This window comes from Numenius arquata, chromosome 5 (assembly GCF_964106895.1).
Source record: "Numenius arquata chromosome 5, bNumArq3.hap1.1, whole genome shotgun sequence".
Lineage (NCBI taxonomy): Eukaryota > Metazoa > Chordata > Aves > Charadriiformes > Scolopacidae > Numenius > Numenius arquata.
Genome location: NC_133580.1, coordinates 69,091,274 through 69,163,073, shown reverse-complemented (window position 1 = coordinate 69,163,073; position 71,800 = coordinate 69,091,274). Strand labels below are relative to the sequence as shown.

At 45.4% G+C, this 71,800-nt stretch overlaps 1 protein-coding gene across 1 annotated transcript; it reads right to left on the bottom strand.

The window, feature by feature from the left end:
* Positions 1-13,304: 13,304 nt before the first annotated feature.
* Positions 13,305-65,938, bottom strand: NWD2 (NACHT and WD repeat domain containing 2). The gene is made up of 7 exons (XM_074147320.1): positions 65,788-65,938; positions 42,992-43,080; positions 36,143-36,259; positions 23,609-23,812; positions 21,146-21,290; positions 20,240-20,829; positions 13,305-17,240 (listed from the first exon to the last, which is right to left on the bottom strand). Exons 1-7 carry the CDS (start codon positions 65,936-65,938, stop codon positions 13,305-13,307), a joined length of 5,232 nt encoding a protein of 1,743 aa, XP_074003421.1.
* Positions 65,939-71,800: the final 5,862 nt, after the last annotated feature.

The window sequence follows — 71,800 nt, the reverse complement described above, 5'->3', positions numbered from 1 at the left end:
GCAGCAGAGCCCAGCTGCAGTGATTTCAGGGGTGCCGCTCTCAAGCTTTCTCATGGAAGGATGGCGGAGAAGTGGAACAAAGCTTGGGTTTTGGTGACTACTTGGTGCTGGTGTCCGTGGTCAAAGCAGCAAATTGGCCATCCCTGGCATCCAGCTCTTTCTCCTTGGCTTTGCTCTGTTGTCTTAAACTGTCTTTGGGGGTTTTTGATCATCTGTGCGTTAGCAAATCCTTATGTTTGTACTCTATATAAACACAAAGTGAATGGAAATGTTTTTATGGACGGCAATTAATTGGGTAATTGCACTGAGCCTTAGTTTTTAATGAATATTGGTAAATATGGACTAGCCTTTTAGCAATCTGTGTGCATCCATCCAAAGCAAGGGAAGATATCCCCAGGTGATTTTAATTTAAAAAGAGACGTTAAGGACAGAAATTGGACATTACACATGGCTGTAGCTTCCCAGGCCCCTGGAGGCCTTCAGTTTAGGGCTGATGACCGTAGCTTTTCTTTCATTTACATTGCAGATGAAAGCTTATGGTATTTTTGGTCTCTATCCCCGTTTGCTTCTGAAGCAGTGCCTGGCGGTGAAGCGTGTACCTTTGCTGCACAGACCTTGCCTGTTCATTCCCAGCGCTGGGTGCAGACGTACACGGACTCCGACGCGAGGAACGCAGGGCTGGTATCAAGCCCTGCAACATCTGCTGAATTCACACGGGGGAAAGGGAACATGAAAACAAATACACAAAGGGCACAGCTACCGAGATGGTAAATATTGTTTTTTCCATGCCACACCCCAACCAAAAATAGAGACAGAGGGGCCCTTAACAAAGCTTTATTCAGGTTCCTGACAGCTGACAGTAACTGCTTGTTTTCCACTGAGCTCCAAGTGAACCAGACCTGCAGCTCGCTTCTAAAGCCTGAATTTTTCTGAGACTTAGCCTTCTTTCACTATGAGTAGATCAGAAGTAGATGAGAGGAATGAAAAGCAGCGTGGCCAGCAGGGCAGGGGGGGGGATTCTGCTCCTCTGCTCCCCTCTGGGGAGATCCCACCAGGAGCACTGTGTCCAGCTCTGCAGTCCTCAGCACAGGAAGGACATGGACCTGTTGGAGAGTGGCCAGAGGAGGCCACGGAGATGCTGGGAGGGCTGGAGCCCCTCTGCTGTGAGGACAGGCTGAGAGAGTTGGGGGGGTTCAGCCTGGAGAAGAGAAGGCTCCGGGGAGACCTTCAAGCCCCTTCTAGTCCCTCAAGGGGCTCCAGGAAAGCTGGGGAGGGACTCTGGATGAGGGAGGGGAGCCACAGGAGGAGGGGGAAGGGTTTGACACTGACGGAGGGGAGATGGAGCTGAGATGTGGGGAAGAACTTCTTTGGTGTGAGGGTGGTGAGAGCCTGGCCCAGGTTGCCCAGAGAAGCTGTGGCTGCCCCATCCCTGGAGGGGTTCAAGGCCAGGCTGGAGGGGGCTTGGAGCAACCTGGTGTGGTGGGAGGTGTCCCTGCCCAGGGCAGGGGGTGGCACTGGGTGGGCTTTAAGGTCCCTTCCAACCCAAACCATTCTATGATTCTAAGAATAGCTCCATGGAAATTAGTGGAGAAGACTTGTATAGAAGGAAGCTGCCTGTAACCTGGAGTGGGGTGGATTTGCTCGGTGGGCAAGAGGAGCAGCAGGCAAGGTAGCCCAGGGGCCGGCTGCAGTCCCGGAGCTGGGGATTGCCGTGGCCTGGAGTGCCTTGGGAGGGTCCCCGCTCTGCCCCGTGGGGCTGTAGGAGGGAACCTTCAGCCCAGAAGGAAAGGAGGAAATTGTTGGGCGGCTGTGTCAGGGCAGAGGTGGTGCTTTCTGCATCCGAGGTGTTTAATAAGGTGTTTAAAGCTGGGCCCTCCCAAAGCTACTGCTGATAAAACAGTGTCGCAAAGTGGGATGAAGGGGGAAGCGAGTGTAATACAGCCCAGTGGATAAATACAGTCGTCGCCATAAATACAGTGGGGAGGAGGAGCAGATCCACAGCCTGACAGGTCCTCAGGACTGTGGGAATGTGGCTCCGTATGGCTCATTTGGGACACTCCCTGCCTCTCCTGCTGGAGACTCTGCAATCAGAGTGTATTTTAAGAGGACATTAATGCCAACCTGCCCAGGCAAAGCACCTTAACACCCAGATGTGCCCGTCCTGAGCATGGGAGATGGGGCAAGAGTGAAATAACCCGGTTTTACATGCTCTAGAGAGCTTCTGCCCAGCATGGGCAAACGTGGGCAGCTGCCATGCTGTGGTCCCTGTTGGCAGCAGTGTCCTGGGTGGCACCGCCACACACCATAGAATCATAGAATTGCCAAGGTTGAAAAGGACCATTAAGATCATTGAGTCCAACCGTTAACCCAACATTGACAAAACCATCATGTCTACCTGCCTTTTAAATCCCTCCAGGGATGGGGACTCCACCACTGCCCTGGGCAGCCTGGTCCAAGGCTTGACAACCCTTTCAGTGGAGAAATTTTTCCTAATAACCATCCTAAACCTCCCCTGGTGCAACTTGAGGCCGTTTCCTCTTGTCCCATCGCCTGTTCCTTAAGAGAAGAGACCAAATACTACTTTTTTTTTTTCCTGGCCTCTGTTGATGGTGTGAGGATTTGATACTTTTCCCACTGGAACCAGTATAAGAAGTTTCCAGGGTGGACTTCAGGTTGGAAGGTTTTTCAGACATTGTGGGGGTGTTCTTTACATGGGACCCTCTTGTCCTCAACCCTCAGCTCCTTCCGAAAAGCTCATTGCTTGATATAACAAGGCATTGGACCACGTTTACATAAAATCAGACAATTAATTGCTTTTTAATAGAAATACACAACTATTAAATAGTTGGGGAATGACCCAAAGCTGAGCAAGGCCCAGTTGGTAACACCCAAAAAGAGATAAACCCCAAGGAGACGGCGTACTCCTCACTATCCCAAATGGAAAAGTAACTCATGTGAATTAATAGTGCAATATTCAACCAGAAATGTTTTTCTAACCAGAAAGCATCTGCGGCTTTGCAGCAAACATCTGTGGTTAAAGTGAAAAAAAAAAGGAAGTTAAACTTGTATAAAAACTGCAGACAGAAAAATGTCAGACAAAAAAGAAAACTTGGGCTTTTTTTTTCCCCCCTGCTTCCTGCTGTAAGTGATTAAATGTTTAGTTTCCAAACAATGTACTTGGCTCTTAATAAAATTTCAAAGTTCCTCCATATGTCTAAGTGAAAGTGACTCAGAGGAGAGCTCACAGGAAAATTGCTGCCTTTTTTTTCCTCCCCTTTCCAATAATCCCTTTTGACCTTTCTGCCGAAACTCATGTATTTTGTCCGTTTGGATAGCAAACTTGCAATAAGTAAAATTACATCGTGTTTTATACCTATTGTCCTTAGCGGTACCTCCTGCCTCCATGTGTTTTATACCTATTGTCCTTAGCGATGCCTCCTGCCTCCACGTGTTTTATACCTATTGTCCTTAGCAAATAGCTCCCACTTGCCAGCACTCGGCAAATATCCCCAATTTCGACGTATCATTGCTTGGACCTGACGTTTTGATGTTAATTTTCTAGTTTCGATGTTATTTCTCTAGCACATGAGGTGGTCCTCCTTAAGGAGCGGTGGGGATTTGGCCTGGGGCCTCTCCACCATGACTTTGTTGGGTGGAAATCACGGTCCTGCTCTCCTGAGAGGTGACCGTAGATAATTCTCAGATGAGCGGGGTCTGAAGGAAGGAATTACAAGTTCCAAACAAGTATTTATTGCCTGACTCTGTTTCATCATGTTTCGTGTGTTGAGTCCCCTCCCCACCCCAAGCCTTTTGTGAAACGGTATCAGTGGAAGATGTAGACAATGCTAAGCCCGTGTTTAACTAGATACTGTGCAAACATAGCACGAGACTGTCCCTTCCTGAAAGACGTGGACGAAGGCTTTCCTTGGCTTTCATTCAGTAAAGCCCGAGAGCAAACACTCGCTTTAAGTAAGTTTATTTCCTTGAGAAATAAATTTCCTTGAGGTACGAGCAGCGGCATGGTTGGAGAAGGGCCTCAGCCCTCACAAATGTTTACCTTCGCGACCACTTTCAACTGGGCTTTTCAAGGAAGCCAAAATTCCCTTCACTTGCAGGTTTTGCTCTGTCTTCCTACCTACTTCGAGCAAAAATCATCAGGTTGATGATTTTTGGTGTTAGCCCTAAAGCCGGTACAAATTGGTCCCGAGATTTGCAAGCCTTTTGGAAGATCTGGATTGGCTTTCGCCCAGTGCTTGTCTTTTAGCTCTGCTTTTGGGGTAAAGGGAAGGCTATCCCAAACTTGTGGTAGTGTTTTGATTTTTATCTTGGCTTGACATCCCTCAAAATTCAAGTGAAAAAAATCTCTCTTAGGTTTCCAGCAATCTCAGTTTCCAAGAACCTCTCTCGTTCCTTGTTTGTGAGCAGGAAGTATTTGATTTTTGTGTCTGCCCCGTGAAACAACTCTATGTTGATGTGGCAAAGCAAGAGAATAGGTTGGTTGGTTTAATCAGAAAAAAAAAGTCACAATTAGAGCAGTACAAATTCCTGTCAGAAGTGTAAAATTGTGGGTATAACCCAAATTGAACTACTGAGCTGCTAAGTGCTGATTTACCACGACACACCCGATTTGTGCAAATATTTCTTAGAAGAGCCAGGCCACGGGAGGCTGTTCCTGCCGTGTCCCGTGCAACGTTCCTCCTCAGTGACAACCCGTGTAATGGGTTGGCTGTTTATCTGGGAGCTGGTGCGTTCCTCTCGCTCCCCTAAGATTTAATTTTAGCTGAGCAAATAAGCCCCTTATCTACAAGAGTTTCTAAATAGATTTCTGTAAATAATTTACCTTCAGAGGTGAGTTATAGTAAATTTGGAACCATTCTTTTAAGGGGCTTCTTGCTGCGTTCCCCCCAGCGCGGTTGCGGGCTGCTCTGCTGGGAGGTTCGGAGTACAATTAATTTGATGAAAAGATTTTTTGATGTGTCAGACTGAACATACTGGGCCATACCAGGATCCTGGTCCTCCTCAGCATTAGACCTACTATATTTTGAGATGGGCGTCCTGAAGGTGAATGACAGTATTAGTTTTTTAAAGTGCTACTGTTTGGGCTCATAAGCTTGTTTGGGCTCAAATTTATTTTAAATACTGGTAATGACAACCCCTTTTTTTTTTTTTTGCAAAGGAAGTTGAGAGCTTATCTGAAGCCAGTTGCTGTAGGTATTGTTATTCTCCCCTTCTTTTTAGTATCCCCCAGCGTGTTGGAAGAAGAAAAAACCATGGGCTTCATCAAATAAACTAAGGAAAAAATTAATTGCTTGCCATCTCCCCCCAACCATTGTAGGAGTAAACCAATAAACACCACTTGCTGCCTTTCTGCAGTGGGAATCCCCAGGGGGTGGAAGTCTTAAGATGCACTAGAGATCCTTTCATAAATATAGATTGTGTAGCTCTGTAGAATGTACTCTCTCAACTGAATTCCTCTAAAGGGATTAAGATGATGAGTATTTAGAACACTGTCTGAAAACAATTAGAGTTTAAAGAAAAATTGTGATGAGAAAAAGATCTTAGTGATAGGAATGCTGATGCTGTACCCTGGAAAAATCCTTCAGCAGGAATTAAAAAAAAAAAAAAGAACTCCTGCAGTATTGCCAACAATTGTCAGTGAAACTTTATCACTTCATGTAAAAATGGATATGCTTTAATGTAATTTAAATTTTCGATTAACTGGGTTTTAACTGACTTTCCTCTGACTCCCTATTTTGTAATTTTTTCTCCTTTTATGGAGCACTGAAATACTCCCCATCTGCCTTTCATTTGCTTTTGTAAGATATATATATATTTTTTTTTTTTTTCTTAAATGCACCAAATTCTAGGAGGGGAAATCAGCAATTGTGTAAGTCCGGTGAGGAACCCACAGCCCTTAAAATACACTTGGACTGAAGTGAGGGAAACAATGTGCAATTCATGGTGTAAGTAAAGTCAGAAGAGTTCTAAATCCCTTCCTTTCAGACATCAAAGACATATTAACCCCCCCTTTGCCCCACATAGTGTAACACAACCATTTCAGTAACTGTGAAATCTTTAAAAATATCACTTTTGAAATAGATTTAGCTTGAAAAAAATGGGGTTTTTTTGGGTTTCCGCTGAGTATAAAAACAATATCTGAGTTCTGGGTTTCTGAGTGTAAAAACAATAGTGACTCCACAACAGGTGGAACAAGTCAGATCAGATATTTTCAGGGTAAAACCATTCATCTATTTCGAAAGCTAAAAAAGACAGAGAGTGCAAACTACGCCCTGGAAAGCACGATGTTATGAAGTTTAAAGGCAGAAGAACTTTTCCTACCTGTAGCTTTTGTGCGGCTCAGGAAGTGGAGCTTTTTTCTGATCGCAATCTCCCATGGCTTAGCTGGGCTCCCGCATTTGAATGGTAAATATGTGAGAACGCCGTGTTTAGCTGGGGAGTTTGCATGACCTCTTAATGAGACGCTGTAGTTAGTGTCATTGGGTATTAAGGCGTCATGTGACCGTAGATGAAAATAAAATCCTTTAAAGTTTGCCTTTAATACTTCCTAGAATCTGTAACCCTTTACCTGCAAGCTGGGTACAAACCTGAGGGAGCTGAGTGTTTTCTGGCCGGGGTTAGAAAAAGGAGAAGAGGAAGAACACGGACCAGATAATTCCTTTTCCTCCGGGACAGTCGCTTACAATAACCACAACAGAATCCGAGCCCGGCAGTGTATTAACGCCGTCATTTTGCATATTCTTAAAATTTAAATCTCCCCGGCGCTGGGGGGGACTTGGCAGGAAGTCCCTCGGTTCCGTTTTGCCTGGTAATGACATTTAATCCTCGCTGGTTGGGGTGATTCTGTGTGTGTGTGTGTGTGAAACTCTGCTCTAAGGTACATTTGCAGACACCGTGTCCCGTTTTACCTGTGAAAGTTGCTGAATTTTCCGGGAATTGTTTTGCTTTGGGGTGCGGTGTTTCCAAAAGTGATATTATAAAAGTTCTGCTGCCCCAGTCCAATTAGGAGCAGAGGTTTAACTTAGGCAATACCTGCAAGGATCTGGGTCGGGTGTTTCCCAGCTTTAATCTTAAACATATATCGATGTACCTGGAAATTGTAAAAACAAAAACCAACAAAACCTCCCGGAAAGAAACTGGCACTATACATTGCATCATCCTGTGTCACAGCCCGGGGGTCCTACTCGATCATACTTTGGAGATGTTCTACTGAATCCTTTGTTTGTTTATTTGGGGTGATAAGCCCTGTGGAAGCAGTTATATGAGGTTTGGCTGCATTTACGTGTAGGTGTGTTGTCCTCACCCTTAATAATGGTGGATTTAAGGTTGCCTCCCTGCCCGGCGGGGGTGTTAAATCCTCACCTTCCCCCTGTAGGAGGGGGTGCTGGAGTCCTGCTTGCCTTTCTCATGCAAAATGTCCTCCGAAAATCCCGCTCCAGCAGCCGGAGGGGTTTGCCCTGTTGTGCTTCCCCCTCTCTATGCGCTGTTAAAGTTGAGACCCTCAAACTCAGCTCAGCAGTGGGCTGAGGGCAGGCGGGTGCCTGTGACGGGGAGCAGAGACTCCCCCCTGCGGCACCACACACCCCGGCCTGGCACATCAAATGCCAAAAAAACATATAAATTAACAAAAGCTGCTTTGGATATGTGTATTTTAAGCAGAGAGCGATGTCAGAGCGAAAAGGCCAAATACCATTGACAGCCTGGGAGCTGGGAACTGCAACGCTCTGCAAGGCTCTTTGGCAGATTTTTTCCTTTTTTTTTTTTAAATTTTTTTAATTTTTTTTTTTTAATTCTTGCAAGCTCTGGTGAGTAAAAAAAGAATTGTCAGGCTGACACCCCCCCCGGTTTGTTAGAGGAAGGTGGGTGAGGCAGACTGCTGGGGGCTACCTCTGCAGCACGGAGCCTGATGCTGTGTGTGGGCTAGTGCTCAGCATGGGCTCTTTGCCCAGCTTACAGCCCTGCCAAGCTCCAGCCAGCCCTGGGGCCAGCTCTGCAGCCAGGGGGATTTTGCCATTACCCTCACAGCTGTTGGGCTAATGAGCTGGGCTAATATTGGCCTTCCAGTCCCTCAAGGGGCTCCAGGAAAGCTGGGGAGGGACTCTGGATGAGGGAGGGGAGCCATAGGAGGAGGGGGAAGGGTTTGACACTGACAGAGGGGAGATGGAGCTGAGATGTGGGGAAGAACTTCTTTGGTGTGAGGGTGGTGAGAGCCTGGCCCAGGTTGCCCAGAGAAGCTGTGGCTGCCCCATCCCTGGAGGGGTTGAAGGCCAGGTTGGAGGGGGCTTGGAGCAACCTGGTCTGGTGGGAGGTGTCCCTGCCCGGGGCAGGGGGTGGCACTGGGTGGGATTTAAGGTCCCTTCCCACCCAAACCATTCCATGATTCTATGATTTTCAAGTGGAAGTCTCTTTTTCGCAGAAGGATGGTGGAGCAAACTGCCCCACGTGATAAAACGCCTGGGAAGGATGGTGATGGCTCTTCCTTCCGCCTTTGACCTCCCTGTTGAAACTGAGAATTAAGACTGTGATTTAGACCCACCCTGAGATCACCACTTCACGTCATATCAGTCAGGGGACAACCTCCAAAATGCAAGGAGTGGTGTTTAGTGACCAGGCTGGAAACCGCGGGAAAAAATCTAGGTGATTACTCTCCCTGCAGCGACGCGGTGTTCCAGGAAGAGATATCGAGTAACGCCTTCAGCGGGGCACAAGAACTTTGAAGTAGGTCATATTCGTATCATAAAGGCTTGATAGAGATTCTTAGGAACAAAACTTTGATAAGCAAAGCTACCCAAAGGCTGTAGTCCACCTCTGGATGTTTACGTAGTCAATTTTACGGTTACATGAAAAATGTGTTAAAAGGTAAGATGTCTTGGGTTTTATAATTAGAAGAAAGAAAAATAGATTTCAGAGTTCCATTCTTTTACAGCCTTAATATTCATGTTGAAACAGGTATTCTTGAACCCTTAATCAACAAAATAAACCACTGCGGATTGTTGCTAACGGCCTAATGGTGACGCCCCAAAGGATGTATCACACAGACACACATAAAAAGTTTGTGACAAAGGGCAAAATCTCAGGATTTTAAGCTGATCTAGTGCTGAAAGAGTTGTGTGTGTTCCCCCCCCCGCCTCCATTTTAGCGATGGATTTTTGATTGAAATTCCCGAATGCCTTTTCCAGGCTACATGTTAACTTGCATTTTGATGTTATCTGCTAATAACGTGCAAAAAAGTCGAATGGCCACAGGCCGTATGCAGTGAAGTCACGGGCCGTGCATTCCCCAGCTGCGGCGCAAAGGAAATGACTGATAAAGATATTTTTTTCTAGCTGACCTCCTGCTTACCTTTGTCTGCCAAAGAATTTCCGGCTAATTCCCCGCTAAAGCTTTCTTGCAGCTACAGCCTATTCCTAGAATCTTCTGTGTCAGAAAATACAGACACCACCTGAGCCCTGTTTATCGATGCACTTAAGATAAAGAATAAATCGAAGCTTTGTTCTAGCTATGCAAATAGTGCTCCTTGAAAGGAAATAATTGCCCTATTCCTATGTGGGGATAGAACAGCGCTTGGCTCGTTATTAGAGGAACTATTTTGTCCCTGTACCACGGCATAGACGTGCCCGGGGACAGATTTGTGAGGGGCTATGGGGTGCTCACTCTTGCAGTAGCAAATATTTGGGCACCGAGCAGCCTAATGCCGTTCAGAAACCTGTGTCTGCTGCTTGGGCTCAGCGTGAGGAGATTCAGAAAGCTGGAAAGCTGAACGAGATCGTTTATCTAGTAAGACAAAGATAAACCATGAGGAGGGACAGGATTTAAACAGCATCCTTCAATGAGGTTAGGAACCCAACACTTGGCTGACGGGCGTAAGTGGATTAGGATCATGTTCACGTTCAATTTTCTCCATGTTTTACAATTTAGAAAAATAGTGGTGCTGCTCCACTCCTGCTGCCCTTGGTTAGAACATAAAAGACTAAGGTTCAAAGCAGGACAAGAACACCCGTGCCTTTTCATATGCAGCATCACAGTGAGCATCAGTGTTTAATAGACAGCTTTCACAGGTCAGCCTGTTGCTTTGACCAGTGAGACAAAGCTAAAATCAATTCCCTCTTTGACCCGAGCTGAAGGGAAGAGTGCTCTCACTTGTAGGCTGATCCTCCGCTTTGCTGGGAATCTCCTGTCCCGTGCTGCTGTGCAGAATCACAGAATCACAGAATGGTCGGGGTTGGAAGGGACCTCTGGAGATCATCTCCTCCAACCCCCTGCCAGAGCAGGTCCACCCAGAGCAGGTCCCACAGGAACGTGTCCAGGCGGGTTCTGAATATCTCCAGAGAAGGAGACTCCACCACCTCTCTGGGCAGCCTCTTCCAGGGCTCTGCCACCCTCACAGCAAAGAAGTTCCTCCTCATGGTGAGATGGAACTTCGTGTGTTCCAGTTTGTGCCCGTTCCCTCTTGTCCTGTCACTGAGCACCACTGAGAAGCACCTGACCCCATCCTCTTGCCACCTGCCCTTTAGCTATTGCTCAGCATTGATGAGGTCCCCTCTCAGACTGCTCTTCTCCAGGCTGAACAGCCCCAGGGCTCTCAGCCTTTCCTCCTAAGAGAGATGCTCCAGTTCTTTGATCATCTTCGTAGCTTGCGCTGGACTGTCTCCAGCAGTTCCCTGTCCTTCTTGAACTGGGGAGCCCAGAACTGGACCCAGTGCTCCAGATGGGGCCTCCCCAGGGCAGAGCAGAGGGGGAGGATGACCTCCCTCCACCTGCTGGTCACACTCTTCTTAATGCACCACCCTTCTTGGCCACAAAGGCACATTGCTGGTTCCTGGGCAACTTGTTGTCCACGAGGACTCCAAGGTCTCTCTCTACAGAGCTGCTCTCCAGAAGACCACGAAGTTCATTGAACCAGAAAACAAAAGGAGGAAGACTGAGTACTCCATCCATAAGGCACTCAGCTGAGCTGGGACCAGCTGGGCTCTGGTAGCGCTTCCCAAAAAGGAAGAACGTTTCTCCATTTCTCCTCCAAGATAATGAAGGAACCGACTTTCCGACATTATTTAGGTTATACACAAGGAGTTCAAGGCTGAAATGCGCTAGTCATGCCCGGTGTTTGAAAGAAGGTGGAAGCTGCTTACCTTCAGGATGGCATCCCGGGAGGTGTTGAACCCACCGCCCCTTCCTGTAGCTCCAAAGGCCTGAAGGGGAGTGGGATTTCAGGTGCTCCCCTCTTTTCTGAGCTTTCTCCTGGGCAGGCTACACAAGGCCTCATGTCTGTGGACTTGCACACTGGCAGTATGCAATCTCGTCATAAGCAGCGTCTAAGCATGGATTTCTTGGGGGGAATTTAATTAATTTTTGAATGCTTGATTTAGTTAACTGAAGTGGGAAAAATACTGGAATTTTTCCTTACGAATATAACCCTTAAAAATGATTTAAATACAGGCTAATGGGGGCTGCGAATGCCTTGTGTCCCTCTGCCCTTTAATTTCCCCAAAATGAAGGGACACACACAAGTCTGTTTCCTTAGTTTATTAGTACAAACAATGCATACACAAGACTGTATATTCTTTGAAGACTGCAATAGATTTCTAATTTAACAACTCTGTAACAAAATTTAACTAAATTTGACATTTATGAAAATATAAATCTCTGATTGGGTAGGTTTTCCCAACAATACAAAGTTTACATAAAAACATTCAATATGATCTATTAGTTGCAAACAAGTTAGGAAAAATCATTCAAGTCACTTAATATACTATGTTGGCTTGTACATTGAACATTCACACACTACATTAAGTTCTAGCTTAGCATTCATTTCTTGGAAATTTGTGGCATTGGGTTCTGCTTTTAAAAAGTAAAATTGTTTTGTTGAAATAGTTTGAAAAATTTTCCACAGGTGTGTCAACTTTAAGATATGTAAGGAGGGAAAAAAAATCTTCTTATCCTTTGTTGTCCATTTTTTTTTTTTATTTTCCTTGGTCAAAATGTGAGGTGTTTTTTTTTAAAGCGTTTGTCATTATTTCACAATTTCTGCCTTGAAACTGGTAAAACGGTACAAAAGGCTCAGGACAGTTCTAAAGCAGAAAGTGAAGCTTGTAAGTGAGGGGAAGTAAGAAAAAACCCATTACAAATTGGACCAGTAAAGAACCTTTGGACGGGCTTTACGTTTAGTGGAGTATTTCAGCACATATACAAGCAGTCCCAGAGTGTTTGGTCATCTCATCTGTATTTATGACGGGAAAGAACAGAAACGATAATAAGGCAAAGGTTATCAAGATTAATACACGGCGTGTCTGAAAACTTTTTAGTAACTTTGGGGACACAGGAGATACTTTAGACTTGCTTACAACAAAATGGATCGCAACCTTTTAACATAAAGAAATTAATGTATTTAACCGTTAACGCCCTTTCTCTTTGAGAAAGTTTTCATTAGGACCTGTACTAATACACACTGTGAAGACGAAAAAATTCCCCCAACCAAAAAATAAACCCCCAAGCCCTATATTCCTTTTATGACCTAGGTTTTTATCATTTTTATCACAATACAGAAACCTGAAATCCCTGCATGCAATTAAAAAAAAAAAGAAAAAGAAAAAGAAATCTTTCAGTCCATTCATTGAGGTGAACAAATACTGATCAGCTCACACATTGACCTCTTTGTAGCTGACTGGCACCTACTCCTTTCAACCCAAAGATTAATCCCAATTGAAAAACAAAACAAAACAAAACAAAGTAGGTATTTTTGAAACGGTGATGGAATGTATCAAGTGTTTCAGGTTGGCAGGTGACATCTTGTCATTGCACCATCAAGCAGAAAAAAACCACATTTTTGCAAGTGGGTCTAAAGTTGGCTGTTAGCTATAAACCCATCTGGGTGACTCGGTGGATAAACCAGTGGTCTGGCTCTTCCCACCGATCACGTGGAGCTTTAGCTGTAGTTAAATCAATCCCGGAGAAATCACCTAATTTCTGTAATAGCGTAACGAATGTGATAGTATTGCTAGAAATTTTTAATCAAGGCCCTGGTGAAATCCTGGACTGAACCTTGTATTCCAAAATTTAAAAAACCCTGCAGCCCATTTGCTTTATGTTTGCTTTTTTTTGTTGTTGTTGTTGTTGTTGTTTTTTTGTTTTACGTAAATGTAAGAATATTTGTTGAGGAAAAAAACCAGCTGCTCTGCCCTCTGCTGTTTCTGTCTGTCTCCCAAGAAATGCACTGATTTTTAGGTGAATTCAGAAGACAAATCTATGCCTGCGTACTATTTTTCAGATAAGCTAGTCCAGGCGGCTACTTAGTTGTCAGCAGCGAAACCGTGTCCCCTGCAATCTATGGCCGAGCACACTTTCTCGTAGCAATAGTTGTGTTTTTTGGTTGGTGTCGCTTCACTCACCTCGGGCTCTGTCACCGTAATGGGGCTGTCCCTGGCGAATACTTCCGTGGACTCCCTCCAAATGCAGTCTGCGGTGGCTTTGAAGCTGTAATTGTGACATTTGGGCCTAATCACTTGCGTTGTGTTGTTGAAAATCTGACGGCTGTTTGAAGTAGCAATTTTGATCTTCAGTGCGGCGTCGACTCGATCCACTACGGTGTAAGTACCTATACTTCCGTCGTCAAATCCAATAATGATATTTAAATGTCTCTGCGAGAGTGCAAGGAAAGTGGGAGTTTTATAAAGAGAACAGGCACCGATGTTTTTGCCATCCGCCAGCCTCATTACTATTAAACTGGAGACCGCACCGTTGTCGTCGTCTTCTTCACCGCGAAAACAGATGTACACAAGATAGCGGCCGTCCCGAGACAGCCTCTGCCGCCAGACGACGCCTGGAGCGTGAACCACGCGAAGTTTCCCGCTGTATAAATCCAGCACGTTGATGTTTTCATCACCCCGGGTTATAATTCCCAGCTTCCCGTTCGGGGATATTTCGAAGTCTTCCAAACTTTTTAAGAAATTGGTGGGCAACTGTACGCGTCTGCAGATGACCTCCTCCGTCAGGCTCCAGATGTTCACGGTTTCGGTAGATGTTACAAATACTATAATATCCGGGCAGTCTGGTATCAGCTTAATATCCACAATGCTCACACCGTCGTCGCAGCAAAACTTCTTGGTTATGCTGCCTGTCCAGAGGCTCACCGCCAACACTTTGTTCTTCGCCATCCCCACCACGAACGTGTTCGCGGTTGTTATAAATGCATTCTGTAAGGCAACTAAAATATTGCAAACCCGATGACCTGTAGCCAGCCGCCAAACCCTGGACGCGTTTTGCTCGCAGAGGGAGACGACGAATTGATCGTTGTGAGTAATCATCAGCTCGGAGATTCTTTGCCCGTTAATGCGAAAGATGTTTTCGCCGCTAACGGTGTGCCATACGTACTGGCTGCATTTATCGTCTGACGTAACCATGATCTCTCCAGAAGAGGTCAGCACGCAGTTTTCCACGATACCTTCATGCTTGAACACGGCTTCAATAAAGCCAGTGCTGAAGTTCCACTTATGGACAGAATCGGATCCATCCAAGGTGTATATCAATTCACCCCTGCCCGGCAACACCAGTCTTTGGATAGGCTTCCCAGATTTGTCAATATTGGACATAGCAGTTATGATGTCTATATCCCAAATAGAAAGGACACCACTGGTGGATAAGGATAGCAGCATGTTGTGATGATTTGATTTAATTAGCCTGACTATAGTTCCTGAGATTTCCTGTAAGCTTGCCATGCACTGTCCCGTATCTCTTCTCCAAACAAAAATGGCTGAGGTATTTTCCATTGAAGCAATTATGCAGTTGCCATTTTTGGACAACACGGCAGATATAAAGCGCTCGTTGTGTTTAGCTCTAAACTTTTCAGCCACCTTCCACACACGAGTGTCGAGAAGCTCAATGCTGAGAGCCTTACAAATTAAAATTGCACTTTGGTCTTCAGAAAGCTCTACGCTGACGACTTCGCTGTCCTCTCTCCTGCAGTCAAAGTCATCCGTGAGCTGGGGATTCGCCATTTCCTCTGTATTCCAAACGGAGAGGCTGCCCTCGTTGTCCACCATCACCATTTCCTGGGCTGTGTCCAGAACCAGGAGGAATTTCACGAACCCGCTGGAGAACTCGGAGGTGACGGTGGCCAGCTTCTCCCCGCTGCCCAAGTGGAAGATGGTGGCGGTATTCAAATACTGGCCGCAGAAGGCGTAAACCCCATCTGGAGAACATTGCACGCAGGTGACTTCGTACCAGCAGTGGAAGTGATAGAGGGGCCAACCGTAAAGCAGATCGATTACGGTGACATCTTTGCTGGCCTCCAGCCACGCAAGCGCGTGGTTGACCGAGAGCGTAAATCCATTTATAAAACTGGACCCCCCCCCAGTCCCGCAATGTTTTGACCCCTTAATTTCCACCTCGGAGAGAAGACAGGAATTTACGTTATCGTATATCAAAAGAGTGTTGTTCGTTGTAGCCACTACAAGGTACTTCTCATCGCAAGTGAGCTTCATGCCCAAGATAACGGAGGGAGCTGTTGTGATCTGCCTCAGTAACTGCCGCGTCTCTACGTCCCAAGTGCTGATGGAGCCGTTCTCCAAAGCAGCAATAATGGTGCTGGGGTTAAAAGTAGGCAAGATCTCGGTGACGTGCAGGCAGCTGGAGGACAGCGGCAGGCGCTCGGGGCTGTAGGTCACGTCCATGGAGGAGTGCAAAGGGACGATAGAGCAGTACTTGGGGCCGTCCTTGTCGCATTCTAAGAGGAGGTGTCGGAGTTTGGGCAAGGAACTCACTACCGGGAGAAGCCTCTGCTGCAGTTCAGCAGAGAGAGAACCTGGGTATTTTACTACTTTGAATTTTATGCTGCGGAGGGTACTGGCCAGAAATTTCAGCTCTTTTTCTTGCGAGTAGGTGTAAGCCAGCTCGATGTCTGCAAGAGCTTTGTCAAACTGCCCTATCCTGATCATGGTGTAGAGCCAGCTGAAGTTCATAATGACCCCGTACAGAAGATCGTCTGTTCTTCCGCATCTCGTCAAATGATGGATAAGCTCCGTCATTTTCCTGTGATTGATAAAAAAGATATCAGGCTCTAACGGGTTACACTGGAAGACCCAGGGCTGGTCAGGTGCCTGCCTGTCGAAAGCAGTCTGATCCATGCAGTGCTTGTCCTCCTCGTTCAGACCTCTGCCGTCGTGGTCGGGACAACCATTCAGATACTGGTCATTGCTGTAGAAAGGTTTTCTTCGTCCACCCGACCACACACCAAGGAAATACTCTGCCATGACTGTGTGCATTTCCAGTAAATCTTCTTCATTGTGCAGGTACAATTTCTGGGCAATTAGTTGCAAGTGCCTGTTTGCCCAAAGAAGCAGCGTTACGTTTTTTACCTGTCGCTCTATCAAGTACCCCTGTAAGCCCTCCTTGAGCCTCGCAATGTATATGTATGGGATTCTCAGCGGGTTGCTCTCTCTGATGCTCTCACTCAGTTCGTACATCACACTGTTGTCAAGGGCTAAAATATCTTCCAGTTCCATTTCGCTCAGGCCGGATTTGGACATGGTGATGTAGCCAAGTGCTCTTGACAAGAGTCTTGACCCACACTTGTTTTCCAGGGACCAAAACAACTGCTCTATGCTTTCATGGACAGTGACACAGAGGGAGGACTCATCCACATCTTTGTGAGATCTCCAGTTCCTGACCTCTCTGAAGGTCAGGTTCACAAACATGGGCAGCGTGCACTTGGAGAAGGCTTCATTGACGTAGATCTGTTGCCCTGACGTTACTTTCCTTTTCACTCGCAGCAGCTGATGCTTCAGTACTTGGCTACACATCTTTCTGTCCCTTGCAGTCAATTCAATGTAGTTGTCTTCTTCGTGAATAAGGCACCTCAGTTTTTGCAGGATCCCGTGCTTGTTTGGCAGTGTTGAGAGAATTATCCGTACGGAACGGGGAAGGTGAATGGGAAGCCACCAGAGCTTCCTGCCATCGTCGCTATCTGTGAGCTGTTCTAGGGCATCGAATATTATCACCAGGGGCCTGTGGAATGAAGACTCATTCAAGAGATTGATGAACAAGTCCCGGAGGTCGTGAATCTTTTTTGGGTAACTTTGTACCAGGCAATGATAGTTGACTGCTAATTGTTCACAAATGCTTTGAAGTATGTTCTTCAGATCTGTACTGGTTTCGGTGGATCCCAAAAATCTTATAACGACCACAGGGTCAGAATCTGGTCCCATCTCTTCTTGCAGCCAGGAATAGGCCTAGAATTTAGAGCATAATTTAGTTAATATCTAAATGAAGCACAGTAACAGAGTTTATAAATAGTGATTGCCTATATATAAGTGCCCCATCCCTGGAGGGGTTCAAGGCCAGGTTGGAGGGGGCTTGGAGCAACCTGGTGTGGTGGGAGGTGTCCCTGCCCAGGGCAGGGGGTGGCACTGGATGGGCTTTAAGGTCCATTCCCACCCAAACCATTCTATGATTCCATCATTCTATGATAAATAAACATTTTTAAATGTTACTGGTTGAATGGAAGTGCTCTCACTGGCAGAGTTAGAGGCTCTTTTGATTTATGTGCACGGGATGAAATAGATATGATATGTTATCTTTATTTAGCACAGGTAATATCCCAAAACAGTAAGACCGTTCCGTCTGAGGGGACATGAGTGGAATGTAGTCCATAAACCCCAGGGTACCCTTTGTGAAATCTGTGTCCCACTTCTGAAAGTCAGTAGAGAGATTCTTTCATTAACGAACTTCCTTAGACACTAAGAAATGTCACCCTTGGCCAGGTAGACCAGTTTGCCACCTCAACTCGTTTACCATTGATTCCAGACTGAGTGCGTGCCTTGATGGTTTGGAGGACAGGGATGGAGAGTCAGGATTGCCCTTTGCTGGCAGGTTCCCTTAGTTCCTGGGCCGCAGAAGGAGGCTCTCTTTTGGTGTTCCTGGGACTCTTTCACACCGCCACAAGGGGCAAAAAATTCTCTCTTGGTGGGCTTTTTTTTGGTTAGAATACTCAAAGCAATTGGGGAACGCGGCTTTAAATCCTCTCAGTCTGTGCAGGCTAACACAGTTCTCTCGCTTCCTAAGTCTTTCCACCTCGCTTTAAGTTATTACAGAATATTTTAAAAGAAAAGTGTAACCAGGGTCTCTAGGTTAACTGATGTACTCAGGTTGGAACTGGGTGATCTTTAAGGTCCCTTCTAACCCCAACCATTCTATGATTCTATGATTCTGTGATTCTACGATTCTATGATTCTATGACCCTGTGTTTCTATTATCTTCAGTGAATTTCACTGAATTTTTTTAGAGTTGGAAGGGACCATATAGATCATCTAGTCCAACTCCCCTGCTGAAGCAGGATTGCCCAGAGCATGCTACTCAGGACTGCATCCAGGCGGGTCTTGAAAATCTCCAAAGAAGGGGACTCCACAACCTCCCTGGGCAGCCTGTTCCAGGGCTCTGGCACCCTCACCGTGAAGAAATTGTTTCTCATATTCGAGTGGAACCTCTTATGTTCCAATTTGTGCCCGTTGCCCCTTGTCCTGTCACTGGGAACCACTGAAAAGAGTCTGGCTCCCTCCTCCTTCAACCCACCCTTGAGATACTTATAGGCATTAATAAGGTCTCCCCTCAGCCTTCTCTTCTCAATCTTGAGTTGTAAATCCCTATTTCACGTAGACAACTATTGTGAATCTACAGGAAGTCACAGTTGGGAAAGATACGGGATTTTAAACGTTATTGTTGCCTTCTCAATTTCCTTCTGGCTGACAGGGCTCTTTCCCATCCCTCTCTGCTGAATTCTCTGAGCACCCTGCGGGGAACTCAAAGTTGTGACTCCCAGCTGGAGACTTAGCCTTAGAGATTCCAGCTCTGTCTTGTTCTGCGTCTGGTCCTGCCTTGCGAGTCTTTCACCCGTCTCCTGCTGGTACTCAGCTCAGTGACTTACACAGCATATGGCAGATAAAAAAGTACAGGTATTTTTGCAGGTTATTACAGATAGATTTCTAGTGAGCGCATCGGCCTAATTCCGGAGTGATTTCCGATGAGAACATAAGAGGGCGTGACTTGGAAAGACGTGTTATATTTGTGAGTAAGACTAAAACCAGCATATGATGTTTAGATGGTTCCAGATTCATAGGACCTCAGTGGAACAAGTGGGTAAGAGATCCTTCTAAAATACACGTTGTTAATTCAAAAATATATTGATTCCTAATAGGTTTTTAAGAGCTCTGTTAAAATATTTTTGTTTTGGCTAAGCACGTGATACAGACACGTTATTATTGAAATGTACATCTCTTTCTGAGTATGTGTAAATACTATGTAGAATATACTTTTTATTATTTTTATTTTATATATTGAGGGCCGATATCAGATCTGTTGACAAACGGAAGAATGACAACTAAGATGGCCCTTACACACTGATGCTCCCAACATCACCACATTATGTAAAGTATTAAACAAAATCACAGAATCGCAGAATGATAGAAGTTGGAAGGGACCTCTGGAGATCATCTCCTCCAACCCCTTGCCAGAGCAGGGTCACCCAGAGCAGGTCCCCCAGGAACGTGTCCAGGCGGGTTTGGAATGTCTCCAGAGAAGGAGACTCCACCACCTCTCTGGGCAGCCTCTTCCAGGGCTCTGCCACCCTCACAGCAAAGAAGTTTCTCCTCATGTTCAGATGGAACTTCGTGTGTTCCAGTTTGTGCCGTTTCCCTCTTGTCCTGTCCCTGGGCACCACTGAGAAAAGACTGGCCCCATCCTCCTGACACCCACCCTTGAAGTATTTATAGGTGTTGATCAGATCCCCCCTCAGTCTTCTCTTCTCCAGACCAAAAAGACCCAAGTCCCTCAGCCTTTCCTCAGCAGAGAGATGCTCCAGGCCCCTCAGCATCTTTGTAGCCCTTTGCTGCCCCCTCTCCAGCAGTTCCCTGTCCTTCTGGAACTGGGGAGCCCAGAACTGGACCCAGTGCTCCAGATGGGGCCTCCCCAGGGCAGAGCAGAGGGGCAGGATGACCTCCCTCCACCTGCTGGTCACACTCTTCTTGATGCCCCCCAGGATGCCATTGGCCTTCTTGGCCACAAGGGCCCATTGCTGGCTCATGGGCATTCTGTTGTCCACCAGGACTCCCGGGTCTTTCTCCTCAGAGCTGCTCCCCAGCAGGTCAGCCCCAACCTGTCCTGGTGCAGGGGGTTATTCCTCCCCAGGTGCAGCACCCTACACTTGCCCCAGTTGAATTTCATCCTATTTTTTTACCTTCTTTGCCACTTCGGCTAATAAAAGAGTCTTCCCTGTGCATGGTCCTCCGTATATGATGAGCGGGTTAATGTGTCCTATTTTGCTCGGCAGAATGTACTTGTGAACGATGTTTAATGCCTCACATCTATATTCGTAAAAAGCAGAGTACGTTTTACACAGCGATGAGTGTTGGAGAACTTCGTCGTACAGCAGGTCCGTCTCGGTGTCAAAATTCTGCTGGACGGTCGCTTGGATGATATCGATCATGTCTTCGTAGAACTGTTTGCCAAGCCCTTCGATGTAATGGTTCTCCACTTCCTGGGAGTAGCCCAGTTTCATGTCGCAGTGAGTGACCGACGTGTAGACCCTCAGGTTGGATGACGCGACGATGGTAGGAATGAATTCATCCCTGAGCTTGAGCAGTTTCTCGTGAGCTTCGGGGTCTCGTAGAAACTTCCCAGCTGTATGGACCACATCCATGTATTTTCCCATCTCTGGAATTTTAACGAAACGCTCAATATTGGCAATTTTCCGAATGTAGCAAACGCACTTCTTCAGGAAAGCTGGGGTTTGTTTACCCAAGGCAAAATCGAGTTCATCTTCAATAGCTGAGGATGAAAAGAGAACACAGAGTTTCTGGTATCTTTTCCTTGTAAAGAGTTCAAGAACGTCCCCCCCACCCCCAACAGGCAGCCTCTTAAATGATTGCATCTTTTTTCTGTAAAAACCACAAAAAGCACAGAAAAATCACTGGATGCCTCGTATGGGTTTTGGTCTCGAGCAAACACAATCAATGGGTTTGTTTTTTTTTTTTCTCTTCAATTATATGCGAAATGCTGACAGAAATATGTTTTCCTACTTGTGGAAAGGTCGATAGAAAAAGATAATAAATTAATATATAGAAATAGTTAGTCTGAACTTTACCAGAGGAAAGGTATCTTTTTGCTTGGCTGTGTTTCATTTTTCCTTTCTCGTACAGCAGTTTCACAGCAGTCTTAAAAATCTTCTTAATCTCTTCTGATATATCTTGCCATTTGTTCTCATTCATAGAGTTTGAAGAAGATTCCATCTTTTAAAAATACCCAGAGTTAGACAGTAGCTGGAATACACACATCTACAGCTTCAGAAAGTAAAAGTCTAATATTCAAGGTCATAAATGACATGGTAACAGAGAAACACATACACTAAAAATAAATAAATAGGAGTTAAACTTTTTATACTGCAGGTAATCAGAATGTATTCCTTTTTAGAATTATAAAAGTGAACTAATTTGAGTTGATACCAGAAAGAACTTTTTTGGTGTGAGGGTGGTGAGAGCCTGGTCCAGGTTGCCCAGAGAAGCTGTGGCTGCCCCATCCCTGGAGGGGTTGAAGGCCAGGTTGGAGGGGGCTTGGAGCAACCTGGTGTGGTGGGAGGTGTCCCTGCCCAGGGCACGGGGTGGCACTGGATGGGCTTTAAGGTCTTTTCCAACCCAAACCATTCTGTGATTCTGTGAGTATTTTCTGAATCCCTTCTGTAGGCAGCTAATGCAATATTTTTCAAGAGTAAGGCCAATAACACCTTCAGAGAAAGAAGGTTTTGAGAATCAAGCCTAAAATAATGCTAATGAAGCAGTAGTAATACTGCTGAAATCGTCACTCCTTTAATGACAAGTAATAATAAGAATTTAAACTTGGATCTCAAAACTGAAAATGAGGTTCCTGTAATTAAGCACTTAATATTAGTTACCTAATATTAATATTAGCTACCATATTTGATAAATACGGGATTATATCCGATGTTACTTTGATTTCTTCATTGCTATGGTAACAGTTATCTCACTGTCATCAGGAGGAACTCTTAATATAAACGGACTAACTCTTTCCCATGGTATCTCGCAGACACCCCCATGGAGGTTCCTCTAAGGCAGTCGCTGCTGCGTTACTGCTGCAGGGGAAGCCTTTAAGGGGTCTCTAGTTTTCCTGGAGGCTGTCAGAGGAAAAAGAACAGCCACGGGGGGAAGCAGGGGAAGCCTTTAAGGGGTCTCCAGCTTTCCTGGAGGGTGTTAGAAGAACAGCTTTAGGGAAAGCAGGGGAAGCCTTTAAGGGGTCTCTAGTTTTCCTGGAGGCTGTCAGAGGAAAAAACAGCCATGGGGGGAAGCAGGAGAAGCCTTTAAGGGGTCTCTAGTTTTCCTGGAGGCTGTCAGAGGAAAAAGAAGAGTTTCCAGGATAAGCTCCCTAGAAACCCTTTCTTGAGCTGCGTATTTTTTATTACTTTCTGGAAGTTTATGAGATGTAACTCTACGTGAGCTTTCAGTTATGAACATCTTTTTACTTGCTCCTGTGTCTCAGTGGCTTGAGGAAAGGTACAAAGTTTTAATAACAAAAAAAGCCAAGCTTTATTCAAAGGGATAATGTGGGCAGTAGCAAAACTGGTTAGAAAACCTGCTTTCTCCCTTGGGATGAATACTGCAGAATTAGTTTTTTCATGCAACAGGGAAAACATTCTGCCACACGATAAGTGAAGGCAGTATCATGGTTTAACTTAATTTTCTGGTATAATACAGCATGCGCTCCAAACGAAGGGAATACTCTGGTAAGGACTTCATTTATTGTACACTGAAATCTGTGTATAGGGTAGTTGATCCTATGTACATGGGTATATAGGATGTGTAGGGGGGTAGAACTGAGCCCTGGGCAATATACAGTTTTTATTGACATCAATTAAAGACAAAACGCCTGTTTTAAAAATCATAATTAGTGTTCAAAAATCTTCTGTTAGAAGACAGTATGTTGAAAGTATAAGATCTGACGCGGGACAGCACTAAGCACTTCACTGTTTGACTGTTAAGGAGCTTTCTTGTGTGGGGATAAAAGGGGAAATGTGTATTTCCTCTGCAAATGCCGTCGTGTCCCGTGGTGTTTCGGAGCTGATCCCTTCCCCACGTATGGGAAAGGAGCATCACGGCACCAGTTCCTCAGGTGGGGACAGGGCTGTAGGAGTTAATTCTGTAGAAGTTAATTGGGGTCCATCTCTTCTCCCAAGGAACAGGCGATGGGACAAGACGAAACGGCCTCAAGTTGCACCAGGGGAGGTTTAGGATGGATATTAGGAAAAATTTCTACACTGAACAGGTTGTCAAGCCTCGGACCAGGCTGCCCAGGGCAGTGGTGGAGTCCCCATCCCTGGAGGGATTTAAAAGCCGCGCAGACGTGGTGCTGAGGGACAATGGGTCAGTGATGGGTTTTGTCAGTGTTGGGTTGATGGTTGGACTCCATGATCTGAAAGGTCCCTTCCAACCTGGACAATTCTATGATTCTATAATTTAAAGGCAGCAGCAAGTCCCTGCCCCGGGGGGCTGCCCACCCCTGTAACTGATAATTTGATAAGAAGGCGATTATGACTTACTGTATTCTGGTAGTTCTTCAGCATTTCCGATTTTGGTCTGAGGTAATATGCTGGTGGCACCGCGTTCTCATCCCTGCAGTACCACTCTTCCAAAATCCTCGTCTCCAGCTTGGCCTCCACCGCAGCGTCCAGGATCATTTCAAATTCTGCTGACTCTACTTCCCCTGGAATTCGGATGTTCCCGTACTTCTCTCCCAACAGGCCCTGTGTATTTACAGGAAAGTAGGGATTAAATTTTGCTTTTTGGTTAGGCAAAACCCCTCCTCGGGATCTGAATTTCATGAAAATCGGTGCGGTAATAGTTTAATGACTTTGAAATTACTAGGAAGGGACACCGATACAGCGTAAGATGAACTGCTGCTGAGGGTACCCTACTGAGCTGCATCCTACTGTGATGACTTGGTAAAATTTTAAGTAGATGCATTGTCTCTCTTTATTAACTGGTAATAAAAATACAAAGGCATTCAAAAGAAGAAATTAAAAAGTACCCAACAGACTTTCTTAGCACAGTATTGACTCGTGTATTGTTGATTCCCATTGGTCAGAGGTTGGCATTAATCTCACATGGAAAAGCAAATAGGGAGATCCTTTTCTCTGGATTTAGGATAAGGATGCATCTCTGGATTCTTCTCCCCTTGGCTTTATTCTTAGGTTCCACAGTAATGGAACAGAAGGTTTTCTTTTCTGATTGATGAAAACTCACACGATGTTACGTACGGCTCATACTGGTATTATTAAAAATGTGGTTTATACCAGCAATACCAAGGATCGATGTTGCAGAACCACAAGCTGCTTTGCTCTCTCCTATTCCCTTGTTGTAAAAAAGTTCAATGGCTTTGCCCGGAATCTGTCCACTGAATGAACAGTGGGGAAAACTGTTTTGATCAAATACCGAATAGAAATAGAAATTTTAGTACTTAAATGCACATATTGGATATGCAGGCAAAGATTTGTGGAAATAATCTCTTAAACCGTGGCACAGGAGACTTTTCACCTGAGGATTAAAATGTTGGTTGTGCTGCTCAGAATACATTTCTTTTTGGAATTTATTTCTATAGGTTGCTGTCCATAAATAATTTATAAAAAAAGGATTGGGGAAAACTTTATAGAAGATAGAGTTGCAGGACACTCTTGCGTTCTTTCAGCTGATTTTTTTTTCAAATTTGCCATCATCAGCTTAATTCTGCATCCAAATCTTGGTCCACAGAAGTCAGTGAGAACTCTCACTTCCTTTAAAGCAAGGGTTGTTATTTCTTTCCTCATTTAAATGTATTCAGTAAAGATTTTGAGTTAATGAGGAGAAGTACTTAATGTGGAGAGGAGCCAACAGTATCAGCATCTTGATTTGAAGCAGAAAGATCTCTTAGTAAAGTAATGCTAATGCAAATACAGTTACCTCAAAATGTAAATGACCTTGTTTGTAAATAATAAAAATCTAAATATTCATTATTTTTAAAGCACTCATCATAATGAGAAGCTGTTTTAAACTTTTCCAGCTGTAGCTAAACCGTGAAAAATCAATAACTGATGATGATGAAGCCTGTCTCGCTGATTATAAAAGCGTGCAGACCACTTATCTGAATGGAGTTGCGTTGGCAGAAGGTGCTCAATGGCTCGTGGTGCTGGAGGCTGTAGCCTCAGAGCAGAAACACCAGAGCAGTCCATGCCAACACTTCCAAATGTGTCCAGGTGGGTTTGGAATGTCGCCAGAGAAGGAGACTCCACCACCTCTCTGGGCAGCCTCTTCCAGGGCTCTGCCACCCTCACAGCAACGAAGCTCCTCCTCATGTTGAGATGGAACTTCCCATGTTCCAGTTTGTGCCCGTTCCCTCTTGTCCTGTCTCTGGGCACCACTGAGAAGAGCCTGACCCCATCCTCTTGCCCCTCGCCCTGTAGCTATTGCTCAGCATTGATGAGGTCCCCTCAGTCTGCTCTTCTCCAGGCTGAACAGCCCCAGGGCTCTCAGCTTTTCCTCAGCAGAGAGATGCTCCAGTCCCTTCACCATCTTTGTAGCCCTCTGCTGTCCCCTCTCCAGCAGTTCCCTGTCCTTTTGGAACTGGGGAGCCCAGAACTGGACCCAGTGCTCCAGATGGGGCCTCCCCAGGGCAGAGCAGAGGGGCAGGATGACCTCCCTCCACCTGCTGGCCATGCTTTTCTTGATGCCCCCCAGGATGCCATTGGCCTTTTTGGCCGCAAGGGCACGTTGCTGGCTCATGGGCAACTTGCTCATTCTCCAACAGAGAAGCAGTGACAAGAGCTGGTGGACAGGAACAAGTCAATGTCTGTCCACTGCTTAGGAGAAATGAAGGAATGTAGGAACTGAGGTAGCTCGTATAGCCCAGGTTTCGGTCTCTGACAAGTCCCAGCACCCAAATCCTTCAGGAAGCTGCTCTGACAGAGAGGCATTAGGGGAAAAGATGGGTTTGCCTGGCTGCCCCTTCACACCCTACAGCAGCTTCCTTCAGTGGGCACATCCAGGAGTCAGGAGAAAGGAACAAATGGGTTCAGTAACCAGAATTAAGTAATAATCATTTTAACGGTTTATTATTATTAATGATCTGCTGTTTTCATTACATGAATTTATTTTGTCTATGTGATCATTCTAACCCATACCTTTGCTCCCCTGCAGACAGAGCTGTGTCGCTTCCCGTAGTGAGAAAACCGGGAAGAATTTCTGAGTTTTCACTGCCCTGATCTATTCATAGAGCCCTATAATTTTGCATTTCTGAAGCTGCAGAGGTTAAACCAAATATAATATTTTGTTCCTTCCTTATTCAGCTGAGGTTAATAACTCACATCATGCTGAATTGCAAGGCTTTGCACAGTCAGATTGATGTAGAAAACTCATAAATTTCTCTCAGAGGAGCTTTGCTATGCAAATTTTACAATTACCTTGTACAGCAATTATTACTTGAAATTCATTAGGCTACACTTTTGCTGAACTGAATTCCAGTGGATTCAATAGACAGTTGCCCAAGCAAAGGTCAATAGCTGGGCCCCTCACTAACAATACTCAAATGTCAACATTAAAATGTCTGGGTTTAATGTACTGCATTTAATCAACTAAATTTGTTTTGGAATTATTCTGTGTACTTTTCTGCTTCTCTGGTACAGTTTGTGCTGTTCTCTCCCCACTGTACTATAGGTAAATAACGAAAGGCACTGCTTTAAAATGAAAAGATGGATTATTTTTTTTCTTGTATCTTATCTGTCATTGCATATCTGACATCATGTAAATAATCCTGAATTAGGGATCATCCTCCTGGCTACTGGAGCAAAACACGATGAAAAGGAACTTTGACGTGGTCACAATACTGGAATCACTGTGGGCGACTGCTTCACAAGCTTTAAAATTAAACAGAGCCCTATGCAAATGCTGTTTGAAAGCCTTCACATCTTTTAAAATCAAATGTTAAAAAACAGAGGACATACATTTATCATGGTGTACCTTGATGGCATTGCTAATACTTTGCTAGAAGTCCAGTATGAGTTGAGGGAAAAATAGACACACGTACAAGAAGAATCCCACAGACAAAAGATTGTCCTCCATTTGGGACGATAAACAACAAAAGAAGCCTTGTATCATTTTGCTTTGAGGCATTTCTCTTCTTGTTTGATCTTGGATTATGGAAAAGTTTAAAGATTAATCTTAAAAGATCATAGGATGGTTTGGGTTGGAAGGAACCTTAAAGCCCATCCAGTGCCACCCCCTGCCCTGGGCAGGGACACCTCCCACCAGACCAGGTTGCTCCAAGCCCCCTCCAACCTGACCTTGAACCCCTCCAGGGATGGGGCAGCCACAGCTTCTCTGGGCAACCTGGGCCAGGCTCTCACCACCCTCACACCAAAGAACTTCTTCCCCACATCTCATCTCCATCTCCCCTCTTTCCGTGTCAAACCCTTCCCCCTCTTCCTGTGGCTCCCCTCCCTCATCAAGAGCCCCTCCCCATCTCTCCTGGAGCCCCTTGAGGGACTGGAAGGGGCTCTAAGGAGGTCTCCCCGGAGCCTTTTCTTCTCCAGGCTGATCCCCCCCCAACTCTCTCAGCCTGTCCTCACAGCAGAGGGGCTCCAGCCCTCCCAGCATCTCCGTGGCCTCCTCTGGCCCCGCTCCAACAGGTCCATGTCCTTCCTGTGCTGAGGACTCCAGAGCTGGACACAGTTCTCCAGGTGGGGTCTCCCCAGAGTGGAGCAGAGGGGCAGAATCCCCTCCCTCAAGCTGCTACTACTCGTTTATAAGGCTATGTTACAACCTTAGGATGGATGTATTTGCGTGTACAGAGTGTGAAAACTTAATTTTCTCATGTTTGGACACAGAGGTGAGGTTTGGAAGTATCTCCTTCTATCTGGTACCGGGGAACAGCCTCCTCCCCCTCACCCTGTTGGTGTCGCTACAGTTAACCTTACATCTGGCTGTGTACGTGGAGTCTATCAGGGTACCACCAACCCACTCAAACCTTGAGAACTAAATGAGAAGATCTGAATTGCAGGGGTTTTTTTTGGGGGGGAGGCTTCAGTGTCTGAACTGCATCCATGCCAGAGCCTTGCAGCAGCCTCTGGAAATATCTGCCCCCCTCCCCATGGTCTCTGTATATTCAATTAAATGCAAATTTCTTCATAGGAAAATGAAGAAAAATAAAGCAACGGAACTGAAAAGGAAATATAATTTTTCATAGTCTTCATGTTGTTTCACAAGTTTGCAAATAAGAATAGTGTTATTTCAGACCTTTATGAAAAATCTCACAGTGCTCTACAGAAATAACCTAAAACTTCAATTTGTGGTAATAACATCGCAGCGTTTTGATGATTATTATAAGAAATTATTTTTAAAGGGAACAGCAATGTTTACACTATGTTCAGTACCAAGAGACATTTTTATATGCCGACTCGTGAATCAAAATCTCCCACCTGATGAGTCATTTTCCTTTAATAGTAAGAAAACAAATTAAAGATTCATTAGATTGAAGGTGATTGAGCTGTTTAAAGCTACCAGGCTGGCAAACATGTATAAACCCCTCAGCAACCATTTGTATCTAACAAAACTTTATAGAATTAACACAAAGCAACCTCAGCAGTTGTCTTGTTAGCTTTGCTTCAGCCCGAGGCTGAAGTTACTATTAAACGAAGATTAAAAAATTACCAGTTAGTTCCAGATGGGAAATATTTTTCCCTCTGATCTTCTTGGTGTGGAAATGTACTCAAATTATAGGCACAGTCATAAAAATGACCAAAAGGAGGAAACTAACCCCATTTGGATTTGGTCTTGATATGATGGGATTCCTAGTGCATCTCACATAATTAGTCCAGACATCAGCACTAAGATGTTCGTGAGCCCTAATACCTTTTATTGGTATAGAACAGGTAGAAATTTTAGACATATTTAATTCCAACTAAGATATTTAGTGGTGATTTTAATAAAAACAAACTGTCAAATAACAGCAAGTTATATTCATTTATATTCGTTACTGATTGGTTTAATTAATCTGGTTTTTGTTGGTTGGTTTTTGGTTGTTTTTTCTTTTTTTTTTTTTTAAATTATATGTTAACATCTTCAAACCAAGTAATTTGAGAAGTCAGATTTGTAATGATTTGTGCCGTGACTTTAGATACTTGTCAACTTAAGAGCAACAATTTTTTTGCTGTTTTGCCGACACGGAAAGCTCCGGTTGCATTGAAAATAGAGTTTTGGAGCTGGTGAGTGATCTGATCCAATGATCTTTGGCTGAGCTTCATGGGGTCAGCCATACCACCTCTACCTCTTGGTCTTTGTGAGGTTCCACTGGAGCCCATACATGCATCCTCTCCGCCTCTTCTCAGAGCAGTCCTGGATTGCCAGCTTTTGGAAGAATAAGCATTCAAGAAATAACCAGATTTCTTCAGATATCATCAGAATGCTATGGGGTTGGAAGGGACCTCTGGAGATCATCTCCTCCAACCCCCTGCCAGAGCAGGGGCACCCACAGCAGGTCCCACAGGAACGTGTCCAGGCGGGTTTGGAATGTCTCCAGAGAAGGAGACTCCACCACCTCTCTGGGCAGCCTCTTCCAGGGCTCTGCCACCCTCACAGCAAAGAAGTTCCTCCTCATGTTGAGATGGAACTTCCCATGTTCCAGTTTGTGCCCGTTTCCTCTTGTCCTGTCACTGGGCACCACTGAGAAAAGACTGGCCCCATCCTCCTGACACCCACCCTTTAAGTATTTATAGGCGTTGATCAGATCCCCCCTCAGTCTTCTCTTCTCCAGACTAAAAAGACCCAAGTCCCTCAGCCTTTCCTCAGCAGAGAGATGCTCCAGGCCCCTCAGCATCTTTGTAGCCCTATACCATACTTCTTCAAGAATCGAATACTTTAAAATAAAACCTTACCTATAGTAGGTTTCTTCTAGGATATCTTCATGGCTTTTCTAACAATAAATTTTAACTAAAAGGTAATCAGGCCTAAAATTAATGCTAAGTGTCCAAGCACTAAATACTAAACACTGCCTGCAGGTAACAGGTCAAGTCATTCGCCAAATGTTTAAAAATTCTGTAGCAAATCCCCACGGGAAACGAATGAAATATCACGAGGAACATCAGGTCATGGAACCTCTTCCAAGAAAAACACTCTCCTCCTCATGCCACGCAATGGCATGAGCGAGAGGCAGAGTCTGTGCCCTGCTAAAGTACGTGGCCACGCCACGCGCTGCTTCTCCAACCATGGAAAAACCATTCTAAATTCTAAAAACTCTTCTAAAAACTATTCCACTACTACTCTAAATTATTTTTAAACAGTTTTAAGCATTAGAGTGATTTCTATACTATGCAAACCAGTTAACAAGAAAAGAACGTATAGTTTACTTATAATAATTGCAGTCTCCAGAGCGTTCTAAGCAAGTGTTCTCTGCTTCATTTTTTCGAGGTGGAATGGAATGAAAAGTTACTCTGCGAGGTTTTCCACTTAGGAAAGGAAGGAGCATATGATAATTAGATGGTAAATGGCATCCTAACAGAACACTAACTCCAAAAAACCCCACCTTGCACTGAAAGCAAATATTTTAAGAGAAAACTGTCCTGTTTTTTTACCACCATGGTAAAAACCATACCACTGTGAAGAACACTGATACCGTCTCTTATTTTACTTCTGTAAATTAGTATCTTTCATTGAAGAAAAAAGGATCCAGTGAAATTATACACTCTGGATATCTTAAAAAACCCCAGAGCTAGTTACTGTCAGCTGGATTGAACAATAACCAGCCTGAAAAGTGAACTAGTTACTTCGTGGGCAAGTGTTTGTTTCTGGGTCTGTTGTTGGAGAACCAAAGGATCCCTGAAGTGAATCTCTGCATTTGAGCCCGGGGAAGGTGTGTACCCTGAGTGCGAGCAATAGCATTAAGAGTTCTTTTTGAACCTATCACCTGCCTGCTAAATACTGTAAAATATGCTCTTTCTTTACACTGAAATAGAATTGCAAGGTTTAGGATTTAATACCACCACCACCAATGTTGGCTTTCTGATCTGCAGCTTCATTTGTGGAATGGACCATCATGTCCACCTGATTCCCATCCTGCCTCAGAAGATGGTTGGTAAAGCTCTTGAGGGTCAAGAGAAAATAAATCTCATAAATCTCACGCAGCCTATTTCTTCCTCTGTACATTATACATAGAATGATGGAAACTTGAGTTCGTGCTAATCTTGTTCTCGCTAATACGGTCATTTATATTAAACATAATACTTAGCCCTTCTGGAAGGCAGAACCAAAAAATTCTATTTATGTCAAGAAAAAGAAATACAGTGACTTAGCAGAAAATATGTACAGCCTTCTGACTGTAAGCTGAAAATGCAAGTTATTTTAAAACTACATCAAACCCCATGCAATTTCTATGTTCCATGGAGAAGCTGCCTGATGAATCTTGTAGCCTTTTTTCAATGAGATATGTTTAAAAAATGAGTAAGCATTTTTAGACCCTAGGTTTTAGAGTTAGAGAATCAGAGATGATTCACAGGAAAATACATTCCCAGCCCTAGAGCGGATCAAGGAACTGACTTACAATAGCTTAATCATATCGCGTCACCCCGTGCTTGATTCCACTCTGTGTGTGTGTGTGTGTTGTTCAGGGACAAACACCTCGGGAAGGGATATACACCCTCTGCCTGACACTCTGGAGCCTGTGAAAGAAGACCAAGGCTTGCTCAGGGGAAAGCTGCATGCTATGTCTTTAAAATTTAATCACCACTTCTACGTTGAAGGATTTTCAAAAAAGTCTACAGAGCTTTCCTTTGACGTTCACAGAAAAATCTTTCCTGTTGGCCAAGTCCGTCTAAAAAAGGATTAGTGTCCGCAGAGATACGCTGCACTTCAGATTAACGCCACCACGTCCTAGGGAGCCATTCCTGATGCGCTGTGGGACCCCAAAGCCGCTTCTGCTGGAGGGAGTTGTTATTTGGATGGGTTTTGAATCAGATGAGGAGAGAAAAGAAAATTCCTTTGATATTTGTTTCTTGGAATATACTTTACTGGGAGAGGTGAGCTGTTGTGCCACATCTCGTTCCAGCTGATTCTCCTCATTCCCTTAAAATCTATATAGAGAACTGCTTTCTTCTACCACTGTACTCCACTCTGGGGAGACCCCACCTGGAGAACTGTGTCCAGCTCCGGAGTCCTCAGCACAGGAAGGACATGGACCTGTTGGAACAGGTCCAGAGGAGGCCACGTAGATGCTGGGAGGGCTGGAGCCCCTCTGCTGTGAGGACAGGCTGAGAGAGTTGGGGGGGTTCAGCCTGGAGAAGAGAAGGCTCCAGGAAGACCTCCTTCAAGCCCCTTCCTGTCCCTCAAGGGGCTCCAGGAAAGCTGGGGAGGGACTCTGGATGAGGGAGGGGAGCCCTAGGAGGAGGGGGAAGGGTTTGACACTGACAGAGGGGAGATGGAGCTGAGATGTGGGGAAGAAGTTCTTTGGTGTGAGGGTGGTGAGAGCCTGGCCCAGGTTGCCCAGAGAAGCTGTGGCTGCCCCATCCCTGGAGGGGTTCAAGGCCAGGTTGGATGGGGCTTGGAGCAACCTGGTGTGGTGGGAGGTGTCCCTGCCCAGGGCAGGGGGTGGCACTGGATGATCTTTAAGTTCCCTTCCAACCCAAACCATCCTATGATCCTATGATTCCCTGAGGAAAATTAAATTCTGAAATGTACCAAAGACGTGGAACTTCTGCTGAATTCCCAAAGAGCACTGGGTGCTCAGCATTCCCCCGAAACTGGCTGGTTTACTGTAGACACATTTGCCTGACTTTAGCATCCCGAACTTACAACGTGTGGTGGCAGTTTTCCCAGGAGAGCAAAAGCAAAATGTAACTCAGCTGTTCCAGAACCCGTCTATATTAATTTTTTACATTAGGAATAAACCCTAATGTAACACCAGAACTGAAACGGGAGTTGAGGAGATTCAGGAGAGCTGGAGTAATATAATGTGGAATTTTTGCTGAGCTGGAATGCGCTCAGAATTAATTATCAACCATTTGTACCAGGCGAAGAGAATGAAGTAGCGGTGTACTTCATGGAATAATTAAAACGTGCATTGTCCTGTGGGAACAAAAAGATCCAGAGATGTAGAAAACATTTCACTCCACAATTTACCATATTCCGTCTTCAATTTCAGGGTGATTTAAGAACATGCCAAATATTGTAAATTGCTAATATTCTTTCAAAATCCTACTGGAATTCCAGTTTTATGATGCTAGGTCTTTTGTATTAGCTCATTAATGCTGAAATTAAAAGCCAGCTGTCAATAATTTGAGAGCGATAACGTAAATTGCAGTGTCTGTTCAGAGTAGGTAGAAAATGTTTCTACTATTTTCTTTGGACGAGACGATTTGAGTGATGGGTGGGGGGGAATCTCTTCGCTTTGTACAAACCCAAACGTATTTTTAACCGAGCAAACCGTTACGGGCGACAAACTTAACATTTCATTTCCATTTCTCCCTTTTCGTTTTACAGTTTCTCAGGACGTAGAACAGCCGTTTGGGCAGAGAGCGAGTGGTGCCGCGCAGATGGAAGAGAACACCCACGGCTTGTAACTTGCAGGGGGTGTTTGAAGAGAAGCTTCTCTCGGCTGTACTAAGGCGGCATCGACAGCAGGTTAGTACTGGAGTATTCCTTAGGGAACCCCGAAAAAGAGGCAGTAAAATGATTCTAGGAATAATCACTATAGGCTAACGACACCCTAAATAGCTCAAGGCCTTAATTGGTATCAAGTGCCATACTCGGGTTCCTAAATTAGTGGTGTAACTCCCTGGCGTCTCCTTGCTGTTAACAGAGAAACAGTCATCTAGAAGATATTGCATATGTATGGAGGTACCTATGTCTTTCTATTAGTTGTTAAAGGCGTTGAGACCACATCCATAATGGATGAATCCTGTTCGTGATCAGTACTAGTTATGGCATGAGAATATAACCTTTATTGTCACTGTACCATCCTCCCTGCATTGCCATCTCTTAGGAATTCACTAGGAAACATAACTCAAGAAAATCTAAAGGTTCCAGTGGTGCACTGAATGTATTTTTCCTTTGGTATTGTTATACAATGCAGAGTTTAAGCAGTTCACAACTTCATAAATACACTGCATTTCGATTTCCCCATGTAGATTCCAGAGACAACCAGTGTGCTTTCTGCATAGAATTTGTACAGAAATTTCCCCATGGAAATAGTACCTTTCCCTCATAAATAAATCTTGATAAATGATCCTGTAGATCAAAAATAGCATGGTATGTATTTACCTACAGCAAAGGAGCAAAGGCTATGAGTTTTTACATGATTGTGTATAATAGGCACTGATTTCAAACAGCAAAAAAACAAACAACCATAAAAAGCCAACCTAATCAAAAAAGATGCAACTCCTCTCTCCCTTAATTGGATCATGTGTCGACAGAGCTCAGCCAGTAGGTAAGAGGTGGCCTGAACATCCCCAAAGACAGTGTCGCAGGAAATAAATTACCCATTTTTTTTCAGAACTGCTTCCTCCTTTGTATTTATGAATATGGGCTCCTTTGGGTTTTGTTGTTCCAATCTGCAGAAAAGCTCAGGGATTCCAACTTATACACTGCACTAATTTAAGAGCTGAATTTCATTTTCTCCCCATCTGATACCAGAATGCAGGCACAAAACGCCATAAAGAAACACTTTCTAAAATCAACCCGTATCTGCAAGTTAATCCTAAATAGTTTGATTTAATCCCAGCTCTGTGTCTGAATTAAAAAGCGGTAATTGAAAAATCAAAAAATATCCACCTGAATGGAAGTGGCACATTTTATAGAACTTCCTTAAGAAATGGGAAGTTTCCCAAAGCCTGTGGTGCCAAAGTCAGTTTTTAATTATGTTAGTATAAATTAAAACTAATTATGCTTGTTGGAGTAGAAGCTTCTTCAATGTGTGTTGTAAATGAAATAAAACCCCATCCCACTGAGGTACAACAGAGCAAAACCTAAATCTGCATAAAGAGATTTCTGTGGTTTTGCCAGTCTAGTCACTGGGAGAGCTCTTACTCCATGCTTGGAAAACCTGGAATAAATAAAGCCGTCACGGGCACACTGCAACCTCTTTGCTAACTGCTTTGTTCTGTTTAGAATGTCTGATTTGGCTCGATTTCTTTCCTTAGTAACAATATCGGGCAGGCAGTTCTTGACAGCTTCAAAATTCTGAGCTGCTAAAATATGCGGCAAAGGTCCATGACGAGGTTTCCTTCGCCGCCAGAGATTTTAGAATCATAGAATCACAGAATTTTCTAGGTTGGAAGGGACCTTTAAGATCACCGAGTCCAACCATCAACCTAACTCTGATAAAAACCATCACTAAACCGTGTCTCTAAGCACTATGTCAACCCATCTTTTGAATCCCTCCAGGGATGGTGCCTCAACCCCTTCCCTGGGCAGCCCATTCCAAGGCTTCATAACCCTTTCCGTGTCAAAATGTTTCCTAATATCCAACCTGAACCTCCCCTGGCGCAACTTGAGGCCATTTCCTCTTGTCCCATCGCCTGTTCCTTGGGAGAAGAGACCGACCCCCCCTGGCTACACCCTCCTTTCAGGGAGTTGGCGAGGGTGAGAAGGTCTCCCCAGCTGTCTGAACCTGGTGGTGGAGTCCCCCTCCCTGGAGGTATCTAAAAGCCAGGCAGACGTGGTGCTGAGGGACATGGGTTAGTGATGGGTTTTGTCAGTGTTGGGTTGATGGTTGGACTCCATGATCTGAAAGGTCCCTCCCAACCCAGGCAATTCTATGATTCTAAGTAGTCCATACTTCTGTAGCAATAGTACTACAGTCGTACCTTGTGGTTTGTAAACCATTTTGCTATGGGGACTGATCATGAAAGATCCTTCTTTCCTCTCCACTAATACTGAGTAATCGCCGTTAATCTACAGCGCTGTATAGGGAAACACTGGCTGCAGTATAGCAAATGTACAGTGAGGAGTATCAACTATTTTAGAGGGAAGAAAAGAACACATTTGTTACTGAACCATGCATGCAAGAGTAGCTAACATTATATATTTGTTGTAAAGTAAAACATTATTTTTATACCCACAACAAAACATGGACCTGCAGAACTTTTCAAGCAATCTTCCAACAGCTTCATACGAGTCTTTTGCAGCTCGGGACTGTCCCATTCATCTGCTTCCACTCCCCAGTATAAGTCTATGACCTGGAAAACAGTATGCAACATTGTTACTTTATCACATGCCCTTTCTACCCATCAAATTAAAAATTAGCTTTGTCAGCGTTTTGTGTACCGCTCTGCAGTGCAGTAAAAGGCAGTGAGGTCCAGTCCTCAGGCTAACCTGGCAGGTAAATGACAATTCAAGCCTCTTATTTTCCCTCAAGATAGTCCCTCCTGGGACAGTCTCTCATTCCATATTCATTTATTCTTTTTTTTTTTTTTGCAGACATTAGCATGACAAGATCTTGATTTGATGTAGTCTTTATTTGCTACTAGATTGCATATAATGGATAGGCAAGAATAATCATAGAATCATAGAATCGTCCAGGTTGGAAGAGACCCTTGGGATCATCGGGTCCAACCATCTACCCTACTCTACAAAGTTCTCCCCTACACCATATCCCCCAACACCACATCTAAACGGCTCTTAAACACATCCAGGGATGGTGACTCAACCCCCTCCCTGGGCAGCCTGTTCCAATGCCCGACCACTCTTTCTGTGAAGAATTCTTTCCTAATGTTCAGTCTAAACCTACCCTGTTGGAGCTTGAAGCCATTCCCTCTCGTTCTGTCATTAGTTACCTGTGCGAAGAGACCAGCACCAACCTCTCTACAGTGTCCTTTCAAGTAGTTGTAGAGAGTGATGAGGTCTCCCCTCAGCCTCCTCTTCCTCAAACTAAACAGTCCCAGCTCCTTCAACCGCTCTTCATATGATTTATTTTCCAGGCCCTTCACCAGCTTCGTTGCCCTCCTCTGCACTCGCTCCAGCACCTTTATAATGACTAAAGCGTTAATAAAATCCTGGCTGCATGGAAATTAAGGGGAGTTTAATCAATAAGACCACGACTTGCCACCCTGTGTCATTGGTAGCCACAGGATATAAACTCTTCCTGTGCACGTGGCTCAAAATAACAAATCTGTGAGGTTCTGTGATGTTGTACTTCCTTTGTTGGCTGGGCTTTGTTAGTTTGGAAGCAGAGATTGTGTAGATACGCAGTGGCAGACAGCGTGCTCTGCAGCCTCTCCTCCCTAGCTAGAGACTCAGTTTTCTGATGGTGATTAGTTGCAAACAAACTCCTGGAAGAAACTGGAATATGGATGAAGTTCAACCAGGCCAAGTGCAGGGTCCTGCACCTGGGACGTGGCAATCCCAGGCACAAATACAGGTTGGGCGGAGAATGGCTGGAGAGCAGCCCTGAGGAGAAGGACTTGGGGGTGTTGGTGGATGAGAAGCTCAACATGAGCCGGCAGTGCGCACTGGCAGCCCAGAAAGCCAACCCCATCCTGGGCTGCATCAAGAGAAGTGTGGCCAGCAAGTCATGGGAGGTGACTCTACCCCTCTACTCTGCGCTCGTGAGACCCCACCTGGAATACTGTGTCCAGCTTTGGAGTCCTCAACACAGGAAGGACGTGGACCTGTTGGAACGGGTCCAGCGGAGGGCCACGAAGATGCTCAGAGGGATGGAGCACCTCCCCTGTGAAGACAGGCTAAGAGAGCTGGGGTTGTTCAGCCTGGAGAAGAGAAGGCTCCGGGGAGACCTCATAGCAGCCTTCCAATATCTGAAGGGAGCCTCCAGGAGAGCCGGAGAGGGACTCTTTGTCAGGAGATGTAGTGACAGGACAAGGGGTAATGGTTTTAAATTGGAAGAGGGGAGATTTAGATGAGATATTAGGAAGAACTTCTTTGCTGTGAGGGTGGTGAGAGCCTGGCCCAGGTTGCCCAGAGAAGCTGTGGCTGCCCCATCCCTGGAGGGGTTCAAGGCCAGGTTGGAGGGGGCTTGGAGCAACCTGGTGTGGTGGGAGGTGTCCCTGCCCAGGGCAGGGGGGTTGGAACTCGATGGTCTTTAAGGTCCCTTCCAGCTCCAACCATTCTATGATTCTATGATTCAACCACTATTTATTGCATACATCATGTATGTAACTTGAACCAAAAAAAGTCCGAATGGGTAGTTAAAAAAAATATCAAAATTGTATTGTCATGAATATATTACATTATTGTTTCTTGTAATATTATTTGTACTGTGGAAGCACTCTGCTGTTTCAGTAAGAAACAGAATCACAGAACTAAGCAGATCATAAAATCAGCCCAAGGATCTAACGTAAGAACTAATAATGGGTTGATGTAAAAGTCAAATTCACCCCTTTACAGCTGTTTGATCTCCTTGGAAAATTTCTCATAACAATAAATGCCAAGGTTTAAGGTCTAATCCTAGAAGTATTTATGCCCGGGTTTAATTTCACAACCGACAGCCTTGTTTTTTATTTCTGCCAGAAAATGTGGGGACAGGAGTCATTGTTTGCTGGAGCAGGCGCACTGTCGTCAAACATCAGAGCTCATGTACGGGCTGACCCATGAGGAGCAAAATAGCCCAATGTACGGAATGCATTGTAGCTTACACCGCCAAGAAAATACACTTAATATCTTTATTTTTTTATGGAAACTCTGTTCAAAAATCTTGCTGGAACAAGCAGCTTCTGCTTTGCAAAACTGCATCTCAGGCAGCCTTCCTATTTCCCTCTTCCGCACCAATTTCTTCTCTGTCCTTTCCCCTTTTAGTGTTATTAGGAAAAAAGCGTTCCCTTCTTCCTCTCTCCCTTCTGTTATTTATCTGTACGACTTCATTATTGAACTTCACATTGTAGTCAGCTGTCTGATTACTTGAGTGATGTATGATACGATTCTAGCCATAAAATTAGAGCATCTTAGCATACAGTCAAAAATATTTGAATTACTGCTTGAAGGAATTTATTGTGAAGCTCATCTGAAACACCAAAGCAATTTCTATTTTAATTAACTCTTCAGAAATCATGTTAATTCTGTAAATGTAAAGAGGAATTTCTCTGGAACAGCAGATATTGTGGGGGCTCAGCAGCTGCCTTCGGCGTGTTAACAGCGTTATAGATTACTTTCATGGGCTAACATAATTTTGGCGCCGTCCTGGTTTCAGCTGGGAAAGAGTTAATTTTCTTTCTAGTGATTGCTGTGAAAGGAATGTCAATAATGCATACTGTTCTAGCTGTTGCTGAGCAACGTTTATACTTTTCAAGGACTCTTTTCAGCCTCCTGTAGAAGCAGAGAAGGGGTATAGATAGAATAATGGAATATTCCGTACCACTTGTGTCTTGTATATTCTTTTAACATTATTATTATCATTATTATTGGTATTTTCCTTTTCTGATATTTTTCTCTTAAACTCTCTTTATCTCAACCCATGAGGTTTTGGGGGCTTTTTTTCCTCTTTCCTTTCCCTTCCCTTCCTCCCTCTTCTCCCTGCCCTTCTTGCGAGGGAAGGGGGAGAACTCTGGATGTGGATCTTAACTGCCAGCTGGGCTTAAACCACGACAGTATCTTCACGTGTTATAATTTTGTCCGGCAAGGAGAAATATTTTAGCCATCAAACCTCTGAAGACACCAGGAAATGAGGGGCTTATCGGTTATTCTTTATGTAAACTGAAATAAAGAGGACTGACAAAATTAAAGAAGTGGAACAAGGAGACAACTGTATCTGACGCCGAGGTATGTTTTGACTTATATTTGGAAAAACAGTGTGACAAACGCCCACTCTGGCTCTCAGCGAGGCTGCCGAGGTGGGACACAACCAGTGCTCCCTGCGAGAGCTGCTCACACACAGCCGGCTGACACTGGTCTACTTCAGTTCCACACCACTCACCTAACGGAGCCGTTTCATTCATAATTCAGTGTGTCCTTCTGCTTATTTTAGCTTTGGTCCTACCCATCTTACAGTTTCACAGATTTTTTTTTTTCTAAGGAGATGAAATAATTTTATCTTTATTGCTTCCAAGTGCTTAAAAAAAAAAAAAAAACCACTAAAAAATTTCATTCATGCAAAATTCCACTTTCCTTCTAGCATAAGTCACATGGGGAAAATGATTTGAAAGAGCTCATTGTTCCCAAGAAGACTATGCTGCTAATTAACGACGGTTAGTTATCCTCCAAAATTTTTCGATTACAACTACTTTACTGGAACAGGTTGTCCAGAGAAGCTGTGGCTGCCCCATCCCTGGAGGGGTTCAAGGCCAGGTTGGAGGGGGCTTGGAACAACCTGGTCTGGTGGGAGGTGTCCCTGCCCATGGCGGGGGCGTTGGAACTCAATGATCTTTAAGGTCCCTTCCAACTCAAACCATTCTATGATTCTATGATTCTACTTTCTTTAACCTCTCCATCCTCCCCTAAAAAAAGTACTGTACAGGTACAAAACACCACACGCTCCATGAGTCTTTTTCTCAACTTACTTCTGTCTTCACCAATACTCATTTTTCAGAAATATTTTCTGATTCAATGGAAAAGCAAATTCATCGAGCAAACAAATTTGTAAGAAGTTCCATCTAAACATGAGGAAGAACTTCTTTGCTGTGAGGGTGGCAGAGCCCTGGAAGAGGCTGCCCAGGGAGGTGGTGGCATCTCCTTCTCTGGAGACATTCCAAACCCCCCGGACACGTTCCTGTGGGACCTGCTGTGGGTGCCCCTGCTGTGGCAGGGGGTTGGAGGAGATGATCTCCAGAGGTCCCTCCCAACCCCATAGCATTCTGTGATTCTGTGAGTGATTGAATATATTCAGTTCTGCTTCTACACACATGGTGGTTATTGCTCCCTGACAGCTCCCACCAACGTGGGGACACCTGAGGACACTTATCTGTGCAGCCAGATGACTCAGCGGAAGCTGGAGCCACAAATGTGCTCAAATGCATTTAATTTGGGTCACGATTTGTCAGGAAGAGGGTGTCTTCAGGTCACCCGATAATATAGTGTATTTGTGGTAGTCACATGCAAGGTAGTTCTTATTTGGTCAGTAGGAGATTACATCTCAGGATGAAAAGTTGTGTTCTGCTCTGTACAGGGAAATACAAATTTATCCCCGTATCTGAAAAATACAGAATATTTTCTTGACACCACTGCACTAAAAACTGTAGTCTTGATTTTGCGTCCTAACCTGAGAAAATCATGTATCCAGAATGGAAAAGGCAAAACCCAATGTTTTGATAGAGCCAACTTCAGAGCCGACTCCAGACTGCTTTGCTGCTTTCCCTCCGTAATTTTGTGTACAGCTTTTCCTACTTTTCTTCCCCAGAAATGTGAACCCTTCCTAGGTGTTTTCAGAAGCGTCTCAGTGGAGCTGTCTCTCAGACCTCACACGGCAGAGGGATGCTGCTGGTGTTGAAACTATATAATTAAATAGTTTGCTTCCGTGCATATCAACTAGATTAAACTTAATTACTCCTCCCCTAGAAACGACGTTACGATCCGTTTGAAGACAGAGAGGTTTCCCCTCACAACGAATTCAGTGGATTGCGATCGACTCGGAGGAGACGTCTCCCTCCTCTCACTGAGGTGTCTCCTCAAAGAGGACTGAGAAATTAAGAGTTCGTATTTTCCATTAATATCAGCTGGTAGTGACAGGCGGGAAATGCTTTATTATTTAAATCTCTTTTGCTTTTCCTTGCATGTACCTCTGCAGCTGGCACTTCCCAAGCAGCTGATGAGCTGGGACCTTCAGAGGAAATTCTTTTATAGCCCTACTCCAAAATCACTCTGGAATTTGCCACCGTGCAGATTCAGCAACTCCACTGCGACTCGGGGAATTAAAACCAAATATCCTAATTTAAGAACTTGTTACTTTGATTTAAAACCAGCCGCCTGTGCGTCAAGAATAAGACACTGGGAGGAAGAGGATGTGGTCTGAAAGGCTTTAGCCGTTTCCAAGTGAGCTACGCTCCGGAAAGCTGAGGTTTTGGGGTCGCTAATGTGGGAGGTTAATACTGGCGTGTGAGGAAGGCTTGAGGATGTAGAATCAGAACTTTTGGAAAATCGAGCAACGTTTTTACAACATCTCTTAGCAGAGAGCCAGTTCCAGGCCTGCTGACGTACGCAGGACTTTACTGGACTGTGAATATCTGACTTAAAACTACCAGTGACTTTAGTGTGGTGCCAAACTCGTGGGTTTTAAGTCAAACGCAACTGTGTTTATTACCCATTGGCTCTTACCAAAGATGCGGGCGGGTCTGTGTCTTCCACAACAGAAAGGAAAACATGATCTGACTGAAGCAACGGGAATTTTACAATTTTACAACTGACGTTAAATTCCATAGTATATAATCTCCATAGAAATGTTCCACATTCAATTCATTTCGGTAATCTCTTTCAATATTCACCTGGTTGCATTATTTTCCATATTACAGTGGAAGCCAAACCCATAGTTAGAGTAGATATAATATAACAATTATCAATAGGCAATTAACAATTATCAATTAACAATATACGGATGGCGCTACTCCAGCGATGATTACATGAAATTAAAAACAAGCTGCCTTAAGTGTGGTTTCTAGAACACGGTAATTCAGATGTACCATTATTTCTTCTTAAATGCTTTGAAAATCTAAACCAGAAATGGTTTCATTAAGTTTCTAAGGTGACAGTGATCGGTTTGTTGCCATCCTGCTTTTGCTGCCACTGCCATGTCGCATTGTAAAACCCTGGGTTTTTTTCATCTATTCAAAATTTACCCCAAATCTGCCTGTAAAATAATGTATGAACATCAATTCAGTACAATTAACATGTGAAATAGATTTTTTTTTTTTTTGCAATTTTCTAGTTTACCAACGATACGACCACAATTAAAATATTTTAAAAAGTTACCTGTTCTAAACACAGTTCATTTCAAGAAAAAGTAATGCAAGATTCAATGGAACAAAACCTACCTGAAATTCCAGCCCATAGTTTTCCCTGCAGAATTCTCTCAGCTTAGGGTACACGTGTTCTCTCAGGGCGCTCCTTTCTGCTATTGTATCTGTGTCGGGGAAAAAAAAGATGTTACTAACTATATTTATATGAACTCCGTTCTTTTACTCAGAGATATAGATCTATCACGTAAAAAAGAGCCCTTAAAACACACACACACACACACACACACACAAACCCAATTAAAATCAAGTGCTGAGATTTAATCTCCAAACTGTATGTTCCACTTAGTCATGTCCAGAGAAGCTGTGGCTGCCCCATCCCTGGAGGGGTTCAAGGCCAGGTTGGAGGGGGCTTGGAGCAACCTGGTCTGGTGGGAGGTGTCCCTGCCCAGGGCAGGGGGTGGCACTGGGTGGGCTTTAAGGTCCCTTCCAACCCAAACCATTCTATGATTTTGTGACGGAGCCAAGGCCTTTGTGGCAGTGTCAGACAGTGCAACAAAGGCAATGATGACGTATTACAGCTTGGGAAATTCATGTGGGACATTAGGAGAAACTCCTCTGTCCTTGGAGCTCTTCAAGACTCCACTAGAGAAGTTCATGGTTGACGAAGTTACTTTTGGCAGCACTTCAAGAGGAAGATTAGCCCATATGGTCCTCCTGAGCCCCCCTCGCAACCAGAAATGGTCCTGTCTCTCAGAAGAACCTGTATATCTGGCTTAGTCATCCAGACCCCTCCTTTAGTGCCGAGGAGGACTTTTGCTGCTGTGTGGGCCATCGGGAGCAAAACTGTAGAGTACAGTAGCTGGTGCCAAGGACCCAACGTCCACACCATATGTATTTCAGGGAGATTTCCCTCTGGATTGGGCTCAACTCCCACAGACATTTGGATTTCATCAGGTGAGACCCTGGAGTTATTTCCCTGGTTTTCATCCAAAAGGAACCCAGTTCCATGCCCACCAAGAGTGCTCTGTGATGTGCATCAAAGTATATTAGGTAGTGAGGATCAAGAGATTCACCTCAGAAATGTGGTCCAGATCTGGATGAATACGGATGCGTCCTACAAATACTTAGGAATGGAGTACAAAAAAAAACGTACGTAAGGAATGAGTACCTAAGGAACTGAGGGATGGATGAGTTGCTCCCTCCTTAGGACCCAGAATCATTAACTTTCTCTCGTACTTTAGTGCCTGCGTCAACCTTTCCTTGTAGAATGTAGTACAGCTAACGAGGCTAATTAGCCGGAGGGTTGCACTGTGCCGATGCAGCACTATTATTTTGGCTCCAAAGTGACTTTTCTCAGTGCCAGCTTGGAGTCACTGCTGTACCTTGTGATAAAAGCTACCTGTGTACTTTGCTTCATTTAAAATACTTTTATTTTTTTAGCTTCACAGTAACCGAGGCCCTTAGATCAGTCAGTGGTAGAAGACTATATATTACACAGAATCACAGAATCACAGAATGCTATGGGGTTGGAAGGGACCTCTGGAGATCATCTCCTCCAACCCCCTGCCAGAGCAGGGGCACCCACAGCAGGTCCCACAGGAACGTGTCCAGGTGGGTTTGGAATGTCTCCAGAGAAGGAGACTCCACCACCTCTCTGGGCAGCCTCTTCCAGGGCTCTGCCACCCTCACAGTAAAGAAGTTCCTCCTCATGTTGAGATGGAACTTCCCATGTTCCAGTTTGTGCCCGTTCCCTCTTGTCCTGTCCCTGGGCACCACTGAAAAATGACTAGCCCCATCCTCCTGGCACCCACCCTTGAAGTATTTATAGGTGTTGATCAGATCCCCCCTCAGTCTTCTCTTCTCCAGACTCAAAAGACCCAAGTCCCTCAGCCTTTCCTCAGCAGAGAGATGCTCCAGGCCCCTCATCATCTTTGGAGCCCTCTGCTGTCCCCTCTCCAGCAGTTCCCTGTCCTTCTGGAACTGGGGAGCCCAGAACTGGACCCAGTGCTCCAGATGGGGCCTCCCCAGGGCAGAGCAGAGGGGCAGGATGACCTCCCTCCACCTGCTGGTCACACTCTTCCTGATGCCCCCCAGGATGCCATTGGCCTTCTTGGCCACAAGGGCACATTGCTGGCTCATGGTCATCATGTTGTCCACCAGGACTCCCAGGTCTTATTCTATATTCTATATTCTATATTCTATATTCTATATTCTATATTCTATATTTTATATTCTATATTCTATATTCTTTGCCTTAACACAGGTTAATTTTGGCACGCAAGTCTACGAAAACACAGACCATCCTCTCTTCGCAGCTGAGTAGAATAAACTCAGTTGAAAACCAACTTACTACTCGGTTACTGAGCTAAACCAAAATGATTCTTGCCTCTCAACTGAAGTTAATCAGGACTGCAGCCTTGTTATTAAGGAAGCAGCAACTCAGCTACTGTTGGCAGTTACTTAAATGCTCAACGTGACCGTGGGCGGAACGGTCTCACGAGGGAACTGAAACAGGCAAAGTCGCGGGAAAATAAACATTATTGGAAAATGGCAGAATTTAAGAGTAAACATCATTAAGTGATAAATAGGGAATATATTGCCTGAGGTATAGAGCAGATAAAACCCTCTTCTGCTGCTTTCCATTCATGCCCATGGATGGCCCGGCAGAGCCCCGCTGGCTCTAGGTTTAGAACACGGTGCGGTTCCCCGCGGCGTGACTTGTAGAGTCTTGCTCAGAAAATGGAACACGCTGCCAGAGCAGCGCTACCCTTCTAATCCCTTACAAACGAGACAGAGGGAGATAAAACAACCCTTCAGCTAGGGCTGTGTTTCGGATAAGACACTGGGGATACCCATCCGGTGTTTCTATTCCTACCTCCAAATCTACTGGAATGTGCTTCTCGAATTGGGATTCGAGTCTGGTGCTTATATTAATGAGTTTTAAGCATCCCTGTATTTGTAATAATTGTGAAATTTTAAGGAAACGGCAGTGCATATAGTTAAGATGAGCTACAGTAATTAGTATGGATGGCAGATAAGCTGGTTTAATTAAATAAAATCTAACCTGATTTACAGTGACAGCAAATCTGTGAAGCTGGCAGATCCTAACAACAAAAAATGTCACACAGGCAAATTCCACCTTCCCGGCTGCGGCTGCAGATGAAGGGATTAACTAAGTGATAATTATTCTAGCAGCCAAAATGAGACAGTAGTTGTGAGATGAGCTTTACACACCTCCTAATGTTACTTCTGATACTCTGAAATCCAAATTATAGTCCACGATGAGTGTTGGGAATGAAACTACATCTGCAAAACCGCTAAGACAAGACTTAGAATCATAGAACTATAGAATCACAGAATGGTTTGGGTGGGAAGGGACCTTAAAGATCATTGAGTTCCACCCCCTGCCCTGGGCAGGGACACCTCCCACCAGACCAGGTTGCTCCAAGCCCCCTCCAACCTGGCCTTGAACCCCTCCAGGGATGGGGTAGCCACAGCTTCTCTGGACTTAAAAAAACCCCAACCCTAAATTAGTCTCCGGTATTAAAACCAACGCCAAAACCCAACCCTGTTTCGAGTGGGACAGTGACTTGCTCCACGTCCATCAACCCTGCAAGCGCTCACTCTTGCAGACGGCTGCCTCCCGTGGAACGCCGAGGACAGAACTGAATTAAGCAAATTCCGTCAAATAAGAGGCAATCGCGGTTTAACCGCGAGTGTTTGTGCGAGGTGCAATTCCTGCCGGCTTTTGCTTTGCTCGGGCAAATCACTGCCAGCTTTCATTAAAGTACTCCAAGGTGCTGCTTCTCAGCGTGAACCATCTCCATGCCAAAGCCTGACCTTCAAACACAAGCTGTTCCCCTACTAAAGTGGCTTGTTTTATTTTTAATAGGGAAAGTGCATTTTACATCCCTGTGTTAGTAAACACATGATGTGTATTTACAAGCAGTTGCCAAACAATCTCTGGGGGTAAAATAAGTTATGGAAAATGGCCTAGTTGAAGAAAATTTCAAACTGTGAACAGAAAGAGTTAATGTGGGAGCCTGATGGAAAGAATTGCCCGTTTTCCAGCACCAGTTGTTCTCCCCTAAGACCAGTTTCTCTTCTCGCTGGTGGTCTTACTGGTCTGAGTTGAGCCGCAGCGATGGGAAGGGCTGTTTCACACTGGTGGGCTGCAGTCACACCATAGATCCTGCTCAACCAAGGTTGACTAAGAAGGTTGCTCAGCCCCATCCTTGTCACCGTGTGTTGCACAGGGGGACGCCAATGTGGGGAGAACGAGCCCCCAGTCGACCACCCTCAAAGGAGAAGCACATTCCAGTTGAGAGTCTGTTCACAGAAACATTGAGTCACCCGTGAGTCACCTCGATGCAAGCTAGAGCCCTCCAGCAGGGGAAAGTCCTCAGCAGGGAGGGTGTTGGCACCCATCAGTTTGACTGATGGAGGAACGTGGCGTGACCCAGCTCCTGGGAGCCGTCAGGAAAACAGCTGACTGACATAACAGGTTGGGGCAGGCAGCTGAACCTGGAAGGACCAAAGGACCAAGGCAGAAAAAGGAAGAAGAAGAAGAAGATGATGATGAAGAAGAAGAGGAGGAATAATAATAATAATAATAATAATAATAATAATAATAATCCAGTCTCAAGCACAAATCCAGACTGGGTGGAGAATGGATGGAGAGGAGCCCTGAGGAGAAAGACTTGGGGGTGTTGGTGGATGAGAAGCTCAACATGAGCCGGCAGTGCACACGGACAGCCCAGAAACCACCCGCATCCTGGGCTGCATCCCCAGCAGCGTGGCCAGCAGGGCGAGGGGGGGGATTCTGTCCCTCTGCTCCGCTCTGGGGAGACCCCACCTGGAGAACTGTGTCCAGCTCTGCAGTCCTCAGCACAGGAAGGACATGGACCTGTTGGAGTGGGGCCAGAGGAGGCCAAGAAGATGCTGGGAGGGCTGGAGCCCCTCTGCTGTGAGGACAGGCTGAGAGAGTTGGGGGGGGATCAGCCTGGAGAAGAAAAGGCTCTGGGGAGACCTCCTTAGAGCCCCTTCCAGTCCCTCAAGGGGCTCCAGGAAAGCTGGGGAGGGACTCTGGATGAGGGAGGGGAGCCCTAGGAGGAGGGGGAAGGGTTTGACACTGACAGAGGGGAGATGGAGCTGAGATGTGGGGAAGAACTTCTTTGGTGTGAGGGTGGTGAGAGCCTGGCCCAGGTTGCCCAGAGAAGCTGTGGCTGCCCCATCCCTGGAGGGGTTCAAGGCCAGTTTGGAGGGGGCTTGGAGCAACCTGGTGTGGTGGGAGGTGTCCCTGCCCAGGGCAGGGGGTGGCACTGGCTGGGCTTTAAGGTCCCTTCCAACCCAAACCATTCTATGATTCTAAGAAAAAACCTACCCTTGCAGCTGCTTAAGGTACCCCAGAAATGAATGTCACACGGGGTCACGGAGCTGCCTGCAGGTTGCATCTCCAGCCCGTCACCCAGGCAAGAGCAGCTCCCTGTACGCACAGGAGGAAGAATATCTCTGTCACCCCCCTGTGCTTGCTGTTCCCATGCTTTGCAGTGGGTCAGAAGCTTCCTGGGGGTCTTGACCTCACCTCTTTCACAGCCTACTTCTCTGCTGGCTTAGTCTCCTGCACAGACACACGCACAGATTTGTTTATTGTCACGAAGCGTTGGAGTCTTCTGTGCAAGTGTGGAGGTCTGAGGCCCTGGCTGAGCAGAGGCAGTCTTCTAATGTAGTCCTGAATGCATATCCACTAAGATACCCAGCTGTTTGCTTCTTCTAAGTATCCTAAATGCTTAGATTTGCTGGATGGGTAGGACAGATTCTTGCGAGAGGATTTTTTTTGTTTTTAATGCATCGCAATATTAACAAAATGTAGGTATTTTATAGCCATGGTCTACTGACTGCAGTGAGAATTTCTGCACTTGAATTATCTAAGGAGATGATGCAAATAAGGTTAAAAATGACTTAGCAGCAATACCAAGTAAGGAAGTGGCTGCCAAACCTCTTCATGCTGGTATGTTCTTGTCACATAGGACTATTCAAGTGAATTATTCCTTTTAAACTGCCTTTTTTTTTTTTTTTTTTCCTAATAACGCACAATAGCATTGTATATTACCCCCGATACTAAAAGCTTTGAATACCTGTAGGTAACAAATGCCCCTAAATATTATGGAAACCTTGTCTCTGAAAATAATACCATAATAATAAGTCATTTGCATTTGTATAGTGCCTTTCATCTGAGAATCTGGGAGCTCTTTGCCAGCAATGAGTTTGAGTCGTGTAGCTGGTAAGAGAGGGGGAAATACCTCGAGCTACCTCGTACCCTTGTCTTTCTAGAAAATAAACTCCATACTCTGTTGTCATTCCCTTCCCTCGGGGTTTCTGGGAGTAGAGAGCATTAGAATAAGCATGCAGAGCTCCCCGAGACTCTTCTTAGGGAATGGACGCAGCTTGGTCTGGGTCGCTTCTTCCCCAAACAACACCGCCAGCTGGCTCTCTAAGATGGTAAATGAGAACCTAGACAGACTCTAGTCTTTCCTCAAGAGACTCTAGACTCACCTCAACCTTCTCAGCTCTTAAAAAAAGAAATACAAGAACAGTGGGCTGAACATTTGAGTGCAAAGGAATGGCCACTTGACATGAAAATCGGAAGAAATAACGGAAAATAACGTTAAAATAGTAAGTAATCCTGAAACGTGTCCCTCAATCGGGAAGAAATGACAGGATGTGACTACAAATTGGTGGTCTACACCAGAAAATTTAAACAAACACATTTTCAAAACAAAAGACCTAACTATCTGAGGCAGGATTCAAAATGTAGGGCATAATTATAAGCCTAAGATTCCTAGTTACAGCAGTTAGCTCTTCTTTTTTAGCCCAACAGCAAACTATATCTGATTTAAAATGAGGGGCAATTTTAACACCTATTTCTCTGAAATGTTCCCTACTGTCAATCCTGCAAGATGGCAAATTTAAAAATACACACATAGAATATGTATTTATTATTTTTTAATTACCATGCTTACTAGATGGCCACATTTCACAGTGACGTCTTACTTATAAAATACCCTGCATCTTGACGATTAATATGATTAACCAGTGCCACCTATTGGCTTAACAAAAACACCCAGCTGTCAATTCATTTACATAAAATAATGAGGCAATGAGTGAAATCAAAGGGGTCGAGACCCATGTTAAAATACAGAATTTTGGGGAAATAGCAATATGGCGCTGACATGACAGAAGAGAAAAGCCGTTCCTATATCTAAATATCAAAATACTTTTGATTATTCACACACGATCGTGTTCCCAGTTTAAAACAAATGTTGCTTTCTAAGAGTTCTGAGTTTTATTATACGTACAATGTGCTTACACCAAACAAATTTGGATACTGATCCAAAAGTTAAGGAAGTTAATGGAAAGATCTGTTAATCTCAGTGGATTTCAAATGAAGGTCTCCACTGGTGGCACGGAGCGAAACCCAGTACCTTTTGCTGCCTTGATGACTCACACAGAGTTCGGATGAAATCCTTCAGTTCATAAATAAATTATTAAATAAAACCCCACTACATCCTCATTAAATCTAGTTGGTATGGTATGAGTGAGGACTCTGAGGCAGAATTTTATCTCACAATGTGTCCTAATAACTACCCTCACCTTGGGAACACAGCACCCTTAGATGGAGATGTTCTTAAAAAGTTGGGTTGACCTGGAATCCTTTCCCAATCCTGGAAATGGTCCCTAGATTGCAGCTTGGGTTCCCCGGTGTCCTTGCGTCCCTCGGCCATTGTATGTGGCACACACTAAAAATGCAAATACATCTTTGCCATTGGTGAGAGCCTGGCCCAGGTTGCCCAGAGAAGCTGTGGCTGCCCCATCCCTGGAGGGGTTCAAGGCCAGGTTGGAGGGGGCTTGGAGCAACCTGGTCTGGTGGGAGGTGTCTCTGCCCAGGGCAGAGGAACATGGAACTGGATGGTCTTTAAGGTCCCTTCCCACCCAAACCATTCTATAATTCTATGATTCTATGATCTGCCAATGCACAGCAGGAGCTTTGGTGGCACCATGGGTTGAAGGCAGAACCTCTACGGGGGGACAATTTTCCACTCTGCCAACCGCGTTGAGGGGAAGAATTCAGCAAAATCTAATTCTTTCATTTAATAAAGTAAACCAGCAAAAGCTCCTGAAAACATGACAATTTACAAACAATTATCGTCAGACAATTAAATGATGTGACAGGAGAAACTGAAGACACAGCACATTTAGAGACACCAAAATTAAGTCTGAAAATTATCTCTGCAGAACACTGAAGCTTATTACAACTCAGCGCCGGAAAACAGCAAAGCCTGCAAGGACAGGAATTTGCAGCTATAATCAAAATTAACGGGAAAGAAAAACTTCTTGTGAAATCTAAAAGAGGACTCCTGAGTGAGCTGTGCAAAAAACAAAGCAGAAGGCATGAAAAGGGCCAGTGCAGTTACAAAGATAACGTGCAAAAATCCTGCTATTTCATCTAGAGGTGTCAGTTCACACTTCAAAAAATGACGGAATTACTTAGAAAGCAGAAAGAAAGCTGTACAACACTGAAAAAATGATTTTTTAACAATTAAGTTGTGTGGGCTGCAGTAGCTTTGCTATTTTTTTCCCCTGACATCGCTAGACCAAAGAGAAAACAATCAGGGCACATTACTGAAGCACTTGAGGTAATGAGGCAGCGGCAATCAATAAAGCAACGGGATGTCACAGACATTTTGTCTCCTAACTGAACTGCAGAATCAAGAGCTGGAAGCAAAACGAAGTAGTATGTAGGCTTAGGGAAGGCATAAGAAAAAAAACCAAAACAGGAGAAAGCAAAACTCATAAAAGCAGACGTGTATTTCACAGCACAGGCCCGTTAAATACACCTCGTTCCGAAGACATTCCAATCAACGCTCCTACGTGACTTTACCTCTGGTGCTGCAAAGCTGTGGAAGAGCTCTGCAAGGGCTGTTGGCTCTCCGTTAAGGTTGCCCTTCCCTTCTCTAAACTTTCTGTTTAAATTCACAAGTCACAAAGTTCTAAGCCAGGTCGTGTTCTTCCTCATGTTTGGTGGACCATGGCCATGCTTTGGGTCACTACAAAGCTACTGAAGTCAGTCGGGCCATCTGGAGGAGCACAACTGGTAGATGTAGACTACTATATGGGCTTCAGGTGAAAGGTGTGAAGACTTTCATCCCAGAACATGAAAAAGTCTTGAACCTGACACTTGTGGGTGTGCAGACACCCCCAGAAGAAGCGAGAGGTGCTGCTTGCTATTGGTGCGCTAAATCTGCATCAATAAAGTAGTTTTCTTTGCAAAAGACCTTTTTCTCCTTGATGCTAAATGGAGAGGACTATTGAATAACATCACTGCCCCGCTTTAAACTGAAAGAGGGGAGATTGAGCTGAGATGTGGGGCAGAACTTCTTTGGTGCGAGGGTGGTGAGAGCCTGGCCCAGGTTGCCCAGAGAAGCTGTGGCTGCCCCATCCCTGGAGGGGTTCAAGGCCAGGTTGGATGGGGCTTGGAGCAACCTGGTGTGGTGGGAGGTGTCCCTGCCCAGGGCAGGGGGTGGCACTGGGTGGGCTTTAAGGTCCCTTCCCATCCAAACCATTCTACGATTCTATGACCATCAGAATAGTACTTGGCTGCTGTAGAAACAGTTATCAAAGGTGAAGGAACCAAATGACACCCCCGGCAAAGGAGAGCGGCTGCAGGAGGGCATGAAGCTCAGGGCAACAGGACCACGTGAGGGAGGGATGGCAGAAACTCAACCCCGCCTTGCCTGAATGAGAGAGTCTCAACCCATTTCTTACAGGACAGTTTCACAAACCGACAGACGACTGACTGCTCCTTAGCTGTGACCACCCACTCGCAGGCACTTGCAGCACAACAGTTTCTAAACCTGGCAATTCCAGGCGGGGTCTGCGCTAGAAGTCATTGAGCGTGACCAAATAATTCACAAAACTGGCTCCTTCTGGGGGATTATGTAACGTCTGAGAGGAAACCAGTGATTGACATGGAGAGGAAGCGTGATTTATCTTACCTCCCTTCTCCCTTACCCTTCCCAATTCCAATGATTCATCTCAGCATTTATTTTCAGCGAAGATTGTATCCTCCAGTTGAAAAGGCAGTTATTTTATAAATTTTTGTATCTGTTTTTATGAGTGAAATATTTTTGTGATTACTTGATTTTACTATGTTTCGTTTGCTTGTTCAGGTTTTTACTAATTTTTTCTGCTTGCTAACCACATTTAGCTGACGCTATCTATTAAGGTAATAGTAAATAGTAAAGTGAAAACAATCTTGAGGCGTTGGTGACTGAAAAAGGGCATTACACATTCCAATCGCTTACTCCACTTGAGAAGCAGATATAGTCGAAACAGCGAAGTTCTGGTTCCTACTAATACATTTCACAAGTGAGATACAGAGAGTAATATTCAAAGAACTTCCAGAACTGCTGTACTAATTCAATCAATCGGTGACCGAACTACAGACTGCTTTTCCAATTAGTACTTTCAACATACTTTAGCCATCTCCTCAACCCTTTGCTCGAATTTTCCCAAAAATGACACCCAATGAGCTACAGTGACCTTTAAAGGAGGATAAAGATCCTCTATGATGCTGTATTCCCAACGGCAGCGTAGGAGATGGCTCAAAGCATAGACTTGACTTCATTTCCATTTCTTGCACTGCCAGACACCATCAGCCTCTCTCAGTGCCTGTGAAGGTATTTGTCCCTGAGCCACAGAATATAGAATCATAGAATCATAGAATCATCTAGGTTGGAAGAGACCCTTGGGATCATGGAGTCCAACCATCTACCCTACTCTGCAAAGTTCTCCCCTACACCATATCCCCCAACACCACATCTAAACGGCTCTTAAACACATCCAGGGATGGTGACTCAACCCCCTCGCTGGGCAGCCTGTTCCAATGCCCGACCACTCTTTCTGTGAAAAATTCTTTCCTAATGTTCAGTCTAAACCTACCCTGTTGGAGCTTGAAGCCGTTCCCTCTCGTTCTGTCTAAAAACATAGAATCATAGAATGGTTAGAGTTGGAAGGGACCTTAAAGCCCACCCAGTGCCACCCCCTGCCCTGGGCAGGGACACCTCCCACCACACCAGGTTGCTCCAAGCCCCCTCCAACCTGGCCTTGAACCCCTCCAGGGATGGGGCAGCCACAGCTTCTCTGGGCAACCTGGGCCAGGCTCTCACCACCCTCACAGCAAAGAAGTTCTTCCCCACATCTCATCTCCATCTCCCCTCTTTTGGTTTAAAACCATTCCCCCTCGTAATAAGGCTGCACTGTGTCTTCCGCAGCACTGCTGGTAGTGCTCACTGCAACACAGACAGACACGAAATAAACTCTTCAGTCAATAGAAACTACCAAAGGTAAAGAATTCCCTGAAAACGTCCTTGCTTAGAATGAGTTTCATTGACTTTCACTAGTCTACATCATTATTCATAAATTTCTTAAATCTAGTTTCTGCCTCGTCATCCTTTCACCAGGTCGGGAAGCCGACCTGTGCATCCAAGGAAAGCGTGTATAATGCTATAAAGACCCTCTTGGTCTGTGATTTGCACAGCACTAAATAACTGCCTAATGAAATACCTGCCCAATGTCCCTCGGACCTCTGGTACGGACACGCATTTCTGGTTTAAATGGCGCATCGTGGAACTCATCATGGAACTCAAGGGCACTCGTTTTGCTCACCACAGATCACATAATTCTTTATAATTCCACGCTGTAAACGACTTCCATTTCAAAGTAAATCCTCATACAAACTTTGCCAATGTCTTGATATGCCAGATTAGGGGCCACATACACAGGAATACTTCAATAACTTCCTTCAAGAGCATTGCATAATTCTTCATCACATTTAAATGCACCCTGATCAATATGTAAGTAAATCGAGACCATTTTAAAACAATAATATGATTTTATAATTTTCCTAACAGTTATTGGTAACCGCTCCTAAAAAGATGATCAAAACTTACTTCTCGCTGCTCTCAGCATCTCAGCTATCAGAAATATAGGGTGGAAAAGGAAGTTTCCTCAGAAAATGACCTTTGTCGTGCCAGAACAGTACAGACTATGAATCTGGCCACCAGGATTATTATCAAGTAAGAAAATATTTTTCCTCTCAACTCCTTTGTAGAATTTGTGGGGCCTTTATTAAACAACAGTAGGTCCAAAAAAAATAAAAAGAACAAGTCCTTCGTTTTAAGAAAAATCACTTATAAAGCGGTGATACGTGATTTCGCTTATGTTTGATTATGACAGTAAATCAAGATCCTCTAGATGTGTCGTGCTGGCACAGGTAGGGAAATTGTGGGAAATTCTTGATAATACAATAACCCTTAGATTAGAGTCCTGCGTGACGCACTGAACTCCTTTAGATTAGACTCCTTTGGTCTAACTCACTATGTCCCATCTTAATTCATTTGCTTCTCGTTTATCTTATATTTAATATATATCTCGTATATAATAGCTGATGCGCGTAACTACAAATATGGATAACTCCTCTCATCTAAAAGTATTAAGCTCACGGGGTTATTCAAGGGTTCTCGATCATTTAAAAGTAATCTTAACCTGATAAAACCCAGCGGGTGAGATCGCTTGAGAATAAACGCCGAGTGTAAGTTCAGGCGGTGTCAGGGATTCTGTCACAGATATTCCACAGTGCCGGTCGTTTCTTCCTACGCTGCGTGGTCAAGCACCGATCTTTTACAAAGCAAATAAACAATAATAACTAACAGATAATATCTATCCAAACCACTATGCTAAAAAGGATTTGGGAGGGTTTTGCACAAGCCATTTATTTTGCCAAATGATTTTTGACTTTGAACTTCTCTATGCTACTGAATGTCTATTTTGGACTTTTATGAAGCGCCGCAGCTTGTAAGAAATGCAAATGCTCTTCAGTAACGCCAACACATCAAAGGGTCTGGGCTTCAGAAAAGCCCGCTGGTGGCAAACGCTCCGGTCGGGGAGCTCTCTGAAACTCGGGCTGTCCAGATAGAGCTCATAGTCATTAATTCTCGTTTCATCGTAATGGTTTTGTAAAACGCTACTAATTAGAGACTAAATAATAATTTTGCAAATAACATTCTGATGTGTCGTACATATACTGTAATAACGACACATCTCGATACCTGATTCGGGTAACGGAGAGCTGGAGTATGAAGCTGGAGATTTATAAAGCATGGGTGATGCTGCAAAGGCACCCAGTTGCTAGTAGAGTGATACGGACTCCTGGAGAGAAGGACCTGGGGGTGTTGATCGGCTGTTGGCTGAACAGGAGCCAGCAGTGTGCCCTGCTGGTCCAGAGAAGGGCAACGGAGCTGGTGAGGGGTCTGGAGCACAAGTCTTGTGAGGAGCGGCTGAGGGAGCTGGGGGTGTTCAGCCTGGAGAAAAGGAGGCTGAGGGGAGACCTTCTCGCTCTCTACAACTCCCTGAAAGGAGGGTGTAGCCAGGGGGGGTCGGTCTCTGCTCCCAAGGAACAGGAGATGGGACAAGAGGAAACGGCCTCAAGTTGCACCAGGGGAGGTTCAGGTTGAATATTAGGAAATATTTTTACATGGAAAGGGTTATTCAGCCTTGGAATGGGCTGCCCAGGGAAGTGGTTGAGGCACCATCCCTGGAGGGATTCAAAAGACGGGTTGACATAGTGCTTAGAGACACGGTTTAGTGATGGTTTTTATCAGAGTTAGGTTGATGGTTGGACTCGATGATCTTAAAGGTCCCTTCCAACCTAGACAATTCTATGATTCTATGATGATAAACATTTTGAGTGTTTAATCATTCCAAAGACACATGTTACTACACTGAAGACTGTGGCTGTGTCACCCCAAGCAAAGGCTAGGAGCAGGTTGTCCAAGACTATTTTTCAGGCTCTGATAATTCAAAATCTGATCTGTTCAGCTACTTGATCAGTCCCAAAGACTGATACTTGACTTGTCAGGCTTTCCAGCTTCTGGCACCAGGTATATTTTGAAGACCCTGATAAATCTAGTTCTGTGAAGATCCAATCCTGTACAATAACGACAGCAGTGGGTCAGGCATAAAGCCTGTCCAGCACAGCATCTTGTCTCCGACGAGGGGCATCAGCAGATGCTTCTAGAGGGAGTTGAAGACCAGGTCCAAGATAAGGCAGGCACATCTTTATGGTGGTGATGGGGGGGCTTACAAGCGTCGCAGGTGGTACATCTCCTACTTGTCCACTGCAGCAGCATGTACGTGGGACTCTGCACCAACTTCGGGCTCCCTCCTCTGTACCTCTCTGCATACCCCACCTTCAGCTACCTCTGATTTAGCCCTGCTCTCCCCCCGACTAAAGATTTTGGAAGTAAAATCCTCTCTCTGATACAAACCCTAAATCAATAAGAGCAGCGTCAGGGCCAGTGGAGTTATTTTACAGTTGCGCTGGCACAACCATGATTAAATTGGGTTCTCTAATTCTATCTATTATTATCCTTCTTTAATTAAAATTCCAGTAAGGGGATACAGCGGTTGTGTTGAGCAGCACTGCCTCTGTTAAAAACTGCCAGATTTCTCTGGATTCCATACACAGGACTATCTATGCCTACATTATATTTATATCTCCCACCTTCAGTATATTAAAACCTTAAATTACTGGTAGCTAAATGTTACTAAGGTATTATTATTGCAGCCTGAAAGGATATCTTATCACACAATACTCTTTCGGCAGATGAAAATTCAAAGAAATTTCGTTTCAGATGAAAAAAAATTGCCACTCAGGTGTGAGAAACTGGAGACCGGGACCTAACACCAGGCACTGCCCTCACATCTTGTATTAGAAGTTCAGTAACTCCTTGAGCTGAAGTTTTCTTTCCGTAATAAATATTTAAAGATTCTCCAAACAAAACTTAAAGTCTTAATGCAGGATTTTTCTCTCGTGTGCTTACGCGTCTGTGAGCACAGGCGTACGCCTACGCAGCCATGTATTTAAGTTTCTTAAAAGGAGTCTCCTTTCAAGCCAGGTCTCACACCTTGCTCGGGGGACGATTCACAGTAAGGACTCGACTCCACGCTGCTGCTACCCGTCATCTAACGTATTGTTTGAGAATATCACAGAATCTTCTTGGTTGAAAGGGACCTTTGAGATCATCGAATCCAACCACCAAAAAATAAAATAAATAAATAAGAGTATATATGTATATATTCACAAGTTACAATATATGGAGCCAGTCTAGCACGGAAACACATCTGAAGAAAGAAAGCAACATTTGCAAAGTTAGAAAGGAAACGAAGAAATTGTAGGTTCTGCTCCGTTTTAATATTATTTTCTTCAATGCGAAGAAAAACAGTCATAAAACCTGAGCTACGGGTGCATACAACCCAGAACGTTTACACCTTTACTTGGGGGAGAAAAAGCTAAACTCCTCTATACAGCTTTTACTTTTCACTGAATTTCACTGAATTTTTTTTAGAGTTGGAAGGGACCATTTAGATCATCTAGTCCAACTCCCCTGCTGAAGCAACAACATTTTACAACATTTTTACAACAGCGTTTAACAAAAGCCAGGCTGTTCTTCAGCAAGGCTGGGATTACAACCTTGAGTGATGCCCTTGGAACATAAACACCCAGTTCTCGCAAGGGGTCCCAACAGCCAGTTTGAAAATTGCCTATGACAGCACGGCTTGAGTTTTATACACCCGCTTATACCATTTTATACAGTTTATAATCTTTTCCGTAATTTGTGTATGTGTGCCTATATGCACGCTATAGACATAGACAAAATTTATAGTAAAACACAATTTTAATAATTTTTCACTATTAAAAAAGAATGGTCACGTGGTTAAAAAATTTAGGTGCTGTTTTTAAAGTAGATGATAGAGCGAATACCTAACCCAAACTTTTGGAGCTGAGAATTCCAGATACTGCTTAGCAGGCAGGTGACTGAGTTGCCGGTAGCTTTGCTTATTTTTTGTAAATATCAAGAAGAAAGAACAAAACCAACAAAATTAATAGCTTGTTGTTCTACCAAAAAAACCCCAAACCAACCCAAAAATTAAACCACGCCTTTTGATCTTACTCTTGTTCCCCAAATGCACATCCTACCTTTTGAGTACGTGAATGAAAAAATATGTTGAAAATTAAACAAAAGTTGTCAATGTTTCCACTTGTGTATTTGGTACATTTAGAGCAAACCCTTAGTCCAGGCCCCAAACTACATAAGGGCTACATTTAGGGCTACAAAGATGATGAGGGACCTGGAGCATCTCTCTGCTGAGGAAAGGCTGAGGGACTTGGGTCTTTTTAGTCCGGAGAAGAGAAGACTGAGGGGGGATCTCATCAACGCCTATAAATACTTCAAGGGTGGGTGTCAGGAGGATGGGGCCAGTCTTTTTTCAGTGGTGCCCAGGGACAGGACAAGAGGGAACGGGCACAAACTGGAACATGGGAAGTTCCATCTGAACATGAGGAGGAACTTCTTTGCTGTGAGGGTGGCAGAGCCCTGGAAGAGGCTGCCCAGAGAGGTGGTGGAGTCTCCTTCTCTGGAGACATTCAAAGCCACCTGGACACGTTCCTGTGGGACCTGCTGTGGGTGCCCCTGCTGTGGCAGGGGGTTGGAGGAGATGATCTCCAGAGGTCCCTTCCAACCCCATATCTTGCTGTGATTCTGTGATAAGCAAAGAACACACAAAAAGAACGGGGGAACATTTTCAGACAGTTTATCAGCAGCTTCTCAAGTTTATCTGTCAAGTTGAATAAAACTCAATCCAGTTCTGTCTCCATCCTCACCCAAAACGATCGTTTTCTTTAACAGGAACAAAGGCTTGAGGGTCTGCTTAGCAAAAAATCATCTCGTACTGGTTCTGCATGACATCTACTGGCCCTGCCTTGCAAAAAAAGTTAAAGCCTACATGAGACTTGGTCATCCGGTCTCGAGGAGAGTCAGGTCTTGCTTTCTACTCAGCCACACCAACACCACAGTTCTTCTGTGGCAAAAGAGGAGAGAGAGAAAACCTCACATAGAGGCAGAAGTACTGAAAATCATAGTATCACAGAATGGTTTTAGTTGGAAGGGACCTTGAAGATCATCCAGTCCCACCCCCTGCCCTGGGCAGGGACACCTCCCACCAGACCAGGTTGCTCAAAGCCCCCTCCAGCCTGGCCTTGAACACTTGAAAATGGCAGGCTTCTCTACAACCTAATGAATGAGCTCTGGGCCTCCTGAGATGAGACATATTTCAAATCAAGGCCCATACCAAACCCAATTACTTGACCCATGTTGCTCTCCCAGACACTGAGATACTCAATTTCTAAAACTATTGAACTTCTTGTTGGTTTGTAGTTCTTAAACACTACAGTGATGTGCGTCACATCAACCCATAAATAGCTACAAAGTTAGGTAACCAGAGCTAACACTTAGCATAAAAAAAGTCCTGGAGTTATTTGTCTCCACATCTCCGCAACACCTCCCTTGCAATTTCGTACACTTGAACATCTGTGTTTTCCTTTAGCTAAGGAATAAATTCCACCCAGATTACATAAAATTGTCTTTATAAAAAGATCTTCGTGCAATGTAACCAAGTAGGGACACCATATGGCATTTTGGGGCTGGCCAAAACGGACCATCGCTAACTGAGCATTATTTCTGGCTTTTGAGTATTTTTCCACATTAACGCTTCCTCAATTATAGTTTTCTTAGAAGAAACCACATTTCAGCTAAAAATAATAGAATAAACCTGGTAAGAATGAAAAGCTGTACCCTTCTTTTATCACATATGGCAATAACTTTGTAATTAAAGCCATCATAGTTCTTCATCTGTTGGGAGTTACTCACCCTCATGTTCAGTAGCACCAAACTACAAATGCACATAACATTTTTTTCTTTCAAATATACATCAACACACATAAAGATACACGTAAATCCTGCAAAGCAGCCTACAACAGTAGGTCGAAACAAAACCATTGGTCAGACCCACTTCTCCAATCATTATTGATGGGAATAATCCTTATCTGGTCAACAAAACTAACCGCAGGTGAGAATCTCCCTTTATGTATCGTGAGAAAATAAGTAAATTGGGCACCGAACTTTTGTGGTTTTTTAAATTAATACAGCGTTCTGGACGGTGCGTGTCAGTGGAAACCGGACTGAGTTGAACAATTGTCTAATAACTCAAGAAAACTCAAGATTAACTCAAACCCGTTCAATAGTGCAAGACCAGGAAATCTCAGGCGGGCAGTCTGTGGGTGGAATTCTAACCCTACAGGCTACTTTTACACCGCGCTCGGACAACGGAGGCATTAAAGTGGTAGAATTAGAATAAGATCTTCATTTTACATTTCTACGTCTTCATCCTTAAGCTTGTTAATCGTGCCCAAACTAATATTTTCTATGAGTAATTGGTTTTATAGTTTTAAAAAATGGGTACTTGAGGCACGGAAGCCCTGAGGAACGTAGCCCTTCTGTATTAAAAAGGGCTTTTTGTGGTCTCATCGCGCTTGTTTCTGTTTGTACAACAATGAATGGCTAAAAAAGGGCTAGAAATTAACTGTCGTGGTCCAAAAAGCGAGCCTGCGTTGGAGCTGAGGAGGTGTGCAGACGTGCTGCAGAGAGGAGAGCGAGGAGCACGTGGCTGATAGAATGGGTGGAAAAGGGAGCATCCTTTGGATTTAACACCCACCTGGAGTGTTAGATGCTCACACTGAGGTAGGGCTGGTGAACACCACCTCTGCCGGGACACGCTCGGGTGCTGTGTGAAGGTATTCTCAGCCTGTCTTCCCTGGAACCACCTGTGTGTAGGGTTTGGCTTTGTACATCTCTCTCATCAAGGAGTTCATTTGCCTCTGCTAAATTACAGGCACAACAGGCACCTTCAGGACCAACACTTCAAGAGCTCAGAGTAAGAAATCATCGACGTCTTTAACTGAAGCAATAACAGGGCCTTAAGTCAAACTAGCAAAAGTCTTAACTCCCCCTGTCGTGGTTTCGGCTGAATTTACCAAAACCAGACCAACAGATGGCCCTTCCCCCCACTTCCCATCCCTAAAAGAGGAGAGAGGAGGAGAAAGAGATAAGAAGATTCAGAAGTTTAGAATGAACTAAACTACTTTAATGGAGAATTAATATTAAAATAAAAATAAAGAAGGAAATAATGAAATAGATACAATATATACAAAACAGCATCAAGCTCCCAGGATGACAGTCACGTCACCGGCAGGCACTGGGGAAGTCCCAGACTGGACTCAGCGATGGATGGGAACTGGGTTCCAGCTCTGGAGTCAGGAACACACGGATCGGGATCAAAGGCAGATGAACAGACAGAGTCCTCTCTGGACGTCGGCCATCGCAGGAAGGGGCTGACCCTTTGATCCCTCAGCTTTTACACTGAGCATGGGGCAGATGGGATGGAATACCCCAGTTGGTCAGGTTTGGGTCACCTCTCCTGTCCCCTCCTCCCCACCGATGTGACCCCTCTACGTTTTTTCCGTTTCCGACCCTCCAAGGGGGCAAATAACGAAAATTGGCTGCCCTTGGTTGTTATAGCAATGAGTATAAGCAAGGGCCTCCCTGCTCACCATCCCTTGGCACGGAGCACAAACATTGGGCTGATCATTCTGAGAACGAGCAGTTTTCTCCACAATGTGCCGTTAATTTCAGAGAGTTAGAGGAGGCCTGGCTGGGATATAAAGTTACAGAACAGAAAATTGGTTCAGTTTTACTTCAAACTGGGACACCCCCACTTCCAGGAGAGACTTTAAAATGATCAGAATTTCGACTCTATGCTCCAATTCACGGGGTTTTGTTTCAAGTGTAATTCCTAACTCCGGTGGAGGCACCGCTTTCACCCAGGGCTCGTAATATCGCCTTCTGTCACCACAGAACTTCTTGAAACTTGGCAACTCGAGTAATTTCCTGCTTGAAGTGGTGAGGAGAGTCATCGGAATGTTCTGAACCGACACGGCTCCGTATAACGGGACCCTATGGAAGTTTACACCTATTGTGTTTATTAAGAACTGGGTGTTAATGAAGGCATCGATCGAGTCACAGAGAAACCGTCGTTACCTGATTGCTGTTACAGTCCGCAGATTTCTACACGTAACTTACTACAATCCAGTGAATATAACTTACTTTCCTTATCACTTTGAAGCACTAAAATATCTTGAGAAAACCAATCAATTATTTAAAGCAAAATCTTCAACCTCTCGTAGCCAAAACGCATATTTAAAATGTGTCTGACTGCTTATACCTGCTGAAAGGAGAAAACAGACTTATGTATATTCAAATAATAAGGCAATTTCAATGTCTCTAAAGATCCAGTTAGTGATAGGAGCATTGATTAACAGATACCAATAACTTGGACAAGACGATGCTGTTATAGGTAACGGGGAAAACAATTTCCCTTATCTACAACATTTCCTCTAGAAAACAAGAGATTGTAAAATGAAGCAGTTTTGTCCCTATTACCCGTGCTCACTGTCGCCGCTTATTGTTCTTTTTAGGCATTTCAGGGTAAGGAATTTTAGAAGTCATCAGTTTTCCAAGTTGCATACTAAAACCATAATGTATTTCAGTCATAGGGAAGTGCTTTCGGAAAAGAACAGGCCAAACACTGATTCACCGGAGTTCTCCAATACGCACGCATTAAATCGACATAATTCAAGGAAAATACCGTGAAGTTTCTACCCTTAAAGTTGCAGATGAACTTTTCTTGTGATCCCTAAACTTCTCTGGCACCACAGTTCTGATACCTCTGGGAGTACGGGGGCTCACAGCCCCTTTCGGGAATGCTCGGCACCGAGAAGAACGGGTATAAAGTATATCGATACGCAGAAAATAAGCAAGAAAGGCCCGAGTCATGCAAATATACGTTGTATTTTGGGGTTTAAATATGCTGAATAGTTTACTAAGTTGGAAGAGTTTAACCTTTTTTTTTTTTTTCCCAGAACTCTCGCACGTAGGTATTTTGCAAGCAGCATTTTTATTTAAAAGTACTTTATCAATGATATCTAAATCCCACCGTCGGCTACTTTTCCTTCTTTGTCCGTATATTCTATTTTTTCAGGTCACATGCAGTTAGCCGTACTTCTGTGCCGGTGATATCGCTGATACATAGTCATGGGGGTTTCTCATCATGGGGAGTCCCTAAAACGTTCGTAAAAGTGGCTCGTGTTGGTAACCAAAATCTGTAACGTCTCTGAAAGTTCTATCCCACACTGTCATTCCTGAAAGCAGGAGCAACGCTGCAGATAAAATTTTGGACACGAGAAGCGTTAATCATTGTGATCATCTGGTCCCACAAAGAAGCTGATATCAATAACCCCAAAGCGAATTATTTTCTTACTCTCAGTGTTGTTTGTTTTTGGTTTTTTTTTTTTTTAAAGCTGAGATTTTGAAATAACGATGCGAGGGTAAAACCCTGCAAATGGGTGTGTCGGGCTTCAACCCCCAACTTTTATAATAAGTTTAGTTGCTTGGGGTTGGTTTTTTTTTTTTTTTTATTTTAGCAAATTTCTAGCTAACGTGCCAAGCTATCCCGCTGAGAAATGCCATTCACATCAAATCCGGAGGCACCAGGAACTCCACAGTTACGGCGATGTTGGCAGAACCCCGTTCCTGATGAATAACCTATCATCTCCTAAAAACCCGCACCAATTTTCCTTTCAGAGCCCCAATAAACATTTTCTCGATTATCCCTATTTATATACGTCTTCGCTTAGCTTGCAATAATAAAGTCCAAGCATTTTTGTGCCCTCCTTAAAGAATGGCCTCTTTTTCTATCAAACAGGGATGTCGGATGCGAGAGCCGAGAGCTTCCCGGTTGTCGAGAGCATCTCGGAAGCCCCGGAGGTGTGGGAATTCTTCAAGGCAGCGCCTGTGCCCACTTTGTGGCTTGCGAGCGCTCTTCCTCGGACTCTCACGTAAGTATTGGTGCCAAGACAATTTTCACTTCAAAATCCCAGCTATTCCGTCATTTCGGGCAGGATTTTTCAGATCTCCGGTGTTTGCATAAAAGGCGACAGTATTGTTGAATTAGAATGTGTTGGGGGGAGAGGAGGGGGAAGGTGGTGGGTGGCGGTGTGAAAGGGGACGGTGAATACAGCGGGCTCATTTTTACAGGCAAGAAGTGTCATAGGTGTGAACGCTTAATTTATTATTTCCGTGCTTCGAGTGGGAATAGGCTTCAGCGACTTACATCTTCCGAGTGGGAACGACACCTCCTGACTGTATGCAAATTCCTCCTATCAAAGGGTAATTTTAAAAATAGACTTTAAGCAGCAGGATGCCTAATGAGTTCAGGTGCCGACTACGCGATCCCTGACTTTATGAAGCTAAAATTGCAGGTTTCGGTGCCCGCTTCCCCGCACGCAGAGGGTGACCGGGATCAAAGGGTCCCATTTGCTCCCCGCTTTCCCCCTGGCTACGGAATCAACGGGAAACTCTATAAACCCGCCTGGCGGGGAGAGAGCTTTCACAAAACATCCCCCTTGAAAAAAACAAAACCAAAAACAAAACCAAACCACCTTCCCCTTCCCCTTTTTCATGCCCGAGACCCCCGCGTACCCCGTGTCCCGCAGCTCCGACACCGCGAAAAAGAGACAGACAGACTGACACACACACACACACACACACCCCCCGATATAACAACTTCGGGAGAGGAATATACCGGCGCCTCCAAGCCCCCCCCCCCCCCATCTCCCCCCGACGTTTACCGAGGCGATACCCCCCACCCCATCCCCGACCTCACCCCGCGGGGGCTCCCGGCGGCAGCGGGACGCGGGGCCGGGGGCTGCGGGCGGCAGGGGGAGCTGCGGGGCGGGCAGAGACGGGGGTGGGGGGGGGTGGGGGGGGGTGTGTGGGGGGGAGCGGTGGGGTTTTTACCTTCGGGGTTGGCGCTGATGAAGACGCGGACGCTCCGGCCGCCGGGTACCAGGTGGGAGGGCAGAGCCGAGAGGTTGCCGGAGAAAGCCGCCCGCCGCAGAGCCGCATCCCGCGGGCAGGGCAACCTACCGCCCGCCCCGGCCGGCCACATCCCGCCGGGGCTACCGGGAGAGCCTGGCAGGCGGCCGGGCCCCGCTTCAGGGCAGAGCCCGCAGCGCCGCGGCGGAGGAGGAGGCGCTCGCCACCGGCTCGCCGGCAGCGGCCATGAGGGACCCTCCGGCCTCCCCGGGGGCCGCCGCTTGCCTCCTCCTCCTCCTCCTCGGCGGCGGCGGCGGCGCCTCTGGGGTTGGGGCCGGGGCCGCTGCCCGGCGGCGGCGGCGGCGGCGGGGGGACGGGGGACGGCAGGGGAAGAAAGTTTGCGGGGGGGGGGAGGCGGCGGCGGGACGGCGGTCCCACGGCGACAGCTCGCCCCGTCCCTCGCCCGCCCAGTAGCGGGGAGGCCGGGCGAGCGGCTGGCGGGGGCCGGCGAGTCTCTCGGGTTCCCCCCGCCTCGGGCCCGGGGAGGGTCGGCGGCGTCCAAAGCGGGGATGTGTCTCCGGCGAGGCCGAGGGGCGCCTTCCCTCCTCCGAGCGTCTCACAGCCCCGCGCTGGGATTTTTATAGGAAAACTGCTGCCGGCTCATCCCTGGGGCTCCGAGGAGTTGAGAGCCCTTGTGGGGGCTGGTTCCGTAACCGCCCGCACGGGAGTCCCGCCTGCTCCGGTACAAAAGGGAGAGAGATGCTCTTGCTGCTTTTTCTTTCTTTTCTTTGCTTTTTTTCTTTCTTTTTCTTTTTTTTCTTTTTTTTTTTTTTTTTTTTTTGGTCTTTTAATCAGTTATTTATTTATGGGAATAAATGCAAAGCCCCGGGTTTGAAGAATGAAAGAGGAAGGAAAAGAAAGGAAAGGAAAAGAAAGGAAAGGAAGCGGCGAGAACCGGAGCCGCCGCCGGGATGCGGTCCCTTTTGCAGCAGTCGGTGGCGGGGCGTCCCGTCGGGCGGCGCCCATCAAATATTCAGGAGGGCGGCGGGGGCGAGCGGGGGCGACGGGTCGGTAGTCCCCGCAGGAGGTTGCCGGGGAGGGGGGAGCCGGTGGTCCCAGCTGGAGGTTGCCGGTGCGGTGCGATGCGGTGGCCCCAGCCCTGGGCGAGCTGCAGAGTTTAGAAACCTCCCCGGGAGGGGCGGGCAGGCAGGGACCTGGCAGCAAAAGCGGAGGGGAGGGGCTGAAAGTTGGGGGGGGGGGGGGGGGGACACACGACACGGGGCGGGGGGGACACATACGACGAGCCGCAGCCTCACTCAGCCCGCTGGGTCTGTCGGCCGTGGGAATGCAGACTTCGGGGTCTGCAAAAGGGGGGTTTGCAGGTGTTTCCGCGCTCTTTTCCGCAGCCTTTTAAGCTGGAGCTTTTTAAAGCTTTTTTAAAAAGCTTTTTAAGCTGCGGAAAGCTTTTTTTTTTTTTTCCTCTTTTTCCGCAGCTTTTTAAGCTGGAGGGAAAAGTCTTTAATCTATTACGGTGTTTTTTTGGTTTTTTTTTTTTTTTTTTCCCCACGTGCTGCATCTGATACGAAGCTGGTTTGTGTCTTTATGCATATTAAATAGATCACGCGCTATGTAGAATGTGGATAAAACAACCTGCTTGTGCGTTTATAACACAGTATTTAGGAGATGAGGTCTTTCCCCCCCCCCCCCCTTCCCCAGGCCTTTCGCCCCTGCCCCGCGGTGACAGTGACGGGGGAGGCTGAGCTGGCTTTCGGGGAGCCCACGCTGCCGAAGCAGGCGAAAGCAAACTGCTCAGCTCTCCTTCAGAAACGAAGGTTGGCGGCCAGATGGGCTCCTTAAGTGTGGCTGAGCAGATTGTTCTTCTCCTTCCTTCTCCTTCTTTTTTAAAATCCTCGTTTCTTCAAGAAATAAGGCGTATGCGAGATCGCGCCCCGTCTGTATTTGCGCGTGAGTGATTTTGTTGCTCTCGCTCTCGTAGTTCTGCGCCCCGTAAATTTGGGGCTGATTCCGGCGGGATGAAACGCGGGGGCAAATTTTAAGATATTAATTGTGTGTTTAAAGCTGGGCAGGGGAGGGTGGGCTTCTCTGCAAAGGGAAAACGCGCAGCGTACGATTCAACCCTTAGTACTGAAATGCCAGCCAGAGAGGTGCCACCGTGCTGGGAACTGAATGCCTGGGGACTGGAGAATCCCTCTTTCAATCAATATATTCCTGTAGGATTCACCGGTGTCCAATAAGGAGCAAACCTCAGTTGAAGCCTTTCATGGGAGACGTGCGTATTTCTCTCCTCTGCGGATTCTCTGTCTAAGACAAACCTGAAGCTTTGGTGTAATTTGGTTAAAAAAAAAATATCTGACAGTCATGAGACGCAATTCCCGAGGAAATGAGGCTTCATGGATGTCCCTGCTTACAAAACTCTCGCTCTTATCTGCGCTTCACTTCCCCTTTGTGCGGCCGATGTGCTTAGACGCCCCTTTCTCTGGCTTATGTCACGAACAGGTAATTTCTCTAAATGAGAGCTGAAAAGCAGCTCCTTGAAGCTGCAGGCAGTTAACGAATGCGCAGAGGGAATGATTTACAGTGCAGGCTGAATTACGTCTTCCCTACTTTGCTGGGACTAACCCTCAGCCGGGCCATCTCCTTTGCTGCTCCAGCAAAGGCAGCCCTTAAATATAAATATAAATATACCTGTGGAAGCAGCTCCCGGTGAGGATGCAGAGACTCTCCCTTCATATTCCTGCTGCCTTCCTGTTATTTATCATCCATAAATTTCTCAGACAGCTTCTTTTGGAAGATGAGGCTCATTGATCTACCCTTTTACCATAATGCGGCGGGTTTGTTTTTTTTTTTTTTTTTTTGGTGTGTGTGTGTGGTTTTTTTTTCTTTTCCTTTTTTTTTTAAGGCTCTTTTTGGCAGTCGCCTTCACCGAGTTTGATCCGTAAACCGGATTGCCTTTCTGCATGACTCAGCTCCCTCTCACGGGCGGCTGCTGCCACCTCTGCCGGAGCTGAAGTGGCCTCAGAGCCCTCATCCCTTCAGCTCCCCGCCTTCCATCCGCCTGCTTCTGGGGCTCGACGTCCTCGGATTCAGCCCCCGCCAACGGAAAATGCTGGGGAATACGAGGCTGAAATGAGTAAGGATGATAGGAGGGTAAAGAAATGATTGGGGAGAAGCTAATTTATTGCTTTACCCGAGACTTTATCGGGGTGAAAGCAGTCGGGGTTAACTCAGTTTGGAGATTAGTTGGTGGCTTGTCTTAAATAAAAAAGAAATACGTTGTTAATTCAACAAAAAGAAAAAGAATATCAAAGAATGTTACCTAAATCCAAATAGAAATCTTAAAGAGGGTACTGCTGTGTTCGTTATAAAACATCCATCAGAACGATCCTATTTCATACCGAATAGTAGATTTTGTGAATTTTTTATTTAGCAAAACTTACTACTTTAGAATTGATATTTTAGAATCGGTGTCTGCATTTGAGCCCCAAACTGGTTCTGTGGAGGCTGCCCGAGCGGGGATTCTCGTCCTGTAGGAGGGATCCCCTGGTCCCCAGACTTTCCCACTGCCTTTTACTGCGCTCGCAGCAGATTTTTAGTGTCTTGTCGTTAAAGCGAACGCAAGAAGGATCCTTGTGCTGAACGGGAGTAAAAATTCTGCAAGTGGCTTGGTATAAACACGGCTCGTAGCTTGATCCTGAAAACCCATCAATCAGTGAAGTGGCGGGGAATCTTTACTCAGACATGTTCAGTTCCCATTTTTTCCCTTTTATCTGAATGTTTCCTGGTTACCATTCTGGCCTCATTTGCTCCGAGTGCAGATATATTTAAATGAAGCTACAGAATGCATCCCTTGGTAAAACATGGGAATAAAACCGAGTTATTCCCGATCCTGCTGTAATTCGGAGAGAGCAGCGCTTTACTTCCTGCGCAGTCCCACAGGGAACGGTGAAACGCCGGAGGTATGAAGTATCCGGCTCAGGAGTCCTTAGCCAAATCCATAAAAAAATGCACCGAGTTGTTTGGCTTAAACCCAGCACGAACAAGGGTTTGCCGTTTACACACGGCTGGCCGAGACACGTCACTCCCAGTCCAGTTTTCTACAAAAAAAGAGCATTTTGGATCAGCTCTAACCGTTTGGAGAGCTCAGGAAGGAACCCAGGTGATACCCTATGGGCAGACTTAACTACGAGAAACAAATTTATTCTGTCTGAAGGCTCAGTTTATGCCCTTGTTCATACGTCCTTTAATATTTTAACACTTGTTGGGTGTTCAAAACTACTCGGTAGTTGTCTAATTTCAGTCTCGCTGCAATCAGAGATGTGCTCGGTAATTCTGCATCCTGGGGGGCATCAGGAAGAGTGTGACCAGCAGGTGGAGGGAGGTCATCCTCCCCCTCTGCTCTGCCCTGGGGAGGCCCCATCTGGAACACTGGGTCCAGTTGTGGGCTCCCCAGTTCCAGAAGGACAGGGAACTGCTGGAGAGGGGACAGCAAAGGGCTACAAAGATGCTGAGGGTCCTGGAGCATCTCGCTGCTGAGGAAAGGCTGAGGGACTTGGGTCTTTTTAGTCCGGAGAAGAGAAGGCTGAGGGGGGATCTGATCAACACCTATAAATACTTCAAGGGTGGGTGTCAGGAGGATGGGGCCAGTCTTTTTCCAGTGGTGCCCAGTGACAGGACAAAAGGGAACAGGCACAAACGTGAACATGGGAAGTTCCATCTCAACATGAGGAAGAACTTTGCTGTGAGGGTGGCAGAGCCCTGGAAGAGGCTGCCCAGAGAGGTGGTGGAGTCTCCTTCTCTGGAGACATTCCAAACCCACCTGGACACGTTCCTGTGGGACCTGCTGTGGGTGCCCCTGCTGTGGCAGGGGGTTGGAGGAGATGATCTCCAGAGGTCCCTTCCAACCCCACATCATTCTGTGATTCTGTGTGATTCTGATTCTGTGATTCTGTTGAAGTGAAGGCATTCCTGAAGTTAGCTGCTCTTGGAAATCCGATACCAAGTATGTGATGGGGTGATAATAGCTGAGGGTTGGGATTTTTTTTTAATATATCTTTCAATGAAGTGTTTTGCCCTGCGCTTAAATACAGCCACTGAGGTATGACCTCAGTACATAAAATACCCATCAGTTCTCCTCAGGTGTTTAGAGCCAGGGGCTGCACGTTTCAGCCTTCCTATCGCCTTCTTTCCAACACGGTAGCTATCTGCAGGAGCTGGGAAGGCAAAGTTTTAAGATCAGGCCAAAACTTGGAAGTTTAAAGGTCACCAGATGGACCAGCGTCTCCCCTTTCCCGTAGGAGGTAAAAGACTCCTGTGTGGAGTCACATCTTCTGATGGAACACTAAAAGCCGTGTGGTTTTTTGCAGCTCCCTAGCAAGCTGGCCCAGTTTTAGGAGCAGGTTGCCCAGGGCGACAGACAAAAGGAGGCAATAAAATCACATTTTAAGCAAAAAAAGAGACCCTGCGACTCTTTGCCTGTTTCTGCCCGTTTAATGAGGACTCGCTCCGTCCCCCTCTCGGCCTCGTTCTCCCCAGGCTGCTGAGACGGAGCGAGCTCACAGCATCACAGAATCTTCATGGTTGGAAGGGACCTTTGAGATCATCGAGTCCAACCGTAGTCCAGCTCCTTACCCCGGGAACCGCGGCCACCCTCCCATTGTTTGAACATCCCCATCTATTTGTTCCTGTCTCTGCTTCAGCTCCCTGCTGCTGGAGCGCAGGGGAGAAACTTTCCCTGCTCCTTCTCCGCTCCTTTTTCTCGCCAGTGCTGCATTGGATTGGCAGGAGAGCAGGGACAGATGTGCCGAGACTGGAGAGCTCACAGAATTCATGCTTCACTAAAAAAAAAAAAACAAACCCACAACCCACCCCTGTTATTATTATCCTTGCAAATGAGGAATGACAGGCTGCCTAGGCTTACTGAGTTTATATTTATGTCAAGAAACTGATTGCAAGAAGTAAGAGATGTCTTAGCGAA

What these genes read in the sequence shown, in the direction of transcription:
- NWD2 (XM_074147320.1), bottom strand. Translation starts at nt 65,938, where the DNA reads ATGTGGCCGGCCGGGGCGGGCGGTAGGTTGCCCTGCCCGCGGGATGCG. An exon ending in CTGCAGGTCCATGTTTTGTT is followed by an intron (nt 23,813 to 36,142) that starts GTGGGTATAAAA and finishes GTAAATACACAG; the next exon opens with GGCCTGTTGGGAGAGAAGTA. An exon ending in TGAAGAACTACCAGAATACA is followed by an intron (nt 21,291 to 23,608) that starts GTAAGTCATAAT and finishes TATTTTTAAAAG; the next exon opens with ATGGAATCTTCTTCAAACTC.